The 71,928-nt window shown below is 40.9% G+C and overlaps 3 protein-coding genes across 3 annotated transcripts in view; all 3 read right to left on the reverse strand.

Moving 5' to 3' along the window:
- Positions 1-962: 962 nt before the first annotated feature.
- SWAP70 (switching B cell complex subunit SWAP70) lies at positions 963-38,345 on the reverse strand. The gene is made up of 12 exons (XM_009905108.2): positions 38,170-38,345; positions 28,933-29,073; positions 24,020-24,193; positions 14,267-14,494; positions 12,216-12,362; positions 11,869-11,977; positions 10,363-10,544; positions 6,813-6,920; positions 5,180-5,346; positions 3,867-4,065; positions 2,245-2,341; positions 963-1,528 (listed from the first exon to the last, which is right to left on the reverse strand). Exons 1-12 carry the CDS (start codon positions 38,266-38,268, stop codon positions 1,416-1,418), a joined length of 1,764 nt encoding a protein of 587 aa, XP_009903410.1. The 5' UTR covers positions 38,269-38,345; the 3' UTR covers positions 963-1,415.
- Positions 38,346-45,954: 7,609 nt separating this feature from the next.
- Positions 45,955-57,481, reverse strand: WEE1 (WEE1 G2 checkpoint kinase). The gene is made up of 11 exons (XM_054171725.1): positions 56,536-57,481; positions 53,797-54,005; positions 53,241-53,307; positions 52,985-53,157; positions 51,973-52,094; positions 51,203-51,349; positions 50,705-50,800; positions 50,537-50,622; positions 50,131-50,301; positions 49,894-50,039; positions 45,955-47,470 (listed from the first exon to the last, which is right to left on the reverse strand). The coding sequence occupies exons 1-11, from the start codon at positions 57,094-57,096 to the stop codon at positions 47,320-47,322; spliced, it is 1,929 nt and encodes a 642-aa protein (XP_054027700.1). The 5' UTR covers positions 57,097-57,481; the 3' UTR covers positions 45,955-47,319.
- A 6,611-nt stretch (positions 57,482-64,092) lies between these two features.
- The window catches only part of ZNF143 (zinc finger protein 143), a 32,209-nt gene continuing 24,373 nt past the window's right edge, over positions 64,093-71,928 (reverse strand). Inside the window, exons 12-16 of the mRNA XM_054171726.1 lie at positions 71,902-71,928; positions 70,505-70,650; positions 68,807-68,968; positions 67,879-68,025; positions 64,093-66,165 (exon numbers count right to left, since the gene is read on the reverse strand). The exon at positions 71,902-71,928 is cut by the window's right edge and continues 201 nt beyond it. Coding sequence (XP_054027701.1) covers positions 66,082-66,165; positions 67,879-68,025; positions 68,807-68,968; positions 70,505-70,650; positions 71,902-71,928 — 566 coding nt within the window. The 3' untranslated portion in view covers positions 64,093-66,081. The remainder of the gene's footprint in view (positions 66,166-67,878; positions 68,026-68,806; positions 68,969-70,504; positions 70,651-71,901) is intronic.

Raw genomic sequence — 71,928 nt, forward strand, 5'->3', positions numbered from 1 at the left:
AGGATCAGTGCTGTACACAAATGCACTGGTCAGCCATCTGAAAAACTCACTTCCTAGTTACTAAAAATAATTTAACATTTAACTGAACTTAAAAGCAGGTGCTAAGAGATGGGTGTCTGTGTTCAGTGTGCATGCAAAGGTCAAAGCTGACTAATACACCACTCCAACAGGCACCTGCTCTTCAGCAGGGGGGACTTAGTTCTGTCCTGTACTGGTTTACTGTTGCTTTCTCTGGTGTGGGAGATCTGCAAAGGAAACATCACACACCTGTGCCTTTTGCCTACAGAAAAAGTAGTAACTACCTTTGCCTTTGTCCCTGGAGAGAATTTTGAAGCAAAGCAGGTGGCTCTTTGGGAAGCCTTGTTATGGGAAACACTGGAAATAGTTTACTGACAATTTTCTTCTTCTAAAGCACTGTTGCTACACATTGATAGTTTTTGTCTACAACTAAAATGTCAATTTTAGTTTTCCTCTGGCTTTCCTTCTTCCTTTTGTTAATCTGGCTCAAATTAAGACGAGTGCTGCATCTAAACCAGTGGAATACTGTAGCCAAGTTTCTTGCACAAACAGCCTTGCTGCAGCTGGTGTTTGGCCTGTTTGTGCCATCATCCTCCATTCAGCTGCTCTAGAAACCTGCACATGAGAACTCTGCATCTTTGAAACTACAGAGAACTCTTGGGGTAGGGGGGTGGGGTGGTATTCATTTCTAAAGTATGAAACAGCACAGGAACACTCTTGCATGACTCCTTTTTCCAAATACTTTTCAACAGCTTTTGCACATGCCTATTTCCAGTTCTTCTGTTTGGATTTCCACATACAGGACCCAACATCAGCCCAGCCAGCAGAGACCCAGCGATGCCAGTCTGCCCTTGCTAAGGAAGAACATATCTGAGTGCTAAGCACCATGCAAAGAACAACAGATGGGAAAAAAATAACAGAAAAAGGAAGGGAGACTCAGTGGAAGAAAAGGTAATGCTCTGTCTCAGTGTTGGACAGAACCTCCAGGACCGCTTTCCTCCTGGGCTTAAATTACACTAACTGCACAAATGACAGAATTGTTTCCCTTTTTGGAACGAGGGTGACACTGCTTGGTGTTGGTTAGCTGTGGTGAGATTGTGACAGGCTAGTACAGAAGCAACTCTCTCCCTACGTACGTTTAAATAAAAATATTCAGTTGAAAAGTTTTGTATAAAAGAACAGAATTTCTAGAAATGTGAGGGACAACAATTATTCTCAGACACCATACATTATAATTACTGACCTCTGAGCAGGCACTCCTATGTAACAAACAGTATTTCCTTTGTGGAAAGGCCCAACCTGCTGAGCAAACTAATCTTTAGAAGCAAGAAGCTGCTCTGTGCAAAGCAGAGTGAATGAAGGTGGGCTTCTCACGAGCGATCCATCAGCTGCTGCTGTTACTCAGAAGCAGCCTTTTTCCCCCCTTTCCAGTTCTTTTGTCTTTGCTCAAGTTCAGCTTCAGTGAAGGCCGCCGGGCCCCAGTTTGTGATTAAGTGAGGATTCTTGGAGCCTGGAACACAAAGCATAATACTTGAGACAGGCACTTCTGACGGAGACATTGCTCGCTCATTGTGGGTGGGATAGGCCATGTGACAACTTGGTAAGTGCTATGTCTTCTATAACTGGGAACCTTTTTGAAGGTGACCCAAGGACCTGCCTAACCCAGGAGAGAATAATGCCTGGGACACGGAGAGTGAAGGTGCTTAAGAGAGAGAAGCTGTCAGTTGCTGCAATCTTTTACATCCCCATCTCTTGACTTCCTTCTCAACCTAATTAGTTGTGTCCTAATAAACCCCTCCTCTTCTTGCCTTAGAGGTGTCCTTAAAGGAAAAGGATCTCTCCAACACTGCATTACAAAGCCACTTTCTTCTGGGTTGGCATGCTCTTAATTAAGCTAAAAAAAATTGACCTTTTCCTTAAAATCAAGTAATTCAGCTATATTTACTTCATATTTTAGGCTATTAACATTTATGCAAACTGCACTGAACACCCAAAGCATGCAATGGGAGGGTGATCCTTGCTTTGTTTCAAATAAATGATTGTTACAGTAGAGCAAACAGGTAAAAACTTGAAAGTTACCATCAGCAGTTCTCACAAACGAGGCATTTACAGGCTGCTGGGAAAGCAGTAAGCTACAGGAAAAGGCAGAGATGATGTAGTGATCATCGCAGTAAACGAGGCAGAATGAATACTTGTTTTTTTGTAACCCCTCTATTGATAACTTACCTGGCTCTATTAGTCGAATTAATCCCTCATGATGAGCTACTTTATCCTTCCAACTCTTGGTGTTATTAGCTGCCATTTCCAACTTCTTCTTAACCTCCTGAAAGAAGGTACAGCCCATTTAAAATCAAGGACAACTCAACTGTGTTTAGATTTGAAAGGGTGTTTTTTCTTTTTATATAAAGAGAGAACCAGACTAAGGCAGTGCTCCATTTAGTGCAGACAGGAGAACCTAATTTTTAAACCATCCTAAGAAATTTAGTCAAAATCTATCATTATTAGCTGTATAAAAAGCAAGCTGTCAAAACTGAATCCAAAAAGAACCAGGTTTTGCAAGATTCTGTAGTTGCATAAGCCCACAGGGCCAGTCTTCATAAAGACTGACAGAAACTACATAAACAGTAGCTTCAAAACAAAAAGGTGCATGTTCTGTTCCAACCAAAGAGCAGCTAATGGGCATCTCTCACTATCAGAAATCACAAAATACAAGCAGGGAAAAGGGCCACTGCTGTTACACCCACACAAGAAACAGGGGTGCATAAGGCTAAACCGGTTTACTTATTTCTGGAATAACAAGTCACCTAGGGCAGTGAGCTACTGCAGCATTTGTTCGTAGTGGGGAATTTGTTTAGTTGGTTTTGTTTGGGGTTTTTTATGTCTACTGTACTCAGCAGTTCCTTTGGAGTAATAAATTACGTTTCATATACAAAAACCCCAAGATGCCATGTAAAACAAAAACAAGTGTTAGCCGTAAGCAATCCAGTAGTGATAGTGTGAGATGCAATTCCAACACAGTAAGTTGTAAAAAGGTCAGAACTGTCACACCTGGGCCCTTCCTTGCAGTCACCACAGCCTTTGTGTTCTGTGCCCGTTGAGACAGCTCACTAGCTCATCCTTCACAGAGCTAACCTCAAGGGCACAGCAACAGCATAAACACGCTTCCTAGTTAAACAGGAATCCAGTCCTGTTTTTTTCCCTCACCTAAATACACAGGATCAACTCCTCCCTAGCCCTAGAAAGCACGCAGCACCTCAGAGTTTACCTGTTCAATTACAGTTCTTATTTTTTCCATGAATTACAACTACTGGCCTTCATTGGAACCACTCAGCAGAGCCAAGAGCAGGACACAAGGTGCTGCTACATGTTGAGGATTTGAGATGATTCATAGCTATCCTTGACATCAGTTTAGTGCTCAAACACCTTGTTGAGGAGCAAAGTCAGTAGCACACTGACTTTTCATCTCTAGAAAACAATTTTGTCCAATGACATAATCAAACCACTGCAGGGAAACTAATCCAAAAGCACAAGGTGTTTAGTTATGACAACAATGATTACGTAAGAAGTTAGTCTGCAGTAGAAGACAAATTTATGGGTATGACTGAGCTGGTTTGCATGCTAAATTGGGACAAAAGAATAAAGGAGGTGGTGTGTCTGAAACATGTCCTCTCCCTCAAATCTATCTACAGAGTTAGGCCAAAAAAACCCCAGCACAGCTGTCCTACCTGTTACTGTATTTCTTGTGCCATACTAATCCTTAAAGAAAAATTACACTGATGAACTTCAAATTCAGTTGAACTGCTCAATACCTGGTTAAGTATGAGAGGCTGATGAACAGAGCAACTGACCTCATATTGCTCAAGGGCCTCCTTCCTTTCCAGTTCAAGTTGTTCTAGTTGCTGCATAGCAACTTGAAGAGCCTGTTCCTTTATCATTCTCTGGTTTTCTAGCTCTTGCTTCTCTGCTTCTGTCATCTGAATGGTCTGTTGCTGCTCCAAGTGCCATTTTTCCAATTCAGCTCTCTTTGCTGACTCCTCTTCCAGTAATCTGCAATGGGGATCACAATGTTAACTGCACTTTAAAGCTGTATTCATTATGTAGAATGTGTGGTGTGAGGAAGCCAAGCTAGTTATTTTCTTTCCCCTCCCTTTTTTTTTTTTAATACTTGGGAAGCAGGGGAATAATTATTGCTTGCTGGCTTTTCTTCAGTGTAAAGATGAAAATCATGCCAGCAGTGCAAGCAGTCTGACTGCTACAAAGGGCTATTCAGAAACTTTACTCAATAATGCAAATAGACAAAAAACCACAGAGGCAATAAGCATGCTTAAGCTGTCTCTATTGCCTTGGGACAACTGAGCATGTGAAGAAGCAAACCACACTGAACAAAGCCCATGTGAGTAAGAAGAAACTTAAGCTCTTATCAATTGCAATTTAAACCTGTGATAAAATACAACAGCAAGTTATGTTTACACTTGCTGCTTTACAAAATACACAGCTGAAAAGTCTGTGGAGAGTGACCTCAATTTTTGAAATGCTGACTTGTGTAACACCTGATGAAAACACTTCTGACCGCTGAAGACTCCCACTGCTAAGGGCTAAGCAACTGTATTTAAAAAATCACAAATACCAGCTATACTGAGAGGAGACCTTCTTACTCCCTGCAGCTACCTGAAAGGAAGTCATAGCAAGGTGGGGTTGGTCTCATCTCCCTAGTAACAAGCAATAGGACCAGTAGAAATGCCTGCAAGTTGCACCAGGGGAGGTTTAGGTTGGTTATTAGAAATTTCTTCACTTTTGAAAAGGTTCTCACTGGACCAGGATCTTCAGGGAGGTGGTTGAATCCTATCCCTGGAGATGTTTACAAGATGCAGAAATGTGGTGCTAAGGGACATGGTTTAGCACCAGACTTGGTAAAGTTAGATAACGACTGGACTCGATGCCCTTAAAGGTCTTTTAGAACCAAAACAATTCCATGATTCTACCTTTCATAGCTTAAAGGAGCAAAAAAAATAATCTATCCTGCGTTTGGACTTGTAGCTAGTCTACTTCTTCTAGCAGCATGTCCAAGATGCAAACAATCTTTAATATTAGGGCAAAGTTATTTATTATTTTAAGGGGGAGTGGGGAGTTGAAATACATCTCTACTAGGTCAAAGGCATACCTGGCCTGAAGTTTCCTTACAGTCTCTTCATCTTGGCGTGCCTGCTTCTCATCCTCCAAAGCTTCCTGTAGCTGTTTGTACATTTCTTCCAGTTCACGTACTCTCTGTAAGTACTGTTCCAGTTCAGATGATTTCTGTGCAACCTGCTCTTCCATTTTTTGTCTTACCTATCAACACAAATTGAGGACATCTATAAGCTACCATTCAACTCACATTCCCAAATTTTAGAGGAATTGCCAGGTTTCTCCCAGATAATGTTTTCAGCAACAAACCTTTTCCTGCTGCCTATAGAGCAAAAGTGATAAAAAAGTGGAGTCTCAATTTGTAGATGTGTAACTAAGAGCATTAATATAATAATTACCTACATTGCCCTACTTTGTGCAGCACAGGATTTTACAGGGGTTCATACCTAACTTCAATCTGTTTGATCTTGTCACTTAATTTACAGATAGATGCTAAACTGAAGGAAAACTTGTAGTGTGACCAGACACAAAGGTCAGGCTGGTTTTGTTACACTTTTTCCACTCCTTTTCTCAGGCACAAGTCCTTTAACAATGTATTCCACACACTTGTATCTGGATGTTGCCATGGGATGGATAAGGGAGCAGAAATTGGCTAAGGTGGTTGTCTTTGCTAGACGAGCAACTATACAAAACCCAATGGTAAAAGACAGAGGAAGGTGGGCGGATGCTGCATATCCACAGTCACTCAGTCTCTCATCCTTATTGCCCCCTCTTTCCACCGACCAGAGCAGAAAACCAGGGGCACAGCAGCAGCAGAGCCATCTTCCCACCCAGACCCTCACTGTACTGTGGACAACAGCAGTCAGCTGGCTTTGAACTGAGTTGGGATAAAGCACCAAAACCTCAGCGTTCAGCAATACAGAGCATGTACTTCACAGAAGGTAAGCACAGCTCCTGAGCTCAGCAAGAAAGACTGGCTGTCAAGTGTGCTGGGATGGCATGTCCTGCTCCGCTGATCTGCAGTCTGCTTTCCCTCAGCTAACTGAAATCCCATTGACCCAGAAAGTGATGGTATTCAGGAATTCACACTCTGCCCATAAAGCAGCACTGTGTGCAGTTATGTTCCCAGGCGTTCCATCACATCAGCCTCACCATTTCCATTTCTCCAGTTAACAGAAAAGCCTGCTAGGCCTGGCAAAGCCCTTGAAGACCGAAAATCAGTTCTTTTGGAATTTCTTAATGTGGATTATAGTAGCAATGATGTAAAGCTACAATTTTGCTTTTTGTGTTTCTGTCAATGTAAAATACAGCTTTTCAAAAAGCAATAGTATTAGGAATAAAATGCATTTGGATTATGCCTGTTCATTTTTGCATGTTCACAGAGTATATACTGGCCTCAGGTTCTCCATCTTGGAAGACTGCAAGGAGAATTTCAATATAATTTATTCTTTTAACAGTGGAAAATTTTCCCAGTTTTTAACACAAATTGCAGTTGAGCTGTTCCAGTATTTGAATTCACTAGAAAAATATTGTATGCTATGTCTCTAGCAAATGCAACACTCCTGCAACATCTGCAGAACCCTTTCTGTGACCACCTGAGGAAAATCATTGCTGCTGACCTAGCTGCTTGTTATGTCTGACTGCAGCAAAACCTCATATGAACTACTTACCATTTTTTCTCTCTCCAGCTCCAAACTAAAGCGGTCTTGTAATTCCACCTGAGTCTGTAGTCTTTTCTTCTCTTCCTCAGCGGCACGAGCAGCTGCTGCTTCCAGTTGCTGGAAGAGAAGGGTGCAAGGTAGGGGTAAGAAAAGAAGGGGAAAATAATTTGTCAAAACTAAGATATTAGGAAGGAATGAAGTTTCGTTTACAAATGTCTGGCTTTTTACAAAAAACAGAAGAAACCTAAAGCATTAACAGGCCCCAGCTTCTTAATGTCTGAGCACAGTCTCGATCTCTAAGTAAAATTTCCAATCTCATTTGCAAGACAATTTTACCTTTACCAATGAAAAGTCAATTATCAGACTTCCTCTGACTTTGCTCTAAGTCCTGCTTTGCTCAACCAGTAGAGAAGGAAATGCAGTGACTTCCATCTAATACAGAAAGCTTTGCTGGAAAACCACATGGCAGGCAGGAGTGCACAGGAGTTCCAGCAGTGAAAACATGCCAGCATGCATAGAGTTCATACAGAAACATAAGCTGAGAAGCACTAAATTGCCATGGGAAAGCAGAAGTGCCACAGGTTTCAACTATAATAATTGCGCTATTGTGAATCACATCCCTTCAACATCCCCTAAATTGCCATGTAAGGTAAATAAAATTCTAGTTAATAATCATCCTTTGGTATTCTGGGAAAAATTAGTCTAGTCAGAACTAAAGCCTGGGAAACAGCTGCTGCTACCTTCACATGTTTTTGCAGCTAAACTTGGTTTGCATCATGATTCCACATATAAATAGCAGTTGCAGTTTTCCCTTTCATCAGGATTTCAGTAGTGTGTATTTTCAGAACACACAGGTGGTTGGGAACATGCAAGTACCAGATAAAACTTTACCAATACTGAAACCAAAATTTTTCACAACATTTTCCTAAGAAACTTATCTGATTCTTCAGAGGAAACAGAAAGCAAGCACCCATCATTTGCAACACACTATGCTAGAGAAAGTCTTTCCACAGGCCTGCAGTCAGAACAGGACATCTATTTCCTCAGTATTTTTGGAAGGGTACCCCATTTGAAACTTAGCGTACATCCTAGGTGAACTAATGAGATGCTTAAACACTTAAAACTGCCAATCCAGAACTTTGATTCCTTTAAGTGCTTGCTCTTATTTCAGACTCTAGTCTGAAATAGATGGGAAGAAGGGAAGGAGAAGGCTTCTAGGTTGTTTTAGAGCTGTAGAAGATGGTACAGAATTGCTGTCCTTTGAAAAGCTTAAATGATGCCAGTCTTTTAGAAGTAGCATTGCTCCTCTGCCAGAACATACAAAGGCACATAATTGTAGTCAAATCCAAGATGCCTATTTAAGTGACATTTGATTTACTTTCCTGCTTTTGAAATTAAACAATCATTGCCAATAGTGAGATGAGAGGGAAAACAGACAGAGTCACAGGCAAGGGTGGGTGGCAGGGTTTTGCTAGAGTGTTCAACAAGAGAATAGTTTGTCCACTCTTTATCAGCAACTTCCTGCTTAATTCACTTCAGAGAACATCATTTCCTGGCAGGTAGGCAACAACTTGGTAGTTTAGGGAGAAGTCCCAAAAGTTTGGAGCAGGGAGGGAGGGGAAATCACAGGAATACACCATTCCAGCAGCGGTTAGTTAGCAGTCTCTGAACTCCATGCAAGACCTCAAACTGAAAGAGAAAGGACACACAAGTCTTGTGCATGCTCTCTTGCTAAGAAGAACTTACCTTTCAAGTCTATTCAGTGTGTGCATCTCAAAATGCCATTAAGAAATATGGAAAAAAAATCTATTTTAGAGAAAGGCTTTTGTTATTCTGAAATATTCTACTACAGGAGCTGTCAAAGTAGAAACAATTCTGAGAGTGCACTTTGGCAGCTGCTGTGTAAGTGATGGCTCACTGCCATTCAGAGCAAATCGAACTCTACACTTTCCAGAACAATTCCGTTTTCTGAATCCTGTACAAAGCCTCTTTCCTGATGAACATTTTTCCAGCTAATCAAAAACTTTTAAGTTCCTCCAACACAGTCAAAGTTCCTCCCACTTAGTCAAAGTGCAGTAGTTCATGTCAGTGACTAAACTACTCCCAGAAGCCATTTTAATCCAGCCCACTTCAAAAGGTGTTTCTTGCTGCAGCTCTTGTTTTACCTGTTGAAATTTCTACAAAAAGTCCCTGGAGCCTGTCAACAACCCACTGCTCCTCTGGGGATGCTCTCATGTTACCTTCCCCTTAACTTTCTCTCAAGAAAGTAAACTCAACACCAAAATCCAGCCTTATGATTTCTGTTAACAGGCATATTACTTGCAGGTAACAAAGGCTATCCTTTAAAGCAGAATTTGCACTCTGAATCTTAAACACATGGCAAATAATAGGTGCTAAAATTAAATTAATGTATTTTCCATTGTCAGACTCCATTAAGGCAAAGAAATTAATACCCACATCAGTACTGTCAGTGCAAGGTTAATTTAAAAGGCACATTTTTCCTAGCCACAAATTGTGACTTAATGACAAGACTTTTAAAAAGACGTATTTGGGATTGGTTCAGTTGCTTTCTAGACTCAGATTTATTTATAGCTTCCCACACCCCCACCCCTTGCCACAAAGATCACTAAGGTGTTTTCTGGAGGGCTGAAATTAGTGCTTTTCGTTTATGAAAACCTCTAGCAATGATGCAGACAGGAAGTACATCAGTGCTCTGTGGAGAACTGTTGCAGAGGTACCAGTTGTTTCAAAGGACAAGGATCCATCAGCATGGTCAGTCTACTGTCAAGAGTGGGCAGCCACAGCAAAGGTCCCCTGGTGTCTCCTGCCAGGCATTTAATTTCAACTAACAAGCTTGAATTCAGCAAGTCTGCTAATACTCAGACATTTCTAGTCCAGTTCTTAGGCTTTTAGAAGTCAATTCAGCATTTACAAGGAACATAGATTTTTTAACTGTTCATAAGTGGTTGTTGCTAGGTGTCTCAGCTCTACTCATCTCTCCAAACCTCTGCAATAAAGCCATTCTCATGCATGCTCACAAAATCACTTCCTATCTTTGGAATCTTTGCAAATTTCATTTTTATCTCTGGAAGGTACATTTGTGGGAAGAGTTCCCACACACAACTCACAGAACATGACTTTGGAAAACTGTATATAAAAAAGAAACCTGAATGAAAAGCCCCAAATTTGACATATCTAACAGAAAAGAAAAACACCCCCCCACACCCGCAACTGACTGAAAACTCTCCACTCGCCAGTGCCCAAACACCATCCACACAGCTGGGTTGTTGGCTTTTTTTCACATACCCTCACCAAGTATGGGGGACAGTCTGCTGTGCAGTCCCCAGAAAAGTGCTGCCATCAGTGCTGAAGGTTTACTGCAGGCTCAACCATCAGGTCTGCTTGCTTAGGTGGTTGACTCCAACACAATCGCACCTTCCCTAAAGGAGTTTACTCAATGTGTCTGAAAACCTGAATAGGAGACTGCTGCCTCAAAGAAGCCCAGCTCAGCCTCCACAACTGAACTCAAAGCGTGAAGGTCAGCAGCTCTCATTCCCACCTTTCGCACAGTCTCCAGCTCCTTCTGCTTGTTCTCATTGGCCGTTTGCAGCTCTTTCATCTGTCTCTCCAGCTCTTCTTGCTCAGCTAACAGCTTCTGGCGCAGTTCTTTTCGTTTCTGCCGTGCTGCTTTGTGGGGCGGAGGGCTCCCTGCCCTCAGCAGGCTTACAGTGGTCTGTATGGCTGGAGAGGAACATACAAGACAAGGGGAAAGGAAGAGAACACCAGTGAAGGGAAACGTTACACCTTCTGGATACCCTTAGTGAGTGAATACTTGTGGTGGTGGTTGTTGTGTTGGGGTTTTCTAAATGTATTTTTAAATCAGAAATAGCTGTTGTCAGTTCTCATCAGGCTAGCTGTCAACACAAACCCACAGTGAAAGACTTGGCTTTCAGTATTGGCTGTGTGCCACAAGGATAATTCCACGTCAATTCCAATACTGATTTTTAGCAGGCCACAGACATACAAATCATTCCATGCCTAGCTGCAAAAAACCCCAACCAACCCAACACTTCACACACATACCTAAGACTAACCTTAAACCCTTTATTCCTACTGATAGTTCCAGAGAAAAATTTCTCCCAGTAAGATAATAGCTCTCATTAACTTCTATTCAGTGAGGAAATATTCAGACAGCAAAGCTGAGGAGTAGCAGATGATTTTGGCATTTTATTCACTGACTACCACTGCGAAAAAAGATTTCCTTTTGGAAATCTCCTTGTGGAGACTCCTTCTCTAGAGAGTTTCAAGATCCCTCTGGATGTGTTCCTGTGTGACCTGTCCTGCTCTGGCAGGGGGGTTGGACTTGATGACGTTTGAAGGTCCCTTTTAACCCTTAACATCCTGTGATCCTATGAACTAAGTAATCAGTCATTGTAGCTCAGACTTTGGTGTGATTAGTGGCATGCTTTAGGTAAAGAGGGAAGTGCAACTGACAGCACCCATCTCCAAATATTTAAATGCTGCATGTACTTCAATGGCACTGGCAACAGGGGGTTTGCAAGGGCTTCTACCTCACTCTGCAAAAGATGCGTACAACTACCATCCAGCACCTATCTGGGAAGGTCCACACAGGGAGTACCTTCCCTGTGGGAAGAGAAAAGGAAGCCCCCGTTCCCCACCTTGTGTCTCACTATACTACCTCAAGCGAAACGGTAAAAGCAAGGCCAGTATTTTATGATGCCAAAGTGAACGACCTTTCCCTTTGTCTGCAAAAGTAACAATTCATGGAGTATTCTCCTCCCCATCCCTAGAAGTACACAAACAATGGTATCTATCCATTTCATTTTGTTACAGTTACTTATACTGAAGCACCTAAATGACAGGAAGCTATTCCCTTACAAGGATCCTTAGTTCATCCTGAAGCTCAGGTGCTTAAAGATCCTATGTGCCCAAAACAGACACCCCAAAAATCACAAGACCAAGAACTTCAAATGTGACTAAAGCACAGGTGCAAGACTTCAGCTTACCTTTAACTTTCACATAGCTAAGATCTTTGAAACCTCACCTTGAATCCACTCCTGCTTCTTCTTTTTATCAGAGGCACTGATCTCAAAGCTTTTATCAAAACATTTTATGAGAAAGAGGCATTTCTTTCCATCTTTGTCAGGCAAGGCCTAGAATGGATAACAAAAGATTAGCTTTACAGACACTGAAATTTAAGTTGTATTGTCAAGCCTTACGTATGTTATAGAGCTACAAACACCAGTACTAAGAACCCTTATAAAAAGACTGTTCACAAACTGGTTTTATATGAAGTAACAAAACTCTACTAGCAAAAGATATCTGCATGCAGAACATGATTAATTCCTCTGTAGAGAGATTAATAGGTTTTGGCATCGGGGCTTTTTTTACCTCTACACAGCAGTTGCCATCCAGTATGATGTCTCCCTTCTTGTCCTTTAAATCTTCGCTTACATAGTAGGAAATAATGTTGGGTTTTAGCACAAACCATCGTTCTGTCCAATTTTTCCTTTTATGACCTTTTTTCAGCATATAACCCTGTAGAAAAACAGCAGATCAGCTGAAAGGCCTGGCCTCTGTTGAACCTCCTGGTCTTAAAGGCCTACAGAAAAGTTAGCTCAAGACCCTAAATAATTAGCCTACACACTTCTAAGGGAAAAAAAAAATATCCAGGACAGTTGGAGCAGCTCTTTTGTTTAAAAATCAAAACAAGGGGAAAAAAATTAAAAACCCCAACCTCCCTACACATGCAGCTAATTTGTGCTCAGCTTTTCTAGCCAGTTGGACGTGGCCAGAACCAAGGCCATGCCTATTCCCCTGTGCTAACCCACCCCACACCAGGAATGCACAAAGAAATAGCTTTGTTTGCTGCCTTTGTACTGAAGTCTGAGGTCTGGGTGGTCACAAGGGTGTGTGAAGGACTCCTGAAGCTTCACTTTCATGCCTCGCAGAGTCTCAGTCATAATCAGTTGTTTTGTTCCTTCCTGACATGCTAAATTTGCTTTCAGAGCCCAGTCAGGCTGATACTTTCCCCTCAAATTTCTGCAAAACCTTGATACAATTGTTTTTTCTGGGCATCAGTTGGCTCTCATCGTCCAAGACCTCACTGACTGCTCTTGGGGAATCTTTGCACATTTGTGATCTTTGTCACAAATTTAATCACAGGTTTACTCTGAATCCCTTCATTCCCCAGACTGTCTCAATACCAGGGCTTGCCCCAGCCATGGTGCCAGACTTTGCACTTGGCAAGTGCGAGATAAAAGACCCAGGTAACTGTGCAAAAAAAAAAAAGAGCAGTATGAGACTTGGCTACAAAACAGTATCTCATAAATTTATACCCTACGATAATAATTTGCTGCCATAAAGAGGGCAATGGTGTGAATCAACAAGGTGTGATGGTATAAGCTGCAGACCAAACCATGATGTCTTTAAGTCATATGAGGAACTCCATTCTCCATTAGGCCAGAGACTGTCCAGGAGACAGGGGGCCAAATCAGAGTGGGGGGATAGAGATTGAAATCTGATTTCCTCACAAGTTTCAAGTCAAAGGACCTGACACTGGTTATCTTACTTCCATGGTATTAAACAGCTGAATTTTGCTCACAACTGACTACCTGTGTGTGTGTTTCCCAGCCCTCACCTCCAACTGCAACCAGCAGTCACCAAAAATAGAATTTTGCTTTGTTCTGTGGATATTCCAAAGTAATTTCCTGTGCTTAGACCTTTTGACGAGTTCTTCAAAACAGCTCAGGAAAGCCTGCCAAGAAAGTCTTTGTTTAATTTCCTAAGAAGCCATGAAATCAAAGATGAAAAGATTTCTGTCAGGTAAAAGTCAGTTTTAAGTGGCTCCCTAGGTAAGCTCTGCTGTGACCTCTCAGGTTTCCATGATATTAATACTTCCCATGGAAGAAAAGCAGTTTAAGTACAGGTAGGTTGTCAGTCATGCAGTCTGCTATGCAGAACAGGAAAGGAGATAGGTTTGGAGCTCTTCTACACCTGTTTGCCCTGTTGAAGTGGTGCAGCTTGGAAGGAGGCCTTTCATCTGGAGCAATTCCTTTGTTCAGACCCTCTTGTTTGAATACAAAGGTTCTAATTAGTACAACTTACATTAGCTACAATAAAACTGCAGTGAGAAAAAAGCATTTTCAATGCAACTTATTATGTCAGCTGTTGATACTAGTATAAAAGAGGCTGTATGTAAAGTCAGAGCATGCTGCTACCTTCTAAAAACCAAACTCCCAACAAGCAACTCATTCATAACACTGTAACAAGTAAACAACAGCACACCTCTTTTATAAAAATCAGCTCATATTAAAGAACCTTTACAAGTCATTTACCTTATTTGCCCTGCTCATTAGCCATTAGGGAGAAATTGAACATTTTCTCATTATGCAATAAATTGTTCTATCTACTTTAAAACATTAGTCCTCTGTGGTTCTTACCTGTTTGAGTACATCTAATATGAGCTCATTAAAAACTTCATTGATTGCCATGGACACTGTCTGTTGGTCCATGCCTTTACTAAACTGCCCACTTCCAATGAGATCAATCAGCTCCCATGCAGAAAGTCCTTCTCGACTGGTGTTAAGAGCAATCTTATAATGGTCAAACTGCTCTTGCTGCCAGCCTGCTCCCATTGCTTCGGTGAGTTTTTTAAGTAAATACTCAATCTGTACAGAAATACAAACAGAAATTAATCACTTTCAGCAGGCATGTAAATCAAGTGTTTCAGAGCTGTAAACTAAGCTTCTCTAGAGACTATCATTACAGCTAGATTCCTGTGTTCACTTGTAGGCCCCTAAACGTAGCAGAGATTTTAGGCTCCTGTTTCAATTGAGCTGCCAAGCCCATCCTGCAGCTACAAAGAAACAAAGAACTGAACCTGACAGTCTCTTTTAATATTTCCTATTTCTACAGAAGGCATGGGACCTTCCCTGCAACAGCTTCCAAAGTGTGATGACTGGAGTGTGAGAAAGCACCGAATTCCAAAAAGTACTCTTGCAAGATAAAAAGCAAACAAATTAGAAAAAGTAAGAAAAGGTGGCAGTCTTGACAAGAAGTGGAATGAAAAACTGACCAAGGTATGATCACATATTTCAGTCTTCACCTGACCCCTGTCTCCAGCTCTCAAGTACTCCATCAATGGACCTAGTCTTGAGAGATGTATCTAGAGCAGTAAAAGAATCAATTTTTCACGACCGCTTTTATTGTTTCCAAAATAAACTCTCCTTTTCCTTTAATCTTTCCTCATTCTGTAAGTATTACCATGCACATGGTAATAACGTTAGTCAAAATAAACATAAGAATGAAAAAAATATAAAAGGGAAAGGCCAGGTTTCTTCTTTTTTTATGTTGTTTTTAAACTCTCACTCTCTAACCGAGAGTATTTTAAACTCAGCCTATCTACACCTTTGAGCACACATAAAGTGCTTTTAATTGCTCTTTAAATAATAAAAAGAAAATGGTGAAAGCCTTCTTACAAAGACCTCTTACACAACAAAGTGAAAGCCCCATTTCTAAGTTTCTCTGACTGAAGTTGCAGAACACCATTTGCAGCATTTAAACCACTTCTGAAGACAGACTAAGCTAATGTAGCCTTCTGCTGCTGTGGGTAAGGACTCACTATGTTTCCTTACCAGCTTTGTAGGGAACCTGTCTGCTTCAACAGCTGGCCCAAGCAAACAGGAAGGCTCCCTGTGACCTCACTAAGGTGGAAGCTTGGGTAGAGGTTACTGAGCCCCACATGAGAGCACCATCCGGTACCAGTCCATGCAGTCATGGACAAAGCAGCATCCACCCCTGCTAAGGGAGTTCTCTATGTGCATGTGGAAATAACACAGATTTCCTTAAGTGCTGCTTTTCTGAAGGTCAGTCCTTCAGGACATTCTGATCCACTTTCAGTTTACCTAATTTAGGTGTAGTTTTGGAAACACTAAGTGACTCCAGAGTCTGAATCCCATCATAAAAAATTACAGCCTGAACACTTCTCATTTAAAAGTGGTGAAACTCAGAAGATTTCCAGGCCTTCTTTATTCTAATGACCAGGGCTGGTTGGCCTCTGCTGCTCAGCACTGCTGAGAATAATGCAATTTCTCCTACAGGTAAGAAAAATCCCAGCTGAGGGAGCCAGAGGATGCTTCACCATGCAATGTTTCACCACAGAATAAATGAACTTTACAGCTACAGCTCAGACTCACTTTTCAACCTATCTTGTTAGCACCCAGGAAGTCTCCACAGGAGATTTTTGAATATAAAGAAATAAAGGAGTGTTTTTTCCTACACTTCACTACAAAGAGTCATGGGCCTCAGGGGTTTGATGCATCACATATGCTAATTTTGTGGCTGCTGGTTCTCTCTCTTGCTTCTGATACAAGCAAATCCCTTCCTTTCCCTCCTATCTATGATCAAGAAACATAGAAATGTGTAGCAGAACACACTCATATGGCAAAAGAGTAAATTACCAAATTTGCACTATAAATAGGTGGGCTTTTCCCACAATTTCAGCTCAGTAACTGCTCTTAGTCTAACAGCCCCTACCATAGTAGCACATGGACTAATGCTACAGCAAAATGGAGAAGCTACTGAAAGTTGCCACACTGTTTAGAGCAAAGTCCCCACTCTGCTGAATGAGCAGGAAGCATGTTATCTCTCCAAGATGTGGCTGTCGTATCCTCCTCATAAAATATTAGGAGATGGTGGCTAACCAGGTACAGAACCCGCCTCCAGGGTGGGTACAGAAGTTTCAGACAGCACTGCTTTTCATCTCAGCTTCACCAAGTAAAGCATTTAAGTATTTTTAGCCCCTCAGGCATTTTTTACTGGAGAGGGAGGATCTGAACAGAGGCCTCTGCCAAAAATGGCATTCAAATCGTAGACAAGAGGTACCAGGTTTATGGTAATCTGCAAAAACAAGTTTCAGCTCTGCCATGTGGGGAAAGCACCCCCAGGAAAGGCACACCTGTGAGCCCGCTTCGCCCTGCTGCACAGGCTGGGGAGGGCAGCATGGGCCCCTGCTGCTGCAGTGCCAGGACTCTGCTGTGTTGTATTCACCGCTGCTCAACTCCCACTGTTCACCAGAGCAAGTCCAAAAGTGGTGCTCTGCAGTGATTCCATGCATGGCTCTGAACCGCTCAAGTTAACAGTGTCACACAACAGCAAGGGAATTTTAGCCTGACTTCGCAACCAGCTGCATCTATTCTTTTACAGCATTCCTGTGAAATTCAGTAACCATTTCCCTTAAAAATATTTTAAATATGCTTTGCTGATTTTCACTCTACAAAATTCTTAAGTTAAAAAAATAATCCAAGGCTTCTGAGCTTCAGCTGTCATAAATCCTCAGCATTCAGTTAAAGGCAGGAAGCAGCTTACTTCCTACTCCAGTCAAGTTTATAGAAAAAAACAAAAACCAAACCAACCAACCCCAAAACTCCCTCCATAGCAGGAAAGAACAATAGCACTGAGAACCTGTGTCAAAACAAGCCTCCTAAAACTTTGATGAGCTGAAATGAGCTCTGCCATCAATACAGGAGTAGCCTTTTTGCCCATTTTCAAAACACATTCTGCTACGCAGCTCAGTCCTCGGAGCAGCATCTTTTGTGAAATATGATCCTGAAAGCTGAAAGCTAGAATAACTGAGGCTTGATGAAGTTGATAATATACCTGCCAAAATGCTAAATACTAATGGGAAAAATAATAATTTTTTAAAATCATTGAAACTTAATAAGCATTAACTTCAAAATGTATGGTTCCAAGATTTCACAACATACTGCACTGCTTGAGGCATGCAGCTCTCACATTCCTTGGGTTAATGATCTCAAAGCACTAGGACCCAAGTGCAGACAAAGTGACATGCACACACACAAAATCATACTGAATAGACTTTTTTTTTTCCAGTTTTTGCACATGTCCTGTGAATAAAATGTGTATCAAACTAATGGTCTAGAAAAGAAGCAATGCAAAACCCTTAGCTAGTACACATTAGCATGCAATGCATTAAAAACAAAATCAGTCAACATATACTTTCCCTTCATGTAATTTGTATACGTATTGCCCTATTTTTTATTATTAGAACAGATTAAAACATGTATGTTTGTTGCTCCCCCATCTACAAGTTACTAGCATGACAGCAAATATCCTATAAATCCATTCTTCTAACTGAAAAAGGACCTGTGCCCATTACAGTTTAATTTCTAAACCAAACACTTGAATTCAAGCTGTGTCATGCATTTAGATAAGTACTTGGCTAACCAAAGTCCCCAGAAAAATTTTATCTAACCTGTCTACAGCAACAGTGAGTGTTGGGGAGGGGGGAACTTGAAATATGGAACAGGGTGAGGTAAGTATAAAGTAAGCTGGATCAGTTGGAAGCAAATAAGAGACCATTCACTATGTGCTCAAATGAGGAACCTCTGAGAGCAAGCCACATGTCCCCTCCTCCACAAAGAAACATGTCAACTCAGCAAATAACTGATAAATCAAGTCTACTGGCTCAAACACAACCTATTCATGCAGCCAAAAAGAGTGGCAAAAAGCAAACATGAAGCACTGTTTGCTGCTGTTGTGACTGGACCTTACTTTCAGATACAGACATAAAAACACCAGGGGGTTGCTGCATAGGCCAGTACACACCAGCTGGCTCACCTCTGTGAAAAAGTGTTTCCATCTCAACAGACTTTTTAGCCAGGACTTGCCAAGTGAAAAAACAAAACAACAAAATACAATAGAAGCTCTTAAACATGAGCTATGCATCCTGCTTGGTATCTTCTTTCAGAGGGCACTTTCTTTTCCATGGTTCAGTACCTATTGGTTGGTTGGCTTTGTGGATTATTTTTTTGGGGGGTGGGAGGTTTGGTTTTTGTTTTGTTTGCCCAGTAGCCCTGGCATTATCCTTCATGGGGAATGACATGTCAGACATTTCACATGTTTCTGTGGTATACAAGTGAGTCTTCTAAGAAGACAAAAAATGAAAAATCATGTCAAGGAGGGCTTCATGCCCAGCAGACGTGCTATCCTGGTTCATATTATTCAAACAAGGACTGTGATACTAACAGAGCAGATCTAAAAGGTCTATTCACGTTGTACAGAATTCTGTAGAAGCATATGTTTCTGGGCAAATGCAATCATATCCCCTTTCACAATCATCATCAAGACTTTACTCCCTTCAGAACATCACTTACTTTTAAATCAAGTATTTGTTTCATCCTTTCCACCAACAAAACTGTGTCAATTATCCAGTGGAAGCCATTACCTTCTCTTTGTATAAATTAAATTAAAATGAAAATAAATTAAGTAGCAAAATAAAGGAATCTTGAAAAACAGTGTAAAATGTAAACATGTACATCCCAAGGACAACTTGCTGCATTAAGCTGAAAACTGTCTTGCTTTTTACAGCAATCAAGGAAGAGACTTAATTAAATAGGAAGAACTGATGCAAATCCTGAATAAAACCCAAACCAAAACAAACAAACAAACACCCACAACTTTCTAACCATCAGTATCAACTTGTAGAGGTCACGGGTCAACTAAAGCCCCACACAAGCAGCTTTCATCCTAGTTGTATCAATTTTGCCTTTATTTCTGAATGGCCAAGGTTCAATTCCCAGTGTTTCATTCACTGTATCAGTTTCTGATACTAGAACACAAAACAAGGAAGCAAATATGATCATAAAAAAAGCTTTTTCAGCAGCCTCCAGATGAATCACCACTTCAGTCTAAAAACATCACCTCATTTTCAAATGCACAGAAAGCCATACAAGGTTTGGAGTCTCTTTTCCTAACTAGGAGGATTAAAAATGCCACACTAATACAGTTGAAAATAACTGCACAAATCTTCCTTTCTCAAGAAGCCAGGCTTAAAAAGCACAGGCAGCAAATATTTAAACATAATTTTAAAACAAGTTATGCGAACACTAGATTACAACACACACAAATATGCAGCTTGCAATGTACTTATCTACAAGTTTCACCATTAAGAATGGCTCAGAAACAAAGCTAACCACACACAACAGCTTTCAGGCAGCAAAGCATTCCCAGGGCTGCAGTCACATGTCCAGAAACAAGAAAGAGGAAGTGTTTGGAAACCTTTTTATAAACCAGAAAACGTCTGGTTAAACAATGCCAAGGCACCCAGATGAGTCTGCAACAACTGAGATGAGCTGAAGGAAAGCTCATAACAGACTAGAAGTATTTCTCCTCTCAAGGCTACAGTTCTCTCTACCTCTGTTTCATCTTCATGGGAAAGGTAGTAGTGCCTGCAAGACCTGAAGGAAACACACACTTGGATGTCTCCATCTCAGATAACCTAGTAGAAAAGATCACCTGTAGGAAAGGGAAGGAGCTCCCACGCATTCCCCCATGTTCTAGGCACATTATAGTGGTGCAGCTGCTTGGTAAAGCTCTGCCCACTGTGCCAGGGGGCAGTTCTGCTGTTAGCAAAGAACTGTGTGAATTCTGAAAGCTGTCCATCAAGTCTAATATTAACTACAGTGAACAAAATAAAGCTTTTTTTCCCCCTCCACTCTCAATCTGTATCTCTTTGAAATATCACATTTACCCAGTTCATAGAAGTGTTTTACCTTGTGCATACCAAAACAATTCACTTGGAAGATGAGGGAGCTTTCAGGTTTGATACCTTTTGCATTTCCCTGGGAAAATGCACCTCTGCTTTTGCACCTTTACAAAAGCAGGATTCGTGGCTCTCTGTTCCTTTCCAACTCTCCTAACTGCTCTCAGCAGCCAACCAGTTGCCAGCAGAAGCAGCACTGGAACCCAAGGCCATTACCAGCTGAGGCCAATGGCCTGTGCAGCCACCACTAGCTCCTGTCTCTCTATCTGACTTCTCATAACATAAGAAGGATCCCATCAAGCTTGAAGTCACATACCAAAACTGCACACCCCAACCCAAGTCCTCCATTCTGGATTTTACTAACCTCACTTCTCTCAAGTGTAAGGCTGCCATCTCTCCTTCCACAGTAGGTGAGGAACACAGAACAGATGTTGCTTTTGACTTTGTTTGGCCTCTGCTACATGAACAACTTTCAGCCTGTGACACCCCTCCACTGCTTCTAAATTCCCTATTTCTAACTGCTTTCCTCACTTTGCTCTTCTAAAGCTTTCTTTGGCCCATGTCTCTGAAATCTTTCCAAAGTGGCCTGTTTTCTTTCTCAGGTTGAGCTGCAAATGCTCCTAATTTGCCATCTTTTGCACACCTGCTCATGGAATCAAGACTTTCCTTTTTGCAGCCCCACCACAATTAGCTAAGGTGAAAGGCCTAGCACAGTTCCTCTAATGCAGAAGTACTCAGAGTGGGCCAGAGTGGAGGGACAGCACTCTCCACCTTTAGTCAGTGCTGTGCAAAGAAGATGAAACTGCACCCAAGCAGGAGAATTTTCCACATGAAATTGTTCAAGTGAGTCCAGAAACAAATTAAAAACCAAAGAGAAAACAAAAAATGTGAAAAATAAAAAAACTAAAAGAAAAATCAGACTCCCAAGCAGGTCTAAAAAAGCAGCTCTTCCGAAGAGGATGAAAAGAAGGCACAGCCACATGAAGCTATATTGACACATTCTCAGGAGACCTAAGGAGTTCTGTTACAATCATCCCATTCACAAGATGGGATGCCAAAATCTTCAAGGGATCACCCTTCCAACCTGAAAGTATGAGGCAAATTTCCTTGTTACTTATAAATGGGAAATAAAGTCTCTGAAATCCAAGAGCATGTGAGGTTGGAGGGAAGGAGGAGGTGAAACAGCTGGATCCCACACAAAGGACCCCAAGCCAGAAACGACAGAAAATTGTGCGTTGCAATATTCTGAGCCATCAATCAAAGCACCAGACAGGGAGGGAAGGGAAGTTTGTTCCTTGGCTGAGAGGATACAATCATCCCAGAGAAGTTTACATGGTTGTCACAAAACCAAACATCACAGAACAGTGATACTTTGATCACCTTTCTCTTCAGTTCTTCGCTTGGCAGTAGCCCACTCATTTGATACACGATGTGCAAGCCATTTTGTAATTGAGTAAAAGGATGTAACATAATGTGGTGAAGACCAAATATACAATCAGGTTTTGTTATGAACTCAAGAGGCACCAGGGTCATTTTGAATGCTATTGAAAGAGCTATTTTTAGGTAGAAATTCTCAGCACCAAGACAACAAATTCCCACAAAGAAAATGCTTTGCAAATCTGAAGTTTTGATTTAACATAACCCCCCAACACATAAGAGCACAGAAGGCAGATATGAAAAATCACATAGAGAAAAGGCAAAACTGACTAAAATTGAGGTTTTGCATCATCACTTACGGAATTTTGTGTAAAAGGGTAAATGAGTAAATGTAGATTTTTCCAGAAGCACAAAGAACCCAAGGAGGATCAGTGCAAACCAGAAAGGAGTGTGCTCAACAGATAGCATTCCCCCACTGGCTGATTTCATTACCTGTGTGGTCTAAGGCAAAAGGTTAGAGTGAATACAGGCATTGTATATGATAAGAACAGAGCAGCCTTTCTTTGCTAGGCTCTATAAGCTTTCTTTAAACAGTATTGCACAATTTAGATCTTTCTGTAATCAAAGAGATGCAGACACAGATCCACCCTAAGAATTTTAACAATAATCCAAGTAAAAGAGTAATACTGGTTAATCCTGGACATTAAGGATGGGAAGAAAAGCAAACAGCAGCAGCTATGAAGTATGGAAAAACTTTTTTAGGTCAAAGCCAACTCTGCCAACAAAGACACACTGCCATCACCTGGCATCAGCCACAGAAGGTGGCGAGAATGTGGGGGCATGCTTGGTGAAGAGGGAGCAACTGAGCAACGCTGACACCCAGAGCTGGCAAGCCTGCAGCTGCTAACCACGCCAATACATGGCTGTGAACTATCTACCCTCAGGTAAGCCAGGCTGCGCAGGGGAAACACAGTAACAAATCACAGACATGGATTTGAGTCTCAGTTTTGACATTTATTAGCAGCTCTGACTTTCTACCAAAGCTAATTCTGGCACCAAAAAAGAAGCAGTCTTAGCTTTTATAACTATGATCCCTGTCTGCCAGAGATGACTGAAAAAACAGGAAAGCAGGCAAAAAGAACGCCATATTTCATGGAAATACAGCATGACAGGTAGGGCCCTGTCACCACCCATCTGGCAAAACCAGAAACATTGCAGAGAGTGAAAAGCCTCCTGCTAAAAAAAGTGAACGCTAAGGCAAAAACCAAGCAGTTCCTTTTGATAGGGGAGTTATCTACTTTATGGTTTGGCACAGCAGCTTGGATTCCAACAGTTATGTTTTAGTGGCACATAAATCATTTTGGTTTGATCCCTGACTGTTCAATCATTTTCAGATATTTATTAATTGCTATGCTAGTGCTGAAATGCAAACCCCTGGGATGTCTGCATGCAGTTTTGCAAGAGATTATTCATGCCTACAGTTCTTTCTGCTTCTTCCCTTGTCCTGCCCCAAGGGGAAAATAGTGGAGATACCAAAATCCTGTTCTAGAGTTAAAATACCTATTTGAACCTTGCCTATACTTGTACAGGAACTTAAAGTATAATGAGATCTCTCTAGTATTACTCCTTCAGCCATTTTAAGCAAGAGTGTTCAGGTGGTGGCTGCTTTTCATCAGAAACACATCATCAGAAAGGTCTGTATTCCTTTTCATCAGCAGGGTGACACAAGACTGAAGATTCATCTAGCAAGTCACAATAACAGAGCAAAGAGTAGAATATTTTTTTCAGAATCACACTGATGTACTAACTGGGTACAATTTTCATCAGATATAAGCAAACACAGTGATTGAAGATCACATACTTGCACTACTCATGAGTGAAACAAGAATCTCAACAGGTCCTAGTGCTAGTACTGGAGCTAGTCTCTTAGTACCACCAGTCCTCCCTAAAAGGAAAATACACTGTTTACTGGGGAGCAAGCAGTATATCCAGTATAGTCCAGGCTGTTAAAATGACAGGCAAGTATAGCCATCAGTATCTAAAGTATCTTGTTGGAATCCTGGCATATGTACATGGGGGGGGAGGGAACAAAACACCGGAGGCCTTATTTGTATTCCCCTTAAAAGAGGGGAGTACAATTTTGATAGTAAACAATTATTTTATCTTAAATCTCTGGAAAAGAGCAAACATTACCATAGTTCATTTGGGACATTAAGTAAAACAGTACTGAAGAGCTTAAGTTTTTGTTTCTTACCTCCTCAGGAACAATGATTAAAGGGTATTTGTCCTCCGATAAGAAGTTAAAAATAACCCACACTTTAAATGCATCTTCATCACTTAGCAGTGAAGGACTTTTAGAAAGGTTCTTTTTAGCACAGAGAGTCCAGCACATCCTGTTGAATTCAACTTTGTCAAAGTTTCCTTGAACCTAAAGTGAAGAAATTGAACCCAAAAAATTGAATATGCATGAATGACATAGAATGACAGAGCAAGTTTAACAGGCTAAGTCCTACAAAAAGCACTGAGAAAATTCTATTTTGTAAGAAATGCCCAAAAAGAGCACTGTAGTAACCTAGTCTGACTTCCTCCATGGGGTCAACTAAAAAACTTCTTCCAGCAAAATCTACATAAAACCTTCAATTTGTGGTCTAGTTAATAATATCCTGACTTCATCTAAAGGAGGCTACACTACATTCTGCATTTCTAAATCATCTTCATAACTCTCTTTGTTCCTACAGGCTCTTCTGCTGGACTGAGTTACTGAGATTTGAGATAACAAATGTAGAACCCAATAAAATCCAATCTACATGTGGATACACTAAAAGCAATATTGGAACATTAGCTAGGAAAGACCTCTAATAGTTTTTCTACTTCATGTTACTCAAACATAATTCTTGTAGGACATTCATATATATGTAACTATTTTTTTCTCAAATACTAATCCACTTGAAACCTTTTTCTTAGACTTGCAAATCTTCACCTTACATATAAAAATAATCCTTGTTTTTGTTATCCTTCATCATACCTAGCAACTATACATACCCATCTGTGAATTATTTACATACACAAAAGCTTTCATTTCCTCTTTTCTTTTTAAACCCTCATTTATGCTGAAGATGAAATCTATTTCTCTCCCTACAGCTCAGCAATGTTGTTTCTTGACACAGGCATGCTCTGCACTGTAATGGAAATCCCTTGAGATTTCAGAAAGCATGTCTAGGAAACAAGGTTCTTGTATCTCTTGTGGCAATGACAGCAGTAATGTTCGGTAACGTTTTCTTATGACAGGCCAAATCATGCACGAGATGCTTCAAGAAAACCAGTGCAAACTGCATTATTTCCTCTTACTCAGTCTGGTAATTGGTCAAATATAGGGAAGGCTGAGCCACAGTCATTAAGTCAAAGACAGACTAAAACAGTGGATGAACTGATGTGGTCGGAGGGGAAAATAAAAAAAGACAGAAGTAAACAGGAAAACAACCCCATACCAGGAAGCACTTTACAGTAGCACTTCCAGTGCTAAAAGTGAGACAATGAAAGAAAGCCATAGACATTGCATACTTCTAGAGCAGGCCCCCAATGTAAGTGACAATGCAAGATATCAGCTACAGGCTACAACTGTCCTGTGAAGAAGGTAGAAACTGTAGAAGCTGTAGCTGCTAAAGCCCCACGGTTGGAACCCTGGTTATCACACAAGAAATGTGTCTTAACTGGAACCCTAGCAAACACCCTTTGCAAGAAGCCAGGTTTCCTTTTCCTCCCTTCAATTTGCCAGCACCTTATTCCTGGGCTATTTTTGCTGGAGCTTTTCCCTGTCTTTTTTTTTCCATCAATTTCACATAGCAATGCCAACGATTCCTGATACCCATGTTCTACAAGTACATTTTCATGAGGTGGGAAAGGAAGGAAGGTGAAAATATCACAACTAAACCCAAACTGCTGTAGAACCAACTTCACACTACAGAAGTCACAGCTGTGTTACTTTGGCTTCCTCGACTGGCAACACTCCACTGTACATAATAATTACTCTGGATTTATGACAGATTTTAAAATATTTGATATACTTGATACACTTGAAACTTATTTGCAAAAGTACTAACAGTTAAGAAACTGTAAAAATAGAAATTTTTCAAACAGGAGGAATTGATGGCAAAAAAAAAGAGCCCAAACAGTTACAAACCCACATACACATTGCTTCTTCACGACACTAACAAACTAGATATTTATAAAAACAGGTTAGATCAAAGACTATTCTGGTGTTTAAAGAGAATTACTCAAAATATCTTTAATTGCAGCCCGACTCTACTATAAATCACAGCATCAACAAGGTTGGAAGAGACCTCAAAGATCATCAAGTCCAACCTGTCATCACAGACCTCATGACTAAACCATGGCACCAAGTGCCACATCCAATTCCCTCTTGAACACCTGCAGGGATGGTGACTCCACCACCTCCCTGGGAAGCCCATTCCAATGGCTAACAACTCTCTCAGTGAAGAACTTTCTCCCCACCTCAAGCTTAAACTTCCCCTGGCGCAGTTTGAGACTGTGTCCTCTTGTTCTGGTGCTGGTTGCCTGGGAGAAGAGACCAACCCCCTCCTGGCTACAACCACCCTTCAGGTAGTTGTAGATAGCAATAAGGTGTCCCCTGAGCCTCCTCTTCTTCAGGCTATACAATCCCACCTCCCTCAGCCTCTCCTCGTAGGGCTTGTGCTTCAAACCCCTCACCAGCTTTGTTGCCCTTCTCTGGACACGTTCAAATTTTTCAATGTCCTTCTTAAACTGAGGGGCCCAGAACTGGACACAGGACTCAAGGTGTGGCCTAACCAGTGCTGAGTACAGGGGCACAATGATTTCCCTGCTCCTGCTGGCCACACTATTCCTGATGCAGGTCAGGATGCCTTTGGGCTTCTTGGCCACACTGCTGTCTCATGTTCAGCCAGCAGTCAATCAGCATCCCCAGGTCCCTCTCTGTTTGGGAGCTCTCCAGCCACTCCAACCCCAGCCTGTAGCACTGCATGGGATTATTGTGACCAAAGTGCAGCACCCAGCACTTGGATTTGTTAAATGTCATCTTGTTGGACTCTGACCATCTGTCCAGTTGATCGAGGTCCCTCTGCAGAGCCCTTCTACCCTCTAACAGATCAACATTACACTAATGTCATCTTGATGTGAAACTAAAAGATTTATTGCACAACTGAGAAAGCAGAATTTCATTTCAGCCAGGATACTCATTCTGTTTGCAACCTGTGCGAATATAACACAATTCTGTTGCTTACTTAATGAACAAATCTTTGTACAAGATATTTCACCCATGTGCTAGTATGCTTTTAAATATAATTTGTCCAAATTATTCAAAGTCACCATGTCATTTGGAAACTTCTACAGCACTCCACACTTACTCTATAGCAACCTTCACTTTTATTTGTGAATCTGGCCAAATGATGATACAGGCAAACGAATCGACCCCTCCAACCTTGAAACTGCTTAAACTCAGAGAGATAAAGACATCATCCATAAAAAGACACCTACTTTTCCTAAGAATTTTCATAAAATAATAAAAAAGAAAAATGCAGCAAAACCTATACAATTTTCTAGATATGTAATTTCTACTAATGTGCTAAGTGTAGCCTACCATCATCAATACCTTTCCAAATAACTCCAAAACTAAGGAGAAGCAGAAAATATTTGTCTGGAGCACTAGTGGTCAGATGAGTTCCAAAAATACAGGCATTGGCAGTATAACGAGCATTCACTGAGCTGCCCGGAAGATGAGAGAACCTGTGGTTCAGAACAATGTCCTCCTTTGTCTCCCTGTATTATGACATTTCCCTGCTATAAATCAGGCATGTTGTGAAACACCACCATTACCTTCGTTGAAAAGGAAACATTTTCAAGTGGTCTTAGAAGACATGCACCATAAATAATGGAACATGCTGAAATATGGTTATGAAACCAAGTAAAACAAATTATGAAGATAATAGAGGCAAGCAACAGCTTCCTACTGAAAGGGATTCTTACAGAACAAGAACAGATTTTGCTTCAGATGCAAGAAAATCCTCAGTACATCTATCTGCCAAGTAACAAGCAGCACAACACTGGAAAGCATCAGTCAGGAAACACTGATTATTCAAACTATTTATTCAAATCCCCTGCTTGGATGAAGAAAATTATTTGCCTCATTAAACTACTGACTTGTGCCTTTCTTGATGATTTCTTGGTTCTACACATAGAGTCTTTATTACAGGGCAAGGCAGCACTAAAAAATATAAAAAGCTACTACTGCATTTAAGAGTACAATACAAGGTACCTCAAAAGGTTACAAAGTCCTCTCAGAATTGTAAATCACAGTTACGTAGGTTTTAAAGCAAATCTAAGGATTCATTCTTTAATTATTTCCCCTCCGTTTTCAAGCAAAGTATCTTGAGGTCAAATAAACCTCCTGAGTAGGTTGCTCTTGTTCCAATCAATTAATTCACCAGAAGATGTATGACTGGAAATTAAGAGAACTTCCTCTGTATTCAGGGGTATAAAGCACCAGTCCTTATTTAGTAGCTTTGCATAAATTAATAGCATTTGTTCTACAATTGCCCCATCTCAAAGAACAGATTATGCGTTGGAAGAATGACAAAAAAGAAGGGGGTTCTTGTTTGCCTTTGTTTGTTTGTTTTTAACAAAGGAGACATACTATGAACCAGTGATTTCATCCCAATTCGTGTTCTCTTTCGGCACGAATGTAAAGTCATCGCTGAAAGATGAGATGTCACAATCAAGATCTGAAGGGATCTATTCATTCAAATACCTTCTGAATAGACATTAAAGGTAATTTTGCCCTTCCTCTTTGCAAAGGAGACTATGTCAATAGTCTCTTACAGCTGCTGTATAACATGAGACAATCTATAGCTTCAAGACATTTCCAAATAAATTCAAGCTGAGGTGCTTTATCAAGATGAACACAGCTTAGATGATGACCATATTTCACAGGAATCTGAAACCAAGGAGAGAAAAAAGTAGACAACCTTTCCATGTTAAGGCACAGGCTCTTCAGAGCACCCACCCCATCACAATCAGAGTGTCTTCACACCAGTGTTTCCCACATCAAAGTCAAGATGCTCTAGTACAAAACTTGATAAAGAGAAAAACTGGACATGATAATTCAAAACTTACCTTTTCCAAGATGAATTTGTTTAGATAAGGCATGTAACCCTGATTGGAAACTGGTCCTTCATCATCATCCCTAAAGTGCTCTTCCAAGGCCACTGGATCATGGGGAACATTTAATACTGTGCACAAGTTGTGAGAAAGGACCTAAGGACAGAAGAAAAATCAGGGAAATTGCTGTCAGCCTTAACCATGCTGTGTGCCCTCCAGTTCAGACCTGTGACTTACACAAACTGACCCCTTTGTGTCAGCATAAGTTCTATCCTTTGGTTTTTTGATAAAAAACAAAATGTAACTAGTTAACTCCAAGGATTCAACAGCTTCAGACAACTGCAGGTTTAGAGAAGCAACACAACAATCACAGGCAGGTCCATCCCGACAGAAGTGCAAACACAGCTTCAAAGGCTACCTTTTGTACACATAGACTTACACATTTGAAAACCAGCAGAGACCCACAGAAACACCAAAGTAATATTTACAGAGTGAGATTAGACAGCTATGGAAAGCAACAACAAACACCTAGCCTTTGAAATTATAGATATTTACTACCTAGTGAAAACTAGGAACAAAGAAAACAACTCACTATGTACCTCTAGTTTACAAAGAATTGACCACTCAAATTAAAGTGTGATTTCCCTCATCTTGTTTCTTTTGGGTTGCTTTTCAGCATTCACTTTATGCTTCAGTTAGCAAAGGAAAACTAATGTTATAGAAAGGGGAAGGCTTTAGGTGTGCTTCTCAAATTTTTATTTTAAAACAGTATTTGCATGAATTATGTCAACAGTTTAACACCCACCAGCATTTATGAGAAATGACCTTCAAGAGGCGGCTACATGCTTGATTAGTTTTAAGGAAGTACTACATTGCTGAAAAATAACTGCTAGCCAACTTATCTCAGCCTCTTCATCTTAGGTTAAGTTTTGCATGCCCAAATCAAGGCCTTGGTCTCAACAACAGGAAGGCAAAGCCCAGGTAGTAGTGACTGCTGTACCACCAGCACTTTCCTAGGAAAGGCTAAGCACCATCTCTTTTGTTGTTCACACTGTCTCAAGTCAGGTCAGTCCCGTAAAACTCTGGCCACTGGGTCTTAAACACACTGTCACTCAAGAGGCCTCTACCCTTGGCATGATGCAGAGTTAAGTCTCTGAAGACGATGTACCAGCCACACGAACTGGGCTAAGGATTTAACTTCACATGCCCAGGAATAGTCTGCAGTGAAAAAATGTAACTAAGAACCAATGTCAAAAATACAGGTAAAACAGTATTCATCAGAAGTAAAACAGATTGCATCTCCTGGAAAGGCATGTGGCTGTGTTTTGGGGGTTTTTTATTAAAACAACAACTAAATGGCACAGACTGCAACTGAATTTTGGCACAGTTTACTTTTTCACTGTGCAGAATTTTAAAAAATATATGTAGTAAAAAAGAAGTGTGCAGAAAATTTTAAAGCAGGTCTATTTAGGTAAGCAGACATAAAGAAGTTGAGATGGGGTAGCTACAAAACAAGAAGTGAAAGTCTGAAGTCATCAAAGCCTAGGAAATCAAACCCTTGCCACACACTTAAAATGTCTGGGCTTCCCTCCTACTCCTAAAAATTAATGTACATTTACTTTGCTTATGTATGATAAGAAGACATGCAGAGCCTAAGCACTTGTTAGCAACAAATCCTACAAAGATGGCCCAAGATGCAAGTTCAATTCAGAGGAGAGTTCTTCACAACATACCTCCAAGTGACACTTTCTTTTACAAAAGCACGTTTTTCCAGGAGAAATACACATTTTCATTACCATATGCTACTACTAAGTCAGTGCAGCTAACCAGGTGCAAAACTTTAAAAACAGAAAACCAGCAGCATCAGTCATACTACAACAAAAGCTGTTATTGCCCAAAGTAGCAAAGCAGTAGTAAGAAGTGATCCCATTTCACACTACCCTCTAATAAAAGTACATTTCCCTTCAATCTATCTTTATTTTTAACCATCATTTTTGTGTCCATGTGATTTACATAGGGGAGAAAAACCACTGTACTATCATGTGTGTTTCCCCTTCTATTTAAGGCTTCTGTTATTATTTATAGAAAACAGGGATTCTTCAGTTTGAGAGATGATGACCTCAATTTTCCAACCAGACTGTAGTTGTTACTGCTGTAACTAAAAAAAAAAAAATACTCAGATAATAAAAATATTCTAAAAGCATAACTGATCTACACTTATTACCAAAACAAAAGTTTCAGTAGACACTTTCTCATCATGTTCTCTCTACATCTTTCTCTTTTCCCTTTTTAGCCCTCTTGCTGTGCTTGGTTTGTCAGAAACCTAGGTGGTTTTCTGCATCAACCAACCAATTTGCCAGGAAAGAATTCCACTTTCAATCATTTTATAAGATCCGCCTTATCTGGGATCTCTCCCGTGCCAGAGCTCTCTTTTCATAACTCAGGAAATTCCTTGGTGCCTGCCAAAGCCTGCTATTCTCTAACACAGCCAAGTGCCAGCTGAATTCTTCACTTGCAGGGTAAGCCTGAAAAATTCTACACTGAGGTCTCATTTTGTTTTGTTCTCTCAAATCACATTAGCTGGACCATGATATACTCTGTTTTAGTGATCAGTTAAAAAAAAAAAAATGAAATCTAGCCAAGTACTATGCTAATTGGGGGGGGTGGGGGTGGAATCGCCTTGCCCTGCAGAAGCTCTGTCAACCATGAGGAAGTTTTGCACCACTAAGGATTATTCCCCACCATGCCCCCAGGGTTGCTAGGCAGCTTTTTCTTTCAGCACTCATTATGCTCTAGATGCCACGTTTAACAATCTACCTTCATGCCAGAGCCAACTCCTACCCTACCCCAGAGACTCATCTCTGTGCTGCAACAAATAGGTACAGTGGTGGTCGCCAAACTGTAGTCCATGAGACAGTGCAAGCGGTCTGCAAAGGGTCCACAGAGCCAGTGCACCCTTGGCAGAATCTTTCCATTTTCAATGAAAAGTCTTGTCAGAAAGATCCCTAGTGGTGCCCAGGAAATACTGGAGGTGTTCTGCTCTAAATATAAATAATTGGGTGAAACTAGCATGCTGAACTTTAACAAAGGCCATTATGGACTTTGGATTTACTTTATTTGTGGCCAGTCTCATGGTGCCTTCTCTGACATCATGCTACCCAGTTCTACCCTGCCACAGCTGCTCCACTCTGAGCTCCCATTTTCCAAAACATTGATCTTCCTATAGAATAGACCAGGTTGGAAAAGACCTTGAGGATCATCAAGTCCAACCTGTCACCCAACACCATCTAATCAACTAAACCGTTAAACCTTGTCACCAAGTGCCTCATCAAGTCTCTTCCTAAACACCTCCAGTGATGGTGACTCCACCACCTCCCTGGGAAGCCCATTCCAATGGCCAATCACTCTGTCTATGAAGAACTTCTTCCTAACATCCAGCCTAAACCTCCCCTGGTGTGGCTTGAGACTGTGTCCTCTTGTTCTGGTGCTGGTTGCCTGGGAACAACCCCCACCTGCCTACAACCTCCCTTCAGGTAGTTGTAGACAGCAATAAGGTCTCCCCTAAGCCTCCTCTTCTCTAGGATAAGCAACCCCAGCTCACTCAGCCTCTCCTCATAGGGCTTGTGCTTCAAACCCCTCACCAGCTTTGTTGCCCTTCTCTGAACACATTCCAGCAACTCAACATCTTTCCTAAACTGAGGGGCCCAGAAGTGGACACAGGACTCAAGGTGTGGCCTAACCAGTGCTGAATACAGGGGCACAATGATTTCCCTGCTCCTGCTGGCCACACTATTCCTGATGCAGGCCAGGATGCCATTGGCCTTCTTAGCCACCTGGGCACACTGCTGACTCATGTTCAGCCTACTATCAACCAGTACCCCCAGATCCCTTTCTGTCTGGCTGCTCTCCAGCCACTCTGACCCCAGCCTGTAGCACTGCATGGGGTTGTTGTGGCCAATGTGTAGTACCGAGCACTTAATCTCATGCCATCAGACTCTGCCCATCTGTCCAGCCTATCAAGGTCCCTCTGCAGAGCTCTCCTACCCTCTAACAGATCAACACCTGCCCCCAGCTTGGTTTCATCTGCAAATTTACTGATGATGGACTCAATACCCTCATCCAGATCATCAATAAAGATATTGGAACAGGATGGGACCCAGCACTGATCCCTGGGAGACACCACTAGTCACTGGCTGCCAGCTGGACGTGGCACCATCCACCACCACTCTCTGGGCTCGGCCCTACAGCCAGTTCCTAACCCAGCACAGAGTGCTGCTGTCCAAGCCACAAGCTGCTAGCTTGGCCAGGAGTTTGCTGTGAGGGACAATATCAAAGGCATTGCTGAAGTCCAGGTAGACTACATCCACAGCATATTGAATTGTTAGCATCTGAATAGTTCCATTTAACCTTGTCCATAAAAGTGATCTGGGTTTCTAAAGGAGAAAGGAAGATCTGCTAGACTACTCAGTGCTCAGCAACAAAAATTTGGCCAGATGATAGCAGGAGGATTAACAGGGCAGACTCAGCCTACAATGGATATTGTCAGTTTCTTCAGTACTTTTTTCTCTTTCTTTTCTGTCTTTCAGGAGAGTGTTCTCCCTCCCCCATCCCTTTTTAAGATTTTAAACGGTTGGCATGGCACATCCAGACAGCTCCATTCACTGGCTTCATGTGAATTCATTCCAAGACATTTTTGGCTCATCCCTCCCTGACATCCATGTCAGCAGCTAGCCAGCCAAAATAAGGCTACTCACCAGTACATTCCCTTTTCATTTTTTGACCAGTGTGGAAGCCAGCATTGTATATGCCCCTCGTCACAGGCACAAAACCTTTTCAAGCATGGTACATCTAAGCATAAAGTTCCTTGCATCACTGTGTCTCCAAGGTACAGCTTCATTCTCTATTCAGGTAGCAAACACTCTCATAGTCTCATTACTTAATATCAGGTTCAGTGAAGCAACCTCTTTCCCAGGTGGACAAACATATTCAAGCTCAACCTCCACCAGCTCAGGTTCCTAACATTAGCACCCATTGCTCCCATCACCTCCCCACTCCTTCACTTTCTCCATTCAGCACCCACAAATCCTTTATCATCATTTTTGACATCTCACTCTTCCTCTTGACTTCATTATCAGCAGATTCCTATTGGCCCTCAATCACATACTGATTGCCAGCTTGCACCTGTCCGTTGCCCAAGGAATTGCCTTTCTGCCCTGCAGCCTTCAGTCACTAGGAAGAGCTCCCAGTAAATGCTCTCCATCTACTGTACGTTCCCCCTCTACCTCTGCTGCAAGACCAGTCAACCAAATCTCAAGGACAAATGTTAAGGGATTACCGATTCACTGGCAGCTGCTTCTCTCAAGCACAGCACTGATGCAGAGAAAAAGTTCAAATTATCAAAACCAGGTAATCACAGAATTAAAAAGTCAGGCAGCCATGAAGAGTCTGCTTTGAAACCAAGACAACCAGGATGCAGGGTCCCTGAGAGCTGAGTGCTATAATTAGTCTCTAAGTTAACCACTGCTGGCATCAACTGTGGGCATTGTTCTTAGAAATTTGGGTAGCAATTCTAACAGAATGCAAGAGTGATCACGGACATACTGATAGATGATAAAACCAGATGTAACCTTTAGTTGCCTTCAGCTGATTATAATAGCATTATAATATGAAAAACCACACCTCCTAGCTATAAAAAGCCCCCTACCCACATAGGCCCCTTAACCCTCTGAGTATGCATAGTGAATTTAGAAGGAGCTGTATCTTTAAGATTAATCAAGAAAGAAACTACCCAATGGCTAATTACTGGGTGCTAGCATTAGGCATAGCTAATATACTTTATCGTATAACTATCTGCTGGGAATTCCAACCAGTATACTAGCTTTGGGGAATTACCACCTGGCACCCTCTTCCGTGAAGAACATGAATAAAACAAGTATCTTGACACCGTCTGTTGATTGGTTTTTGCACAGCAGGTAAAGAACCCAGAACTAGGACAACAGAATCATGGTTCTGTTGCTTCCCAATGCCCCCCCCCCCCCCCCCCCTTCTAGCCTACAAGCTGCCTTGGTTTCCCAGCTCTTCTGGAAGAGGGGCATCCCTCCTCTCACACCTTAAAGATGATTCCTCATGGCTGCCCCAATCACTTCTGAGCCTCATTAATAATGTCAGAGCACAACTATCTCATAGTGAGTCATAATGACTAATTTCCTTCAATGTTGTACAAAGTCAATTGTCCAGCTGGGGTCCTGCCCACTTGTCACAGGCTCTCAACCTTTCCAGTGCCTTGCCACATTGTTTGAGGTCTTCCTCTCCATTCCAATCATCCTTCTTGCCCCAGTTACACCATTCTTCCTCTTCCTATTGGCCACTGACTTCCCATTTCGTAGGAGGGCAAAATGAAGAGGCATAATAATCCTACAACATCCTAGATATGATAAAAAAATAGTTTAAATTTTCTAAGCTTGACTGGTAACTTTGGTCACCTAACATATTATGGGCCTGAATGAGACCGTATTTTCACAAAGTGATCACTATCCATGTCCTTCAGGTACCAGTGGCAGCACACAAAAGTGAACAAAACCAGCCAAAAATCCCACTGTCAATGCAAAAACAAGTCACAAAACCATGTAGGAAGAGATTCCAGAGAGAGTGTAAAAACTAAGTGGTACATATTACTTCCAAGATCCAATAACACACATCGTACAAGAAGCACTGCTGTCTGCTAAGAGTAACTACATTTAAAACTAGTGTTTCAAGATCTGGGTGAAAAGCCAACTGAATGTCAGTACAATACAGAAACTTTTAAAACATGTCAATTTGGAAACTGTAGTTTGTGAGAAAAATGAACTTGGATTTAAATATTGGAAAGCAAGTGCACATTGCTTGTGCTCAAACAACAGCAGCAGCTATAACCACATACACAAAACTCACACTAGCCTTGCTATAGAAGCATCTGAAACTACTAAAACACACTGACAAAATCATGGTTGTATCCATATTTAAAAGGTGTAATTTAAGACTGCAATACACAAATATTCCTGCTGATGTAGAAAAACAGGTAAAAAAAAAAATAGCAAACATAACAGTAGAAATTCTGAACATTACTAATTAGGCCAAAACAGTCAGTGGATACTGGAAGATGATAATATTGCAAGTTACACAGAGGACTGATTTGACTATCTCTTCTGTCAACAGCTCAGGGCAAAGATACCAAAGATAAAAGATACCAATGGATAAAAGACATCTTATGAAATCCTTACTATTCCAAGCAAGTCCTGATTTTCCCTCCATGCTTTCACTGTTTCTCCAGACTGCAAAACAGACCCAACTCACTCACCTCCACCCCTTTGCTCTAGATTTATGTAAAAACAATGCGTGATGCAAACCCTTAGTAGGGCCTTAGCTACATAACACACATCATTTTTTCTCATAGTATATACTGTATCAGTACATACTACACATAATGAAAATGATTTATTTTTATGGAAGGCTCCAAAACCACGTCTAGAACAAGAATCTAGAATTAGATCTCTTTAACAACCAACACATTATACTTAAGACCTTCTGTGCAGTGTGATGGCAATACTTCATACTAGATTATACAACTCAAAGATCTGTGGTCAGCAAGTTTTTACTGAGGAGGGAAGAATTCCACAAGTTATGACAGTGCATGCTGTTCTCAGAAAACAAATTTATTTTTACCAATTTTTTAATATTTTTTTTAATAACAGGAGTTTTATATTAAATGTATTTTTCTAATGCCACAGATCTCTACTAACCTGTTTATCTCCAAACCTCATATCTCCATTTTATAGGGGTGCTGTATCTTCCCCATGGTAACATGGACGAGAAATACTTTAATGTGGAATACCTTCTTAGTGCAAAACAGCCCTAAATCAATCAGACAAGAACTTCTGTTTCGCTCTCCTGTCTACCCCTTCTGCTGCATCCATGGGGAGTCACTGCCACAACGTACACCTTTCCTTCCTAGCAGGACTATCAGTTTGACAACTCATTCATCGCTTGCCACAAAGAGCCTGTGGAACAAGATCTGGGACCCACACGTTTTCAGCTTGAGATCACAGTCAGGTCAGGCTTCTTGCCTGACTCCTGCCCTACAGTCACTTCTGACTGAGTTGGGCTGTATCTCACAGCCTGATCACCCCAAGGGAAGAAAAAGAAAAGAGGAACTTCTGTGTTGGGGGAGGGGGGGACGGGGGACACACGACAGGCAGGTTAACCTGTTTACTGTGCATTAACCTCTTACAAACCATTGAAAACAAATTCTATCAGCTACTGATCACACTTGGAAAGAATGCTTACAGCACACCCACTCTCATTCATGAAGCTGATCTCACAAAGGGCACAAAATTCAGCTAATTGTTGCAGACAACACATTACAAGGCTCCCACAGTTTCAAATGTCAACAGGTGTTGCGTTCTTATTCAAAATATTTATTTTGCCAGATTTCTGCTATTATTCCCAGGCCAAGACAGTCCCATAAACCAGGGCCAAGAAGGGACTGGATTCAGAAAGCAGCCTGAGAGGTCTTTTAAGCACACAAACATTACTTCAGCATATAAGCTATGGAAATAATGGCACAGTTGGAGCCTCTTGACTAATTCTCCTGTTTATATCCAAAAAAAGAGAGCACTGTGGAACCTTGCTTTCCCCTTGGCAAGCTATGAATTTCACTTGGATGCAGCCAACCCCTATAGATGGGACCTTGTGGCTATCTCCCACAAAAGATTTTGGCCAGAAAGTGTACCAAGGACATGCAGTTTAAAGGAGACCAAAAGCACAACAAGGGTTTATGCACTGGTATCTCAGAGAGCACAAAATGCTTGCCTAGACAGAATGAAAATAAGCCTCCTCAGGCACGAGGAAAAGCCCTCTCCAGCTTCCCACAGACCAGAGATGACCAAGAGTCACAGCGACTAGAAATACCCTACGATGAACGACACCCTCAGAGGTGAAAAAGCAGTTCAAGGTCCCTAAACAAGCTTTGAAAGCGGGCAGCTGTGGCCCCTCGTCCAGCCCTGCATATGAACACATCAGACAAGCTTCAGGCCCGGCACCCCCACGTCCACTGAGAAGGCGACCAGTAGGATCAGCCCAGGCCCGTGTCACGGCCTCTAACATCCCTGGCGGCAGCCCCTCACCCCCTCCTCATGCCCCAGCCCCACACTGCGTCCTCCGGGCTCGCCATTTCTCTTCTCGCTGCCCCCACCCGGGCCATGCCGCCCCACTTGCCTTCAGCTGAGACTTGGAGACTTTCCCGCTGCGGTCGAGGTCGAGTGCGGTGAAGGCGTGCCAGATGGACTTCAGCAGCTCCTCCTTGAGGCCCACCATGGCCGGCCCGCCGGCTGCCGCTGCCCTACTACCGCCGCTGCTCCCTCTTCACCTCGCCGGGCCCCGCCGCACCCGCCCGGGGGCGGGTGCCCGCCCCTGCCCGGCTCCGCTGGCGCCGCCCCGGGAGCCGCGCGCGGCCCGCCTCAGAGGCGAGGGCTGAGGGCGGCGAGGGCTGAGGGCGGCGAGGGCTGAGGGCGGCGAGGGCTGAGGGCGGCGAGGACTGAGGGCGGCGAGGGCTGAGGGCTCAGGTGCTGAAGCGAGCGCGTGCCCCGCGAGGCACTGGCGAGCTCCCGCTGGGCAGGTGCGGCCCCCGCCCCAGCAGCGTCGGCGCCACGCCGCGGCACTGAACAAACAACTTTCCGTGTAGGCTATTTCAGACCCAAGAATTACAAAAAGCAGCTTGCAACGAAGGCTGTGCACAGGTGGAGTGAAGTATGTTCAATCAAAAACAGGGGTAAGGCTAAAAACAAAACTCCAAACAACTTCACCGATACTTCCAGAGCAAGAGTGGTACCAAATACCAACAGAAAGAAGTTTCGCTGGAGGGTAATTTCTTGGAGGTAATTCTTTTTTGTTTTAGTTATTGTGCAATCCTCTCAAATGCTAAGGGCTCACACTCACCCACTGCTGTGCCAGAGCTTCAGCTGGCTCCATACTCCTGCCTTCTAGCAGATCCCTCAGTGGCGTTTCTTTCCTAACATGATTAGAAGTGGCAGGAAGATAATGCCACAACATGCAGTGCTTTGAATACTGCATCTCAGATAATTCACAGCTCATGCATAAGGCAAGATTTAATTTTAATGGGCTTTAAGGATAATGATTAAGATCTAAAATTTAAGGCATCTACCAAGCATGAAAGAAAACAAAAAACCAACAAAACAACCCCACTCCCAAAACAATCACCAAAAAAAAACCCACCAAAAAATATTTCGAGGTTGTTTTCACTCAGCTGTTTTCACTCATCAAAATTAGCATCCTGCACATACAATAGCTCTGCTAGGTACAAGATGAGTGTTTTGCACCAGGTGGTGCTGGTTAATTGTGATCCCAGTAAGAAAGGCACTCAAAGTAGCACTTGTGCCATCTATTAGAGCTGACACTATAATGGACAGTAAAAATTGTCTTACTTTCCTTGAGGTGCTGGGATCCCTGAGCTACACAGCATCAACCAAATCTGTGATCAAAGTGCAGTACATCATGCAGATCCTGCCTGTGGATGTTACACACAGGATTTTCCTCCAAAAGTGCAGTTTAACCCCAGCCAGCAGCTAAGCCTCATATGGCCATTCACTCACTTCCCCCGGTGGGATGGGGAAGAGATTTCAAAGAGAAAACTTGAGACAAGATAAAAACCGTTTAATAGGTAAAGCAAAAGCCACACATACAAGCAAAAGAAAACAAGGAATTCATTCACCACTTCACAGAGCCAGGCATGTGTTCAGCCATCTCCAGAGAAGCCAGGCTGCATCACACACAATGGTTACTTGGGAAGACAAACCACCACCACTCCAAACATCCCCCACTTCCTTCTTCCCCCAGCTTTATATGCTAAGCATGATGTGCTATGGTATGGAGTATCCCTTTGGTCAGCTGTCCCATGAGGTCTTGGGTGCCAGGTTGGACTTGATGATCTTTGAGGTCTTTTCCAACCGTACTGATTCTATGATTCTATATGTGTTCACTCCCAATTTATTGAGCAACCCCCCAGTCTCCTCGCTTAGAGAGGTGAGGAGGAGAAAAGACTTCAACTCCACATAAAACAATTTTCATCATAGTAGCTAGTATTGAGCTAAGCCTACTTCAGCCAAAATGAAGGAACAAGGAGACAACGCTATGCACAGTTTTCTTTCCCAAACAGAAGGGATGTTAGCAGAAGAACCTTTTGCTGCATTTTCAGACAAAATGCAGGCCATGCAGGGGGTATAATCACAGGTGCCAAGCCACAGTGGTCCACAGGCTTCTCTGGCACAATCAGCCAGGTTAAGTTTTTCTGCTGGCCATGGGGCAGAGAGTTCCACATGGATCTGGAGGCCAGACTACAGGCCAGCACAGTACAGCACAAGCTGAGTAAGCACAGGCCTTAGATCACTAATCTAGTCTGGTTAGGATCACTACAGATGAGCAAGACAAGTCCAATGCAGTAAGTACTTTTAATTCTCCTATAATTCATAAAAAGAGTTTTCCATTATGGGAAATTTGATACTAGAATAATTCACATATTTTTATTGAGACTAGAATCATCCACACATTAATTTTTATTCTTTAATGCCTTCTCTGTCTTACAGCCAGCAACAAAAATACTGTAGCAACGTAGAGATGTTGTGGTTTCCCAGTAGCACATAAAGAGTAAAACACAACTTACTTTATTCATAGGTGTTTCCTAGCCCCTTTTTTATCCTAATTTTTCTTAATCTCTTTCCTCCTTTGTTTATTCAGGACTTTGGAATACACAGTTATTTATGCTGTTTCCTCAAGATGGATAGTGAGAGCTATATGATTAAAGATTCATTGAAATAAATTTTCTAATGAACATGGTTTCCTAACATGATAGCTTTTAATATTAGCCAGAGTATCTATCACCTTGAAATCTATTAGCAATTCTTGAATTTGACCACAGCTGTTTCACTTTAAGGAGGAGAGAGACATCTTTTGTATATGAAGATAACCTAACAAACTATTTTATTTGGTAGCTGAGCAACCACAAGGTCACCAGTAAGTACCGAACATACCTATTGAAGTGCATTAAAAGTATAGTTAGGGTCTGTGAAATGTCACTGAGAAAAAGCAATTCATACTGTTCACACACAAATCTCCTCATGGCAGGGGCTTAATTTCTGTTTTGAACAGTGTTCAGCGATTTTTAGCAGCTTATTTTCATACAAACAATAGAGCAGGAAAATGAAATGAAACCAAAGTGTCCCACAAAGTAATTGTTGGAAAAAAAAAGGTGTACATCTTTTCATTCTTTTTGCAGGCTTCTGTTACTCCTGATTTAAATGACATGCTGAAATCCTTTGCCAGAACAGGATTTGTTTTCCACCAAGAACACCTCCATTCAGGTCAATAGGTTAACAGTCCATGCTTAAAGGTTTCATTAAAATTAGTAGTTCACATAAGCCTCAGCTGCTGCAGCTTTTGGTAGGTTAATGAAAAGGATGGGTTTATGCATAGCTCTGCATGAAACTAGTACAGGATTTTATACAGATGTATTTAAAATATTTTTTTTATACTATGGAACTAACTGAGCAAGTCCAGTTAAACTGAAGTTCTTACGCAGATATAAATTTGCTGTTGAACAAAACCTTTGTGCTTTTTTTGTTGTTGTTGTTCCCACTCACCTAAAATAGCTTTAACAAAATTACAGGACTAACTGCACCCACACCCAAAGTGTAAGCTATTTTAAGCAACTCTTCTGTTTGAATGCACTAGTCTGGATCTTTGCTTATCAAAGGCTTTACATTTTAAAACTTTGAAGATAAGATTGACATACAATCCACAGAATATTAGCTAACAATGATCACAATTAACCATGAAGTCCTTAGTAGCACTACATAAACACTAAATTGCTTGCATAGTACAAAAGTAGGTTCTGACACAACTTAACATACTTCTGCCTTTTTTTTCTTCTTTCTTTTTTAGAAAGTTGTCTGAGATCCTAACAAGTTTAGTTTACATTTGTGCTGATTCTAATCTTGTTTGCTCCCCACAGTTAAAAACGTGATTAGAGGGTGGTGAGGAGATCAGGGAGGGAAAACTGGCTCACAGTCTCACAGAGTGACTCACTTTCAGGAAGACGCTCTAGTTAGACCCTGCAGAGGCTCAGCCTCACACAGTCAATCATTTTTCTCTTCCTCCTCCCTACAGAAGCTTAATTATGCTTTGTTAACCAAATAATAAGTGTTTGTCAGGGAGGTCCTAACCAGAGGAAAGATTACGCATTTGAACTGTTACTAAATTTGTTTTATGCCTCCGAGTCAGTTAAAACACCATCAAGGAAGGAATTCAGACACTCAAGTTTTCTGCTTTGTTAGCCCTCACCCCCCAAAATCTTCCTGAACTGTGGCTAGGCCTGGTCATTCTCATTCTCCACCGAAAAAAATAAATTGAAGCAAACAGAAATTGAAGGCCATTAAGCCAACTTTGTAGCAAAGAGTGTTTCCAGTATTTGCCACTTCACAGCGACATTTCAGTAGGGGGGGGAAAGGCAAATGCTAATGTTCATGATCAATGCTTTGTAGCTTCTGAACAGATCAGTGCCACCATAAAACATCTCAAGGAAACACTGTAGCACAGAAAACCAGTAAGTGTATTTGACATTATACCATAATCCAATCCTCACTTGAGGATTTTTTTTTCCCTATTATTTTAAATTACTGTCTAATGTGTTATCTCTGGCCTTGTACACATGCCTCAAAAACATTCTCATTGAAACTATGCATAAATTAGGCACTACAGTTTTAGTTGAAATAGGAAGCAGCATTAGATGCTGAATCAGAATGGCAACTCAGTCTCTCCTACAGAAAAAGTTATTTTCCATTCACGTCTAAGACTTCTAGAGCACTCTTTTAAGTGATTCCAGCAGAGCACACTTGCTCTACTCTAGTGTTCTGCTATTTTATGCACAACACGTGGATTTCTATTCAAACTTGACACAACATAATAAAGAGGTAAAACACAGAGCATTAAGTCACCTTTCAGTTCCTCCCTGGTAACACACATTTTTCTCACCAAGTTACACAACTCCCTGTACCACAAATAGCTTGCAGAAAGGAAGAGAAAATTAAATCCTAGGCATTTACTGCAGTAACCATCTGATACCATGTTTTGGGATGGAAAATAGAGAAATGGTCAGTGGAAAAAGCCATTTAAGCAGAATTTGTGTAGAAGACTGTCAGTGATTACGGACTGTTTACAAGACCAAAAGGAGACTGATATCCCATTTGCTAAGGCATGGAACAAATATATGGGGAGATTCCACCCTAAACATCTCAGCACTTCAGTGGCTCAGACTGAAGAGGCAAGAGGAAAGAGCTGCAGAAGCAGGACAATCATCCAAGAACAGTGGTTGGTTAGACTATTACAGGTTGGGAACAGGAGGTACTTCTGTGCCACTTATCCCTTCCCTACACCACACCTTGCCTGAAATACTTCCACTAGAGGTGCTTTGATAGCTGAACATTATCTTCTCCATCAGGATGCAGACTGAACGTGCAGAATCTTTTCCTGTGCATAGATGGTAATTCAGGAACAGCAGCAGTTTTCATGTCCATTAGCCCACTTACCTGGCAGTAACCCTAGGGATGCATAGATCATTAATTAGAATTAGGCCAGTTATTCTGCTTTTGTGTTGAGTCAAACACAGAAACATTTCAGATCAGCATGATTATTCAGATGCCTTGCCAAATATCGACGCTGCATTATTAGAAAAGAGTCAAATGAACAAAAGGAAGATCTTTGAACCAGTTCTTCAGATTTTTCAAGACTATCCAGAATCTTGGTAAATTTTTAAGTGTACATCAGATCTTTGAGCAACATGTTAAAGACTAATAATTTGCTTCCTGTTTAATTAAGCACAGCAATATTCTCTCCATGGGGCACCTCCCTTTCCCCTATCCCATTCCCATTATGCTTAGGGAAGATAGCATCTTCATCAAATTCCAACTGTTTAAACAAAACAAGACCTTAATTTCCTGTCTGTGCTGTCCTGCCCAACCACTGCTTCTTCCTGCTTTCTTTGCAGTGTTTCTGGAGACTAGAACTTATGGTCCAGAAGAGAAGTGTCCAACCAAAGGAACTCACAGCTCTGAGATGTTTCCATGGTTCTCTGAAAGAAGGTAAGGTTCAGGCAGAGAACAGCCCTGCTTTTGACTCTTGCCAGTCACTGCTTTAGACTCGAGTTCTCAAGCACAGCTATAGCAGCAATATTCATAGGTAGCACACATGCAGGGTTTTATTAAGTGTGCATACATCAGATACCAAATCAGCTATATGGTGACATAACAAGGAGTCTTTTCCAAGCCGACAAAACTGAGGACGCATGTGCAGGTAAGAAAAATGCCAATGCTGAACCCGAGCTACTGCTGGCAAGAATGCTCAATCACTACTGCACAAGGTAAGGATTTCTAACAGTTCTGGTTTGAGTATCATACTAGCACACAAAAACCTCAAAGAGACAAAAAGTAATAGTGTACATTAGACTGTTTTGTCCAGCAGGTGTTGCTGGAGACTACAAAACACACTGAAGATGAGGTCAAGCTGGTCAGATTTTGGTAGGCACTTCTTTTGCTCCAGGTTCAACAAGGTGACTAAGCATACTTTTCCTCGTGACACTTTTCAGTGTTTACTCTGAAGTAATGCAGCCTATAAAATTGAAGTCATCTTTTCAAATGTAACAGTAGTTCCTGTCTTCACTTCTAGGTAGAGATAAAGCTAGTCTCTAACGTCATACCTGAACACACAGCTTTCAACCAGCATGCCATGAGCAGCTTTCCAGCCACTCTTCCCCAAGCCTGTAGCATTGCATGGGGTTATGACCAACCGTGCAACTAGGCACTGTGCTTTGAACCTCATATCATTTGGCTCAGGCCATCAATACAGCCTGTCCAGATCCCTCCATAGAGCCTCCCTACCTTCAAGCACTTCAATACTCTGCACCAAACTTAGCATCTGTAAATTTACTGAGGGTGTTCTCAATCCCTTTATCCAGCTCACTTATAAAGATATGAGAACCGTCCCCAAAACTCAGCCCTAGGAACACCACTAACCAGTGCTGAGTACAGGGGCACAATGACTTTCCTGCTCCTGCTGGCCACACTATTCCTGATGCAGGCCAGGATGCCATTGGCCTTCTTCGCCACCTGGGCACACTGCTGACTCATGTTCAGCCAGCTGTCAAACAGTACCCCCAGGTCCCTTTCTGTCTGGCTGCTCTCCAGCCACTCTGACCCCAGCCTGTAGCGCTGCATGGGGCTGTTGTGACCCATGCTGCAACAAAACCATGAGATACTCTAAGCTTTCTCACAAACATCAAAGGACTATTATACATCAAAATTTAAGTGTGTTCCAGCCCATGGACTTTTACTGATGAGAACTGCATACTCAGAGAATTAAGGTGTCTAAGCCAAGCCTCTGAATTTCACTGTCATATATGAATAGCTCCAACTGCTCCCACAAATAAAGGCACTGGGCAGTTTTCACTTGCTAATTACAAAGCTAAATTTTGTCCATTAAGTCCATTCAGTTCACATGGAGCTTCTGACCTTCAACTCTAGTACACCCCAGCAGACTAATCTGTGAAGGCTTTATTAATTTCACTGTCTCTCTTCTAAAGCATGTTTTGCATGCCACAAAACATACTGTTATTGGGTTCCCCAGGTTATTCCAATTTCTCCCAGTCTTCCCAACTTCTAAACAAGCACTTCTCTTCCCATTATCAGCAATACTAGTCTCTCTCCTTACCTCAGAACCAGGTTTGTTCATTCTAGTCCTTCATCCTCACAATTATGGGTTCCACTACAAATCTTCTAGAGTCTTTCCAACAGGCAGTACCACTCCTGAAGGCTGTAGGAACAGACTGCTGTAAATATCTACACACAAGACTGTGGTGCTTCTCTGCTGAAGTAACCAGCAGCAAGTTATCTCAGTCTCATGAGGGAGCCACAAGCATCACGCAGAAGCAGGAAGCAGATCTAATTGGGACATGCCATCATACATTCCTGACTCAGTATTTTATTTCCAGAACTATAGCGTTAAATAAGTATTAGACAGCATTAAACAAAACTTTTAACTTTAATGGTCAAACTCAACACTAGCAAGAACAAGTAAAGCACTACTGGGAAATGTTTAAACTAAAATTTATGAAGAGACAAGCCAGTAATTAGAACAGTTTTATCTTTTAGCAACGTCTGTCAGCCTAGGTCCAACATCAGTACAGGTTCTAACAGCCACATTTTGTTCATCTTGGAACTCAAAACTGAATAGTTAAGCTTTGTCTGTTGGCATCTCAGACTGCAGTTTCAGTATAGTATACTATAAGCACAATCAAAACTTATGTACATGAACAATGAAGCATAACTCAAAACACTTACACTAAATTATTTACAAGTATTCCAACATGAAGAAAAAATAAAATACAATAGCCTTAAGAATGGACAACTGAAGAGAATACCAACATTTAGAGAACCTTATTAGGAAGAATTACAGAACATCAATAGCCAGGACATTAACAACTGCACTACACTAATACAGAGTCCAAATAATAAATTGGTGCATTTTTTCACAATGCACTAGCTTTGAGAGAAAAATGCTGCCTTCACTAAAATGCAGCTTAGATCTGTTTCACGTAATTATTTTTACAAGAAGCCTCTTAACACAATAATGATTGTTTTAATGCTACAGTTTACAGCAAGGACAACAAACTAAAAATAGCAGCAGTTCCACATGGCACTCGAATTCCACAGGTTTCTAAGCTGTGGTTTATGCAATGCCTACAAAGTGCTCCCAGTTGAATATACAAATAAAATTCACAATAAAAGTCTACCTGGTATCAGGTACATTGAGTGTAGATGGCTTTAAAGCCTGTCTTTCAAAATTTATTCCCCTCTGCTCCAAAAAAAAAAAGAAAAAAAAAAGAAAAAGAAAAAAGAAGAAAATCAGTAACTATCAAAGCAAGGCCCCCTCCCTCCCTCTTAAAGATCATTAGGGATATTACTTCTTATTACAATGCCGTAACACTACAAAGCAGCACACCACTATAGTGGTTAACCCTGGGATGATGTAACATCTAACAGTGTAACTGAAAGGCTTATGGATCAACATCCAGGATCCTCTACAGACAAGACAGCAACTGAGTCCATTAACTCAAATGGTTAAAACAGCTCATCAGCCATATTGTACAAGTGAAAAAATCCAGAAGCAATTCCTGCAAAACAAGTGACACCAATCAAAGACAGGACAAGAGACCAGGAATTGAATGCCTCCTTCAATTCCTTAGAGGCTTCAGTCTTGCAAAGATGCTACAGCCATCCTCAGCAGTTCTTTCAGACTTCATAGTTAGTATATAGTAAGACTAACTGAGCGGTTCATTTTCTTTCCAATGAGTCGAGATGGTCTGTTTTGTGTCGTAGATCTAGTTGCCATTCTGTCAGTGAACAGTGCTCGCTCCTCTGCTGCAGCCTTTGCCATCTGTGCCTTCTTCAGCTCTCTGCAAGACATGAAGAGAGTTGAGTCATGCTTAAGCAACGGTTATCAGCAACAACTACAGGCACATCAGAGCAAGAGCATTTGAAATGAGTTACAATTTAGAACTTAAGACCTGCCACCTACTTAGCTCATACTAAGACCATTATCATCTGCATCAACCTGTTTACAACTCATAGGACAGAAATGGGAGGTTCATTAGTTCACATTCTTTCTCTTGAAGAATAAGGGAAAGAAATGACATATTCACACAACTCTGATCTTGGGATCCACACTTTTATAAGCAGCTCTACACTTTAATTACCAGAACACAGCAGGACACTGTTTACTTTCTGGTAATCACTGAAGAACTGATTACTGAGGTTTGTCCAGATGAAGCATTCAGCCACAACTGAACCTCTGTGAAAGGTTCAAACAGTCAGACACACACTGAGATGACCATAACTGGCAACAACTAAGTCAGGAAGCAGCTTTTTGTGTACCCACATGAAAGGTTACCACTACCTAAAATCTCTTTCTGCCTTACATAAAAATTTGAGCCTAAAACTGCAAGACTGAGTCACTGAAGGTAGCTCAGGTCATTGTCACTGTGCAGCATTCTCTCAACTACTGTTTCAGAATTACCAATATTCATTTTGAGGACAAAGTTAAACAAAACTCAGGATAAAACTATGAAATAATCTGACAAAAGAGCAAAGTTATCTTTACCAAGTGTTTCCCCATGCACCTTTTTGTCCTCAAATGCTGACTCATGCCTAAATTCAAGGATTTCCCTACTCTGTTCCAACCCCAAACTATCCCTCAAAGGAGTTTTCTCCACTGTAAGAACTAGTATTTGTAATCTCACTTCACAGCTGATCGCCAAAGAAAATTTTACAGACTGTCTGCAAGATGGTGTAGGTGTAAATTAAATGTTTCTATTTAATAAGCTACTCCCATTCTTGTAAGCCAAAACTTTAACATCTATGCTGCATCTAATACTCCCCACTCTGTCAGTTCACTGAAAGAGAATGCAATTTTTCAGTCATGTTCTCTAAAGCTTGAATATTGAATATGTGTATACAAATGTATACACATGTGCACATCCACCCACCATTACCAAGAAAATAAGTTTCACAATGTATTCCCATTCTTCCCTAGATGTCTAATCTTGAATTCTTCCTTGCTCTGAAGAAAACACAGTAGAAAAGCTGAGTTTCTTTACAAATATTCCTTTCACTGATGACGATTTAAATACACAAGTGGTGCCTTAAATGGGTCAAATGCAGAAGCGTTGAAAAGGCAAACCAAAACAAAATACCTACCTAACTATTTTATGGAACACTACCCCACCCACAAAATACTAGAAATTACTGTGGTTAAGTGTTCTTTCTAAAATAATTATTGGATTTGCAGTTACTTTCTAACTGTTAACTACTTGTTGCCAGGCCAGAAGTCATCTTCAAAAAATGTCAGCTTTGCTAACTTCCCCTTTCATACAATACAAAAAACCATGTTGTCTTTATACAAGCAAGTTATCTTTGCAAATCTGTCCTTGAATAGCCTGCACAAACTGCCAAATTATTCTTTCTGCCGACAGCGTAATTCATAAGATTATCATATAAAATTGCAGGCTGAGCTAGGCCCAAACTGTAGCAATGGCAAGTAAAGCAGACAGAAATGGACAAATGCAAATGGAACATCTTGACTCAAAACCAGCCAGTCAGAAAGTAATCATAAATGCCTGCCCGTTATGTGCAGCACATGCAAAAGTTTGTCCCTGCTCACTGCAGGGGGGTTGGACTAGATGACTTTTAGAAGTTCCTTCCAACCCAAAGCATTCTGTGATTCTATGATTCATAACTTACTCTCTCTGACACTTAAGCAGAAATCAAGACTTTCTTAGAAGGAACCTCTTCTTCAAACACTCAACTCTGGATTAAAGCTTTGAGCAAGGGGTAGGACAAGATGACCTTCTGATAAAAAGAGTTCTCTGGTAAGCTAATACTGTTATGTACAAGGCAAATTAATTCAGAAACGTTCCTGATGTGCCATTTCATTGAAGTTCAAAACAGTTCATGCAAGTCACATTTTCCAACATGTTTCAACATACAAACACCCTTGGAAAACAGACTCACATAATACACTCTACGAAGTGTGTGTTATGCTTGAAACATTTTTTTAGAACGGCAGTCTCTGTATGCCTTGAATACTAATAGTGTAGTAGAGAATGCCTCAGAGTGCTCAAGATGTTCCTTCTACAGATAAAGTTCCTTGCAAAGTTACATAGCCCACTTTGTACTCTTAGGTGTGTACAGGTATACAGATTTGTGGACCTCCTGTAGGAAACAAGGAAGTTTTAGTCCTGTTTTTATCATTAATTTACTATCATCAGTTTGTATTTTACTATCATTAATTTATATTTAAGGACCCCAAGGAAGTACTTACTTCTGCAAGAGAGAGTTTTTGAATTTCTCAGCATTCAGTTCTATTCGGAGCTGCTCTGCACTCTTTTTTGCAGCAGAGAGAAGCACTGAATGCTTGACTAGTGCTACAGCTGAAGGCCTTTTCTCTGGATCAGGATTAATCATAACCTTGGAAGAAAAGGAAAAAAGTCATTCCAGTTAAGGCAAATAAAACAGTAAATTCCACTAATCTGTGAGCCACTAGTACAAGAGTTCTTACTTTTAGTAAATCTAGTAATTCTTGAGAAAGCACTTGTGGTATTCTGGGTAGTTTTCCTTGTCGAATTTCATGCCATTGGTCTCCATTGGTTGGAAGTGGTTCAGCCCCGGCAGCACAGACAACGGTCAGAGCAAGAGCAAAAATATCTGCTTTCGGCAAGTGAGTGTAGTTCTTGAAAAACAAACATAAACTTATTACACATACCACCAACTCAGTGCAAGAAGAAATCTGGCAGCTCAACTGAACACATCCACAGTATTACATTCCCCTTAATACTGCTGGTGTTCAAAGGGATTATCATTCAGGAAGTTTCTCCTTCTCCAGCAAGGAAGGGGCAGACAGCAACTCATTACTTCAAAGAGAACAGCATGCAGACACCACTATGTTCCACAAACAGAACAGTTACCTCTTGTAGGACTTCATTTGCAAGAAAACGGCTATCACCTTCTTCCACTTGGGGACTAGATACTCGAGTTACATGACCAAGGTCACCTGCAAAAAGCAAAGTTAGTTACATTTCAGAAGATAAACAAGACAATACAATTCTTTTGCACACAAGCATTCTGCTTCTCACCTATTTTAAATATGACTCTATCAGATGACCAGTCATCATCATCACCTTCCTCTGATGTTGCACTTGGGACTGATGTCCTAGATATGAAAATATTACCTGAAAAAGAGTATAATTGTTAAAAAAAAACACCACAAAACACACAATTTTTCTGTCCAATTCCTACTTCACTGAGTTTCACTACAGTTTGCTTTAGCCTCACAGAAGTTCTAATTGTATACATACCCAGTATGTAGAGCAAGAAACTTTTAAGTTTCTCTGGCCCCTGGGCTGGGAGGGGAGCCAAGTGTTATTCAAGTAGAGTCAATTACACAAAAAGAACCCAAGATAAACTTACAGTTTAAGTTTGCTAGCCAATTTTATAACTGACATCTTTACACTACCGTTTAGAACTTCAGGGAAGAATTTACAGTTAATAAGGTGTGGCTAACTGTTTTTCTGCATCAGATTAAATTAACTGAGGAAGTTGTCAATAGAGAGCAAAACAGTTTACAAACTTACTAGGTTTGATATCCATGTGTACCAGTGACATTGAATGAATGTACTTCAAGCCTCGAGCTACCTGAAGTAGCAAGTCCTTCAGTTCTGGTTCCGTAAAGTAACGCATGTTCCTGTAATTTTCACTTATGGCATCTGCTAAACTGCCACCTGAGACAACAGCAAAAGAAACAACTAATTATTTTACATCAAACAGTTGACATAGTAATGACAACTTGTTTCCAAAATCAGGTGCAACCAGCTCCCCAAATTAACAGAATATATGACCAAGATAGATAGGAAGTGTAAAATCTAGTGCTGTGTTCCCCTCTTTACAGCCATGTAATGTAGTATTATTTTTCTGCAGTAGTAGTTGTACAAATTAACTGCAAAATCAACACAAAGGAAAAAAATTTTTTGCCCTTTTCCAAATCTCTTTCAGAGTATCAACCACAGGAAAAAAACATCTCAGACATCAGATCCACCTCCCTTTTTAAAGGAAACTGGTAATTTTCTCTATTCAGTTTGTATTATTATATAGAAGAATGAACAGTTTTGCTGTTTATAAATACCTCACTGTACTTCCAATATTCTTGAACATTTTGGGACTCTACAATTTCCTAGTTTTTACTTCACATACTTAATACACCTTCTCCAATAGAAAGGAACATCAGACATTTGAGACAACGGTATGAGCTATGTGCAGGGCAATTGATTCCTAACCAGTACTAGGGATTTGTAGAGATACCTGTGTATCTTCAAGAATTTGAAAGCAAGTGATAAACTTTACTTACCATTGCAGTATTCATTCTGTATAAGCATATGATCATCTTCTGCCCATGCAGAGTAGTATCTTACTACGTGAGAATGCTGTCCTAGCACTGCATGTGCATAGACCTCTCTTAAAGCATTTTGTCTGTTACAGACACAAAAAATAACAGCACACAAGAGAATTAAATTAGTGCAATTTCGCCTTGATAGAAATCTTTATATCACAGTCTTCTGCCAGCTCATGTTTCTAATGAAAATTTTTACATTCAATTCTGTGGCATATTAACATGAATTAATATATAAATAGCTAAAAAAATTTACACTGTATTAAAAGAGTTAAGTGTGTGGAACACCAAAACCCATGTTCTGCTGCAGGTAATTCTTGAGGCAGCAGCTACTTCTATTACATATCAGCAGCAAGCTTTGAGAAGCATTGCTGAAGTTTAAGGGAAAAACTAATGACCATAAGCCAGGAGCATGATGGAATTCAACATTCCTAACTTCTTGTATGCAAGTCCGGAATGCAATTTTCAGCAATACAAACTTCTGCCATTTTATATTAAGTGTTAAAACAGTGAGGGGAAGAAGTCATGAATTGCAGGCTCATTCACAAATGCCAAAAAATATCCCAAAACTGACTTGACTACTATGCACACCACAAGTTGACAAGGGCAAGAACCTTCTTCAGAGTACTGCTTTCCTTTCCTATCTCAAAGGATCATCGCTGCGTTTATTCATAGTCTCTCCTGCCATTAATTCAAGGAACTATTATTCTTGCTTTTTGGAGAACAGTCTGTTTCCACACAGAATATTAGATAAATTCCTGCTAGGAGAAAGACCAAGTAACCTTTCCTCCCCAGAACTGCACCATATTCAGAAAAAGACTTCACAATTGTACCTTTTTTACATTTAATCCATACATGTTTATACTTTTCTGTTAAATGCCTTCTCTAGACACCAGTCTAAAGAGACATTGGAAGTAAAAGGACTAAGATAAGAGGGTGACTTCACTCTTAATAAGAAGCAAATACTCACTCATCCACAGAGCCAGCCAAGGGTTTCTTGGACCGCTTTATTGCGTAAATACAGCCATCAAGCCTCTTCACACATTTAAACACAGAACCGAATTCACCAGATCCAATCTTCTCCAATTCATGAAATTCAGTTGCATACCGTGACTTCATATTACTTTCTGTTATTGTTATCCTCTGTAAAGATATAAAAGGAAAATATTAGATATGCAGATACAAGCTACCTAACTTAGTATTGAGTTCTGAAGATTAGTAATTACCTTAGCCGGTCTGATAGTTTCATCCTCAGGCTCTCCATCACTTGCTTCCATGTCCTCACCACAAGAGCTGAAATTCATACCAGTTACTTTTGCAGTAGTAGTATGGTTTAAGTAAGCGTAAGACCGAAGTTCAGCAGCTGTTAATTTCTGGGATCTATTTATCCCATTCTACCTAAGCTTAGTTTACTTAAACACTAGACATTCATAAGCACATGCTGATATTTTTGTCATCTCTTCATGTTTCACACTAGTCTTCAACATGCTTTTCCCTCCTTGAGAAAAGATTGTGTGCAAAGATTATTTAGTTTGGCAAGATGACTGTAGGACATGGCCTAGACTATCCTCTCTATATACTAATCAAAACACGAGTGCTAAACAGTTTTTTCAAATCATCATACAACTCAAAGCTGATACTTCAAGACCTATATTATATGCCATGAATAAATCCGCAAAGAAAAATACTATCACAAAAACTACTTTACATGACACTTCAGCAGCTAAAAGTAGTTCTAAAGAGAAACTTAACAAAGGAAGACAGATAAGAGAGATTCCTCACTCATTCCAGTGCATTCGCTTCCTCCTACGACATTTTCCATCAGAGTTGTGAAGGAACATGGAATCGGGAGTGAAGGGATTGATGTTCACATGAGGCGTTTGTCTAATATCTTCTTCTTGCTTCTCCGATTTCCCAACATTCATAAACAGAGAGCCCCCTCGAAGTTTGACTGAGCTGGAGCCTATTCCTTGCGCTTTAGAAAGCAAACTCTGTATAAAAACAAACAAACACACACAGAACAACACATGCACACAAAAAACCACAAAACACACAAGAAAACAAGACAACAAAAACCACAAACATAAACACACATTAAAAAAACAAAAACCCACACCAAAACCAATAAAAACACACAAAAGACATGCAAAAAAAGAATTATAGTCTCGATATTGCTTTAGATGTGCAGTCATGTCATGCTTGAAAGCCATTACAACATTGTCATCACAGTCAGCATGCATTGTTTAAATACCTTCATTTCTATCAAGAAGAACTCCAAATAAACTATTAGGCATTATACTCCACACAAAAACAGGTAACTAAATCACTGAATGTTAAATTATTTTTTAAAAAACAGGAAAGACTGTGAGAGCTGTGTCTTTTGGTCTTTGATCATATAACCCATACTTCTGGGACAATTCTTTAGCCATAAAATGAACAGAAGAAACTTATGGACCATCCTGTTCTTTATCATTATGGTTTTCATATATCAGATATGAAAGGTATATCAGACACAGGAAATTATCTTCAGTGACCACAAATTTAGGTGGCAAACTAAAATATGTAACAAGTAAGATTTAATACTGATGCATAGATGCCTCTTCATGAGCCTATCAAAAATTGCTCAAGAATTGACAGCACTGTTGCAACACCATTTCAATAACCAAAACAGATCTTTTGGCCAGTAACTTATCAACCCAGGTGTCTGCCAAGCACACAATGAAACCTCTCCCAGCTGGGTAAGGAAGTTTGCACCTGAGTCTCCTACATCCTGCTGAGGATGCCAACAGATCTATTTGGATCACAAAGAGGAGCATTTCCTTATCCTTGCAATACGCTCCAGAATAAAGACCTAACGTAACTTAAGTTTAAACCACTGTAGGGAAGGTGGCTCTGTACTAGAGAATCAAAATTGCACTCCCCAAATTTGTAGTAGATGAAGACCTTTAAGTCACTGTGCATCTCAACACATGGACATCTTAGCCAACAGATTTCAAAGATAAACTTTCCAAGATAACCCACACAGAATTTGGGCACCTCATCTAAAAAATGCCACTGAACTACAGTGTTAAAACTTTGGGTTTAGTGTCACAATCCAGAATATTCTTGCATCTCTAAAGCATCTGCTTGTAACTGGGTACAAGGCCATACAATTGTTTGGGTTTGAAGGGACCTTTAACGGTCATCTAGTCCAACTACCCTGCAGTGAGCAGGGCCATCTTCAACCAGATAAGATATTTCAGTGCCCTATCCAGCCTGATCTGGAACGTTTCCAAGGACGGGGTATATCAACGCCAGTTTTACTATTTCCAAACATGTTCCACTCATTTCTACCAGTGAAACCTCATTTGAGATGAAATCTGTAGAAAACCAATTAAGAAGTTTGCCTTCCTCACACCTTAAATCATTTTTCTCAATCTACAGACCACTAGGAGATTACCCCCAGGGATTATCACTGGATTACTTCTGAAGTGCCATACGGAAAGTAACAAAGAAAGCAAACCCACTATCATTAGGTTTAAATTCACTAGGCAGTGTTTTACGTGAGTGTCGAGTTCAAAAGTTTAAATGCCTTCCAGAAGTCTGCCATTGTCAGGGTTAAGAGCTACCTACTCCTTTAAGATTCCAAATCCATCGGATAACAGCATGGGCTACTCAAAAGAGCCTTTTGCATTGGATGCAAAATAGCGCAGATATGGAACTCGCGCCAGCACACGCAGTACTCAGTCACACCGACTGACAGACACAGGAGCGAATTCCAATTCACGCTTTAACTTTCTGGTTAACAAAGGTACAAATGCCCACACAACACTAAAGTATTTATTTTATGAGTTTAATATTCTACTTTCGCCTTTTAAAAAAACATTTCCCACAAAATACAGTGAAAGTGGAGTATTTGTATATATAAATATGTTTATAGAAAAGTAAAAGAAAAACATTTTCCAAACACCCATTGTACACGTTTAAGGCGGGGCTATTCGACGCCCACACCTACAGTCCCCAGTACGGGACAAAGCACGGTTCGGGGAGCGCGATACTACTTTCCCTTCCCCGTCCGCCCGGACCGACATCAGACAGCGCAGCACCCAGGGCTGCCGGGATAAACCCAACGGCGCCCACCTCGGCCCCGCGGGCAGCTCCAGCAGTCACCCGGAGGCGGCACCCGCCACCGCCCGCCCCTTTACCCCCGCCAGGCCCACCGGCGCGCGGGGCCCGGCCGGCAGCGGCGCGGGCGGAGCGTCGCCCCCCGCGGGTTACATAACCGTAACGGACGGACCGTGGGCAGGTCTGCGGGCACGAGCCAACAACTTTCCGTTACGCACTGGTGGGGTGGGGCAGGCGGCTGCCCCGCCGGCACCGGGCCCCTACCATCCCCTGACCCAGAGTTTCAAACGCCAGCGCGGCGCCTCCAGCGGCTCTACCGACCCCGCCCCGCCCGGCCCGGCCCAGCCCCCCCCCACTCCGCCCTCAGGCCGGAGAGGCCGATCCGCGGAGCGCTGCGGCGTGGGGCGGATGCCTCACCTTGGGGGTGTGCGGCGTGTCGAAGAGACGCAGCTTGCGGAAAGTCTTGTGAGGCGGGGTGCCAGGGTAGTCGGGCAGCGGCGAACTTGGCTCCTCGCTCCGTGCTCGGTAACCGCTAGCTGCCGGGTGTGGCGGAGAGTGCCCGTAATAGCGGCGACCTTTGTGAGGGGGCAGCGGCGATGGCGAGCCGGCCATGAAGTAAGTTCCAGGCGACTTTACCGGTGAGGAGCCGAATCCCTCCTCCTCCCAAGAGTCTCCCTCGTCCGGCAGCGCCGTCGCCGCCATGGGCTCCATCTCCTCCTCCTCCTCCTCCTCCAGTAGGGGCGGGTCGCCTCGCGCCGGAGTCCGAGTCGATGAGAGCGGCGAGTCTGCCTCCTGGAAGGCTGAGTCTTCACCGGTGCTGTTGCCACTGCTGCCACCTTCCTCCTCCTCGTCCTCCTCCTCCTCTTCGCAGTCACTGTGGCCGCCCAGAAACAGCAGCTTCTGCCGGATCGGGGCGGCCGCCCTCCGGGCCGAAACCCGCCGTGGCGGCGCCGCCTGCTGCAAGCTGAGGAAGCTCATAGCGGCTCGTAGCGAGCCCCGCTCACGGCCGAACCACTGCTGCTGCGCTGCCCTCGCGTCCTCTCGCTGCGATACTTTTCTGGCTGCGACCACGGCTCCGTTCGGAGCTGCTCCTGACCACGGCTCGCCTCGCGCTGTTCGGACTCCGCGGCTTTCCCGCGACCGTTAGTCACGTGGCGCGCACGCCAGCCAATCACGCCCACCCACTCGGTTTGAAAACACGGAGGGCGGGGGCGGGCCTACACACGAGCGCGTCACGGGGCGCTTTGGCGCGAACGCCGCGAGCGATGCATGCGGACGGGGTGGGGCTTGGCTCGCCCCCCGGCGACCACACGTACGCAGCTGCCCGGTCAGGCGCGGGCCAAGCGCCATCTTAGCCCGGGGCTCGGCCACGCCCAGCGCAGCCCGCGGCTCGATGGGGCTGGGCTGGTACCGCCCGGGGTGCGGGCGTGGGACAGGCGGAGGCAGCGGACTGCCGTGCCCAGGACGCAGGTGCCAGCCTCACAACAAGCTGGTTCTGTTCCCGCTTGGTGGCTAGAGAAGTGGGCACAAATCCTCGTTTTGTAGGCCCGGAGAATAGTAACAACTCCTTTTAAACCAGTTAAAGACTGCTTTTTAGCTAAACCAAAAAATAAATAAGTACTAAGTAACTATTCAATGCGCTATGAATAAATGTTTTCAAATACCTCACCACATGGTGTTAGCAAGAACACGAATCAAAGTCTCAGCATGGCAAAGGTGATACACAGCAGATACCATTTACTAGACAGACCATCTCTCTCTCTATAGATGCCCCAATTTTGCTGCATGGCTTAATTTTCCATCTCGTGCCTCCTTAGTTAAATGTAACCAGAGAAATCAACCTGCCCTTCCCTCTCCTGTCACAAATCACTTTAAGCCCTTTAGTAACGAAACGCATTCTTCCCTGGCTGCAGAGGCTCCAAATGCAAAGACAGCCAGGTCTGTATTTTTGTGTGCTTCCCCAGGTGGGCACCATCCCCTGGGTGTGCAGGCAATGCCTGGGATTTGCTTCTGTGATAACTGTGGGCAGGTGGATAGGTGGTCAGATGGCAGCAGAGCCCATTGTCCCCTTCCCAAAAGCCTACTCTTTCTCTTAAAACACCTAAGGCCCAGTCATTAGAAAACAGAAGTTTGTACTTAACCATGTTTGTGGTGTTTGCTGCTGTCCTGCTGAGCCCTTATGTCCATGGGTACAAGCCCCAAAAGCACCTTCACAGTTCCAGCACCTGTAGCCACAGTTGGGGTGCAGATGTTCCAACAGTAGGGCTGAGCTGCCTGCTGAAATGAGACACCTGTAGCTCCAACAGGTAGTTATTTTTAAACAGATTTTCTATTGAGGCGCAAATGAAAAACACTGGAATACTTTTTTCTTCCCTTTTCACACTAGTGCTATTCATACAGCTTCCACTAAGTCTGCATGCTTTTGGGATGTAAGAAACATCACCAGAGATGCTAGTATCCCCTATTCCACTTATGTTAATGATTCCTCCTTTTTTAACATCTTCTGCCTGAAAATACCCATTTCTTTGTGGAGAGGTACCACACAGACTGGCACAGCCATCCCATACATCTCTCACTAGTACCCTGCGAGTATTAAACCTGCAGGAGATGAAGAGGCAACTGCCTCTGCCAGCAGCATTTAATGAACATCAGAGCATTTTTAATTAGTCTAACTGTACTCTCACAAACTCCTCATGCATGTGCTGTGAAACAGCTTTGCTGGGAGCTTCATCGCCTCAAGATGTGTGGGTTGCTACCCTTTTCTTTTACAAGGCCTACACAGCAACAGCTCTGCTTAAATATCACATCTCTGAGTATTTCTCACACATAGAGCAAGAAAGAAATGGAAATACTGAATAAAAATGTAACTATAACAAAATGCATAGTTGCTATATAAAGGCTGTGTTCGTCAGCTTTACACATGTGCTGTGCTGAATTTGCATCAGTTCTTCTTTTGCTGTAGTTTGACAGGACTATAAATGGTTGTGTTAAAAAGATGATTTTTCCATAGACTGAATGTGGCAATGCTGCTATGCTATCCACCATGACACCACTGTAACTGGCATGAGGAGGCCTATAAACAGCCTAGCTAAAAAACATTGCCGAATCAATTCCCCTAGAGAGCACATTAGCAACGGGCATCATCACAGAAGGTGGGTGAGCAGGGAGGGTCTTTGCTGACTTCCATGGCACAATACACGGCAAGCCAAATTTATCCCAAATTCTCTGAACCTAATTAACTTGCACGTTTGAGCCTCTGTAGATCTTGCAAACTAAAGCCCTAATCCTTTGAACAGCACATAACCTGATGTTCAGGCAGTGCCTGACTGACATTCCTACAGTATCACAGTATCATTAAGGTTGGAAGAGACCTTGAGGATCATCGAGTCCAATCTAAGTACAAATTTGTGTGGCTTACAGATTCTCAGGATATATTATCAAAATTTGCATCTGATGGAGTTTAGTTGTTTGTTTAAATATTTGCTTTTACATTTAAAAATATCAGTCTGGTGCACTGAAGATTTTGCTACCAGAAACACTTATCTGGGGCAGCACACAAAGTGCTAGGAGTTGTAACTAAGAGTTTTCAAGCTCAGGCTCAAGAGACACCATTGTTCCTTCTTCTGTGGGTAGCAGGGGAACCCAAATAATGATGAATGAGAAAGAAATGGAAGAACGGCAAATTTATCTCCTTCTCAGAGGAAACTGCCACACAAGTGGCTACACTGCCATCTTGTCAGGATTTCCTGCACTTAAAATGTTCATCTGCAGTCCCCCAAAACCACTTTGATCAAATTAGAAGAGTTCTGCCATAGACTTAATGAAGCCCATTCTACATCAGCCTGCACAGCTGTGAAAATGTCATGTATATACCATATTATGAAAATGGTAAATGCAGTGAACAAGCAGAAGAGGAAGAAGGTCAAGTTGCTTACATTCAAACCAGAAACACTCCTGCTACTTGCACCAAAGCTGTTGCTGGTGAACAGAGAGGAGGGACTGACCTGTGCTATTCCCAGCTTTTTGGGGTTTCCAGCAGGTAACTAGGGACTGATGTTCATGTCACCAGCTCCAGTGCTCACACAAAGCTCAGCATATACAGGGCCAACAGGCATCAATGGTAGTGTGCCAACTGAGAGATATTGTCCCTAGGCCACTGACAGTTTCAAGGTGAACACTTTAAAGATTATTTTATCTGGGCCTGCACTGCTAACAGCCGCTATTAGCTGGCAACCTCATGTTTTTCATTACAAGGTCTAGAACTGATTCTCTGCTTGTAGTTGATGATGCAGTCCTTTTACTCTTTTTAGCCTGCATGCAGATAAGAGCATTTCTCAAGGACATAAGTAATAAAAGCAAGAGAATAAGGTGGAGAATAGAATGGAGAATTTGACAGCACCTAAGATGCCTCCCAAAGTAAAGAGCAGCTTCTAGGCCTAGTATCTGGGAAATTAATGCAAGATCTGAAAACAGAAGTTATAATTTACAGATATATTTTAAAAGGACAGGTTTTGTCAAGTAGTCATGTACAAGTCAATGTTTCTCTCTGAGAGAACACACTTAACAGTTTTTAGTGACTCCCTTTTTGCCTGCCTTGAAATCTCTGCTTCCAAAGAAAATGGCAAAGTAATCTGTTCCTAAGAGTTGTATTCAGATTAAACAATTTCTCCAAAACATCCTAAAAGTTGATGAGACAGAAACATTGCCATGACTGAAGACAGCTACAATTAGAATGCCCTATTCCTGTGCTGAAGTGAAGGTAAAATTATCAGAATAGAAGCGAGATCAGTATCACTAACCTTTATTTTGCTCCTTTGGGGGACATGCAAAACTGTAAGAGGTACTCAGTGTTATCAGTTTTAATACTCTCTTATGCATATAAGTTACTGTGAGACATCCTGCAAACATTTTTGAGATGCAGATGAAAAGATAAAAGCCTACTTTCAAGAAGCTCAGCCACCTTTTTCCCCACTAACATCATCCTCAAGAACCTCCATACTTTCAAAAATCTGTCTCTAAGTGTCTTGAATATGTTGGTTTAAAAACAAAATGTAGCTAATCCTGTCTGTCCCACAAACTTCAGTTACCACCACAACCTATATTAAAATGTGAATTAACTCTACACCAAAGCAAAAAGATCACTGGAGATGTAGCTTGCAAACATTGTCATTTCACCAGGAGCTTTCTGCAGCCACGTGGTACTTTCTGTTATGCCATCACACCTGCCAGATGTTAGAAAGTCATCCTTTTTTCCATATCTTGCCTCACTTGCTCAGAAGTGTCACAGCCAAATACTACAAAATCAAGCAGTAACATGATGAAGAGTCTAAAGCTCCCCCCAAAAAATAAGTAAAAGACAGCAGCTAGTCAACCTAAAGGCTGGTGAGGGATTATAAATAATGGAAAGGGTAAAAATGCTTGGGGGTTGACAGTATCACAAGCCACTTTTGTTAGAAAAAATTTCCACAAAATCACTCATGCCCTGAAAGTGTAAATGTTTTTCCATTCCTTTGGGTAAAATGCTTCAGATAATCTAAACAGAATGAAAATAATCCAAATAAAATCCCTTACTGCTTCTGAACCTGAGATAGATGGGATTTAAGGGAGTCACATTTCCATTAGAGACAAATACACAGACTGTGTAGGAAAAATGCTTGCTTGTTGGTATAAGCTTGCGTGTTTATTGGGATAATTAAAGTCCATTTTGAATATAAACGTCATCTGAAAACGTCTGGTATCACATTCCTGGTAGGGTTAGGTGTCAGTGGTGATGCAATGTTACTGCTAATGGTGATGGTCTAATTAGATTGTTAGTTTCCTTTGGCCAAGTGAACTTCACTAGCAGAAAGAAAGGAAAACCATCAATGGGATGTCAAACTGCTGGCAACACTTAAGCTACATTTTAAAATACACATAAAACAACAGGGGGAAATGCTTGTTTTTATGCCTCATTTAAAGTGTAGTTTACTATTTATGACACAAGAACTGAAAGTGACTCTTGATTTTCTAGTATCTTGTCACAATGGTCCAAGCTTTTTAGTTTTTTGCTTCACTGGAAAAAAAAGTTGTTTTGGGGATCTGGTATTCAAATAGCTACTGCAAAAACAAGGAGTACCTTATTATCAACAACCATCTGGAGTTTGGATTTATGCATCTGCAAAGACAAGGCATGTGTTATTTTTCTTTTTTAAGACAAAACCAATGCAGGCTGAATAAATAAATTTTCAAACTTCTACACAATGGTAAAGCAATAGCTGAACAGGACACAAGTTACACTTCATGTCCACTCTCTTAATGCCTTACTGCTTAAGAAAGGCAGTCTGCTTCCCACACAACTATTAGTGAAAATTCATCTGTGCTGTTATTTTAAAATTACACAATTTTACAGAGCATTTAATTATTTTCATTCAATGGCAAACTGAGTCACAGGAATAGATTTGTTACAGCTAACTTCTTCATAAGTAGAAGCTACAGTCAGGCAAAGGAGTACAATCTAACTAACGTCAACAGCTGTACTACTGCAGCTGTCAGATTCAGACAGACGAGCACGTCTTTACTCCATACCCTCTTTTTCTAGCGGCTAAACTCCTATTAAATAGCTTCCTGCCTGCTCCACTCTGCAGCACACAGAGCGATTCTTTTCTAGTACAGCATGATGATCACAGAAACCAGAGTATCCAGTCGAACAAATGACTCCCGGCAGTATTTGAAAGGTTACGGAGTTAGGAACTAGAGTAAAGTTTAGGAAGAGCTGCCGTCTAAGCGCAGACATTTTGTTTATCTGCACTATCAGCTCTGTCTCCTGCTGTGTGCCCAGCAGACACCACATGCCTTTTCTCCCACATTCTGCCTGAGGATCTCTGGTATCGGTCAGATGATCGGTTGCTGAGATTAATTATACCATCCGGGATTACGGCTGTTTACAACTTCGTTGTCAGGCTTCAGGATTTACTCTTATAAAAACACACTCTCCCAGCCTATTTATGTGTGCTTTGGCATTAGCTCTTTAAGGTAAAATCTGTCCCATTGTTATGCGTAGTGTGTCTGGCACAGTAGGCCATCAGCCTGGAGCACTGAAAATAATTGCCTCTGTTTTACTATCAGGGGAGGCAATGATCTACAGTAAAGAAACGCCTCGGTGGTGAAAAACTGTAGAAACTTTTAAAAATAAAAAGTTGACTACAAAGAGGCTTTGTTTTTATTTGTTTAAGGGAGGTGTTGGCATGGACCTAGAATTCAAATCTGATAGACGAATTATGACTGGGAGCGATGGAAATGTGGGAGCCAATTCTTAAGAGGAAGCAATACACTGAGTTATTTTACTTTATAGGAAGCCTCTTTTACAAATTATTTCCTTCGAGCGTACCAAAACATTCTCTTTGAGACAGAACTTTAAAAAAGAGAAGCAAAATCTATGGGAAACTTGTGGATATTTCTATTGCCAAATGCCAAATCCTTTTTGTCATATTCTTGTTTTCCTCCTCCCGAAATCCTTTTGACCAGTATTCCTATCTAACCCGCTTTCAGCCCGTCTAACCAGCTTACCGACACAGCTCCTTCCCCTCTGGTCTGAACGGAAGGAGGGCACAAAGTCACACCGGTGCCTGCACTCCACTGACAAGTCTGTTACCAATACAGACCTCACATCTAAGACGCACATAATCACCTCAGCTTCTCTTTAAACACTCAGCAGTTTAAGTAAGTCTGGCTTATTTATTATGTTTGCCTTTATCGGGGCAGTACCACAATATGGAAGCACAACCTTTGACTTCAGAGTTTTGCAAGAATAAATAAATTACAAGATACCAGTAAGAGAAATAATTTAAAAAATACTACAGCTTTTCCTGACCAAGTTAGCTCTGAGTGCCTTGCAGCAAACCCACTAGGATGAAAGAGGAAAAAATACATTTGTGTAGTAGTCATAAAATATCCTGGGAAACAAGACATAAGAACTGAAGTCACTTGTTAGCTAAGTTAAAGCCACCATTCCAGACATTGTTTCCAGAAACTATCAGCAATAAAATGTAAGAAAAAACCCCTTGAACGTTCATGTCAAATGATACATCTTTAATTTCTAAAAGGTGATAAGTACTAAGAAACTGATCTAGTTGACAGGCAATTAATCCTCCTTGCATAGTACATTTATCTCCATGTGATATCAAGAATTACAACACTTAAGGAAAACTGGCACCTAAGTGAGCAAGCAGCCTCAATCCTATACAAAAATTACAAGTTTCTGAGTTTTACTTTGTAATGGATCCAGAGAACAGTCTTTGCTTTGTCCACATCTATCCCACAGTACTGCATTCTTGCACTGCACTTCTCAGTTAGTCATCTGTACAAGAAACATAAAAGGCTGCAACGCACTCAAATTCACAATAAATTATTTTCATTCTATTCAAACTTGGCCTTTTTGAGGTCAGTTACCTCAAGGTATATAGTTATGGACTCATTTTTATGTGAAATGCATACCTCACAATACTTATAAAATGATCACTTGAGTAACACTTCATCCGAAGATGTTTAAACCTTCCCTTGAGAAGGTAAAAGGAGAGGCTTCACTTTCAGAAGTGCTCTTGACACTCACGTAAAGTAAGCACTGAACCTTACATGAAGCCAAAAAAAAATTTAACTTGCTAAACAAGCCTACTAACAAGACAAGAGTAAAGACATTTTTCATATATAAAAAAATTGTTTTACTGTATGTTAGACATATTTACAACAGATTTTTTTTTCCCCTTTGCATAATGGTAGGTGTAGAGGAGCATTGTACTTACATCATCATTAATTAATCCCTTTTTTCCTAGTAACTTGTGTCCTGATTTTCAAATGCACTGATATCAGCATATCCTAGGTACTGAATAGTAGCAGCAGGCACTCAGAACTGCTGAAAATAGACTGCTAGTACTTGCGCTGCAAATACACCATCTGAAAAGCATCCTCCTGAAAACAGGTAGTTTACCTTTTAGTCAAAATCAGTTTGCTAATTACTGTTTCAAATAGTTCTTGTAGTGTTTTAGAATGTTTAAAATAACTATTAAAGCAAATTACTCTATACACTGTAGTGGATTATGATCAAAATGAGTAAGTCAAAATGTTAAATTTATGATAAATTAACTTTGGAAAAAAACTATACAAGGCTGTAAATAAATAATTTGAACCTCAGTCTCCTTAAAAACTAAACCAGTACGTCACATGACAATACCATCCTACCTAGACAATACAATCCTGCTATATTTTATTGCATAATAATTTGAGAGCAACATCTCCAGTAAAACATGTAAAGAAACAAAATCATTAGATTTACTTCCTTTAATAGTGAACAACCAAAGTTTCTCCTTTGTACATAATCCAATTTTAAAGATAATATAATTAGCACTTCCAGCATTAACAGTCAGTATTTACAATGAATGAGATAGGGTCAATAATCTAAAGAGTATTGAAACCTGCATGAAACAAATCAAAACACAAAGATTTACAGTAGGCTCAAAATCCAAGACTTTTTTTCCCCATTTATGGAATGCAATTCAAAAGGCTCTGTCATCTTTATTACTTGTAAGGGTTCCTGAACATATGATTGTTTTTCAATAGTAATTTAAGTATTTTAAATCTTCGGTAATGCCTTCATTATTTGTACATGACAGTAAAAATTAATTCCAGTTCTTGTACTGAATTTCTCACTTGCTTGTAGACCAGTCTGAAATCTGCTAACAAGGAAATTTACTATATACTCCTAATTCCATATTCCTGAATATACAACGGTTGGAAGTAGATGATGTCAGTCCATTCCAAGGGTTATGTACACAAAACTTACAAAACGTTCTTCGCTCTTGCATAAAATGTGTACACAGTATCAGTGAGCGGGGAACTTCAAAGTTTTTTATGGGTTGCTGCTGGTATGGACCTTTGTTGATTGAAAATAAAATACCTTTTGCTCTATTGTTCTTGTAGCAGTTTTAGAAGTTAATCATCAAGCCCTGGTGTTTCACCCTGTTGTATTCTGGAGGCTATTCTAATGGCTTCTTCCAGAGACTGTTGCTCTCCAAGCTGAAACAAATGCATTTAAACATCAAAAATGTTACATATGGATATAAACGTTTTAAAAAACAAACAACATCATCAACTCTGAAGATCTAGTTATAGATCGGTACTTAACCACAAATAAGTGTGATCACTATTGTCACACCTCTTCTGGGTAATACATACTGGCAGCTATCTAATCAGCATGACAATTAAGTTTCTGATAGCAGATTAAACTGACTTTCTGGGTATCCACTGAATAAATTTTCTTCAAAGAACTGCTGCATGGCAAACACATTTCATGACACAAAGTAGATGATATTTCAACTTGGCAGATATAACAAAACTAGGATAAGGCTTTCAAAAGTCATGGTGGCTGTTGAATTATATTTTAACACCAGTAAAGCAAACAGACATTTTCATTTTTCTTAACTCTCTTGCAGATGGCCAGCTGTGCCATTAATATACATAAAATATGTATACTTAATGCAGAATCCTGAATCCTGTCATGATGATACTGTTCAATTCTACAGTAGTTTAGAGAGGAAATTATCTTGTAGCTGCAACTACAAGGCCAGAAGTAGCATCAGGCAACCCTGAATAAAGTCAACTTTTGGGAAAGAACGCATGGAATTTTATAGCACGTACACCATGCATGTACATCCAGCGATGGGAACACTGAAGACAATCTCAACCTAACAAAAACGTAAAGCTGGCCATTACCTATTGGCTAAGGAGGAAGATGTATGAGAGCATGAAAAGTAAAACCAGGTTATCTGACTGATGCAGAGACCTAAAGTTCATAATTTACAGTCAGATTCTGGAGCCACTCAAATCATGAGCAGCACTGTTACCACCTCTTTAGGACGTCAATACGGTTATCAGGCTTTATCAGTATTTAGAAATCAAATTAATTAGTTAGTATCAAAGTACATAAAAGAAACAATTCTTCATTCACTCGGCTCATTTTTAATTCCCAATCTTCTATTTGTAGTATAACAACAACCTCTTGTGTCTGCTTGAAGAGATGAAAACAATGCCTTTCAACCTGAGCTCTGAACAGAGTATTGTGAATACATACACTTAGATGGCAGCACTAATCCTGATACTCAAATGCTGAAATTTTGATCTCATACTAGTTTTAGCAAATATAAGCAGTCTGAAGGAACCTGACTTAAAGTGTGGTTACTTCCACGTGCAAAGTATATTTTACTGCCTGGAAATTAAGTTTGAGAGTGCATTTTCTGCATGTCTTTTTCTAGTTGAAGTTATTTCCAAGAACACACATTAAATGGTTTAATACTGATTTGTTTAGAAACTCTTTTTGGCATCTCTTCTCCACATAGTCACACTGATGGTTTTTTATATTTCTATTAGCCAGACCTAGGCCACATCAGGCAAAACCATACTCAAGGCAGTTGCATACGCACAGCCTCCCTGTGATATTCACAGTGTATCACACCCATGAAAATTATTCTCCTCCTAATTGTATACTGTTTCAAGATGTACAGTGCATGTGATTTCCTATGTTCTGTAAAACAATGTGTGTTTGTTGTGATACCCAGTCAACAACAGGCTCAAACTCAGGAAGTGTTGACTCTCAGTTTCACAGTAAATTTGAGTACAAAAATGGCTTCATTACATTCCCATGGGACAGGAAAGCTTATTCAAATCACGTTCTCCCATGACTAGATTCTAGCTCAAGCAAGAAACACTGAAAACCCATTAATGCCATCTTACCTGTACTGCAATTTGTGTTCCATTGGATGTAGCCAACAACGTAACAGGTCTAGTTTCTGTAGCCACTAAATGGTGCCCGTGTTGCTGATGTCCCAATTCTGATGAGGCACTATGAAATGCTGCTAAGTCTTGAGCCACAATAGCAACCTTCACAACCAAAGGAAGAAAATCAACTGGATGACAGAACTGTTACCACTACCGACCTTATGCAGTGTTTATCTTCAAAGTTAGATTCAAACTGTGATTATTCATAAGTATAATTTTATTGTGCAAAAGAATTTAAGAAAGGGTGCCATCACTGTGTTCTTGAAGTTATCTACCAGGTCTCAAAATGTTAATATTCTCAGAACTGTAAAGAAGTTCAATAAATGTGCCTGTATTTATACATACAGGGCACGGTGATTAATAACTATCTTCATTTTCATGTGGTGCATTTTTAGAACAGTGAAATGCATTTTAACTTAAAGACTGAAAATTGTATCACTATTTTTACTAAAAAATTTAAATATTTTACTTGTATATTGAAAACAAAACTGAAAATACATACTTACAGAAATGTTTCCTCTCTGCCAAATAAATTACAGTTCCATAATACTAAGTTACAGTTCATACTGGATTCTGTTCTTTACTCTATTTACTATGTGACTTTGTGTAAAACACTAGATCACATTTAATATGTACCAGAATTACCAGAATGATATCTCAGATTTTTTTTTTTTGGTGCCCAACTGTGATTTATACAACATTCTACCACATGTTGGTGTATAGCACTGGAGTGGAACACGTCATACTCTTATGAAGAGAATGCTATGGCTGGGTGTTGAAAAATGCTTTACTCAGGTAAATCTATGTGAATGACTGCAATGACTTAACTGCCTATCTTATAGCATAAAGGAACATTACATATGTATGCAGGATAGTGTCTTACCTGCTGCCCTTCAGTGCCTTCTGCAGTAACCATTGCTACAGAATGTGTTCCTGCAGAAGAAATGACAGCATCGTGGGCAGGAACTGTGATGGTGGTGCCATCTTGTGTTACCATAGTGATAGTATTGCCAATGGCCTGCATATCTGCCTGGGATATGTTGACCTGAAACACAAAACAACTCCTAAAGCAAAACAGGAGGTTTGACTGCTGCTCAAGTCATATCCTAATCTTAGCTTTTGGCAACATAGCATGTTTTTAAGTAAGATTTGGGAAAAAAAAAATATCTGCATTTGAAGTGTAACAGCATTTATTAAACCAAATCCTGCTAGCTGGTTCAGCAGGAATACTCCTGCTAGTTCACTTTCTTAATTTGAAACAAAGTGTGTAGCAATCCAGAACAAAAAGGCAACTTGTTCTTAAGTAGCAGGAAAAAACATTTTAAGCCATATTTACAAGTAACATATTGTCCAAAAGGCCTAGTAGCCTTTATTTCACTTCCCAACTGCCACTCTCAAGCATTCCTTGAGAATCACAGTCACTCTTATTGATTAGGATCTGATATTCCGTGACCTTTTAGACACACTTATATGTTTACAGAAAAAAATAATGGCTACCAGTGACAAAGAAAAAGAATGCATACTTGCCCCCAGAGTCTATGACTCTATGTTAATCAGATCTTATCCCAAGTAACTGCATGATAGATTATCTATCCGTGTCTCTTACACAATGGACAATAAGACTTAAAGTAGTATCACCTGATGCACTTTTATCTTAATGGAAATACTACAGAGGCTTATAAGGACTTAGAATTTAAACCACAAATAAACAATTCAGAGTTAATGACATAAATTACTGATGTCTCCCATATAAGTGCATTAGGACATCAGATACATGATTCAACAACTGACTTACATGGTAATAAAACACCAGAACTAAAGTCAAGCTGAAGGAATACTTCTATACATGCAAGAACTCCATGTCAAAGCCTCTACAGGCCTTCATTTTAAGAGTGTGAAAATGCCAGTTCCTTAATACTACTGCAATGTTGAGAGCTGGCAATATAACAGCCTACTTTAATTTACAGTTTGAATTTAGAAGATATTTCTCATATGCCACTGGAATTTCAGCTACCTTTCCAGCTAAACTACCAACTTTTCCCTATATATCTTGAATGTATTTCCTTTTCCACTTGTTTATGTTAGAAATGGTAAGAACTGCACACTATCAAACAGCTTGTAAAGCACATACCTTGACTAAAAAAAAGGATTTCCTTGCCCCTTTCCAGAAAAAGCTCACTGTACATGTAGAAAACAGTGAAGATACTATCAGATATTAATCAAACCATCATGGAATCTGAAAAATCTCAGAAACCAGGCTGTATATATAACAAGTGTTAAAATAGCTTGTGCCTGCTTTAAAAGTAATAACAAGGAGATATATATGTATGATAATAGATAAAAACCCTAGCTTTTTTACTAATACAGCTTCAGTGGCACAGGGCTTAATTTAGGTATTCCAGCAGAGTCCCAACACTAGGCATCCCGACCCAACTCCAAAAAAGTTTCTTTCCTTTTAGAAACCCATGTACATACTTATCAAGAATTCTAACTGATTTTGCAAAGAACATAAGAGTATTGCAAACACTTGTCTCAACTGTCAATGTATTTTTGTCATCTTCTTAACATTGTGGTTACTTACGTGTTGGGTCCCATCCTGGGATATTAGTGCTACTTGTTGACCTAACCCTGACTGAGTAACTGTAGCAACCTGTGCAGAAATTACATCTTCCTCTACACCTGTCACATAGGTTATCTCTGAGGCTTTGAGAACATCTTCACCTTGACCTGTTTCATAAAAAAGAAGGCAAGAAAGTAGCTTATATACTCAAAATACTGACAGGAAAACAAATACAAGGATTAAGTGCTAGACTGGTTTGAAGGTTTTAAATATTTATTAAAATATTTAATTTTAATGTTGGAATGGAAAGGGGAAAATTAAAGAAGGAAAGATACCAAAACCAAGTCAGAAAATCTGTTGTTTTGGGAACACAGGATAAAGTCTTTAGCAATGAGCTTTAACACAAAAATACTACACATGAAGAAAATACACATTTAGTTCATAAACAAATATTAAATGGTGACAAACATTTGTAATGAATTCATTAAATGTTAACCACTCCATACAAGAGGCTCCATGCAAATAACTGGCAGCTTCTTTTAAGTTATTCATTAAACATACAGAACAATATGGTGATGCCTTTGTGTGAAGATTTAATTGTCTTAATAAACCTCAGCAAATGAACCTTATTGATCCTTTAAAAAAAAGGAATTAGGTGACCACAAATTTGCTTGGTGTGCATTCAGTGCTGTTTCCACACACATGTAATACAACACCTTTTCTGACTAAAACAGTTTACACATGTATTTCCTATCTCCAGTTAGATCTACAAATCACAAATTGACAAGTGATATTTGTCCTATCACAGTATCTCCTTCAAGCTGATCTGTTACAAGTCACAGGATTCAATATCCGTGATACCATGAAAAACATTATAAGGAGTACTGCAGCATAGGAGCTCACTTTCATCTTTACCTCTAGGATAGTTTTGCAGAAACTGCCACTAATCATAGCAAAAACATCACAGTATCAGTGTGTGCAAAGACTGACTTTTCTCAAGGCAGTGCTTTTACTCCTGCACAAGACTGTCATCGACCACAGTGTTGCATGTACTCTTACAAAAATCTCTAAGAAAAATCCAGTATATTGCAAACCATCATTGTAAACTCTCACAGGTCCTTTCACAGATTCATAGCTTTCATGTTTATAGGAGGCTTGCTGGGACTGTAACTCAATTTTTTCTCTTATCCCCAGGGCTGCTGTAAGTGAGTTTTAATCTAGTCAATTACTCCTTCAGTTTCTGGTTACAAGTTGCTTACCACACTAAAAAGCCCTACAAAGAAGTTCAATAACTTTTATTAAGTACTTCAGATTTTTATCTGTACTTCATTTCCTTGGTTATAAAAAAAAACCAAACCAGCAAATTATTATGCAGCCCATTTTTTTATGACAAGAGATTGAAAGACTGAAACTCTAACCTGGAGGTGGCTCAAAAAAAGCCTCTT

This window comes from Dryobates pubescens, chromosome 22, assembly GCF_014839835.1.
Source record: "Dryobates pubescens isolate bDryPub1 chromosome 22, bDryPub1.pri, whole genome shotgun sequence".
In the NCBI taxonomy this organism is placed as follows: domain Eukaryota; kingdom Metazoa; phylum Chordata; class Aves; order Piciformes; family Picidae; genus Dryobates; species Dryobates pubescens.

Excerpts from the sequence above, each read along its gene's own strand:
- SWAP70 (XM_009905108.2), bottom strand. The coding sequence starts at position 38,268 with ATGGTGGGCCTCAAGGAGGAGCTGCTGAAGTCCATCTGGCACGCCTTC. Across the intron at positions 2,342-3,866 it reads AGGCCCTTGAGCAATATGAG|GAGGTTAAGAAGAAGTTGGA; the intron begins GTCAGTTGCTCT and ends ACCTTCTTTCAG. Across the intron at positions 1,529-2,244 it reads AATTCGACTAATAGAGCCAG|GCTCCAAGAATCCTCACTTA; the intron begins GTAAGTTATCAA and ends TTTGTGTTCCAG.
- WEE1 (XM_054171725.1), bottom strand. The coding sequence starts at position 57,096 with ATGAGCTTCCTCAGCTTGCAGCAGGCGGCGCCGCCACGGCGGGTTTCG. Across the intron at positions 50,302-50,536 it reads CAAATGAAGTCCTACAAGAG|AACTACACTCACTTGCCGAA; the intron begins GTAACTGTTCTG and ends TTGTTTTTCAAG. Across the intron at positions 47,471-49,893 it reads AAAAACTCTCTCTTGCAGAA|AGAGCTGAAGAAGGCACAGA; the intron begins GTAAGTACTTCC and ends CATGTCTTGCAG.